The sequence below is a fragment of the Oncorhynchus mykiss genome, chromosome 1 (assembly GCF_057628025.1).
Source record: "Oncorhynchus mykiss isolate SJ-2025 chromosome 1, ASM5762802v1, whole genome shotgun sequence".
Lineage (NCBI taxonomy): Eukaryota > Metazoa > Chordata > Actinopteri > Salmoniformes > Salmonidae > Oncorhynchus > Oncorhynchus mykiss.
The window spans coordinates 55,651,629-55,714,164 of NC_143022.1; the positions used below are offsets into that span (position 1 = coordinate 55,651,629).

At 41.4% G+C, this 62,536-nt stretch overlaps 4 protein-coding genes across 6 annotated transcripts; 3 read left to right on the forward strand and 1 right to left on the reverse strand.

Moving 5' to 3' along the window:
• Positions 1 to 207: 207 nt before the first annotated feature.
• LOC149985573 (uncharacterized) lies at positions 208 to 1,221 on the reverse strand. Its single transcript, XM_090234681.1, has 3 exons — positions 920 to 1,221; positions 556 to 816; positions 208 to 436 (listed from the first exon to the last, which is right to left on the reverse strand). The coding sequence occupies exons 1-3, from the start codon at positions 1,074 to 1,076 to the stop codon at positions 270 to 272; spliced, it is 585 nt and encodes a 194-aa protein (XP_090090807.1). The 5' UTR covers positions 1,077 to 1,221; the 3' UTR covers positions 208 to 269.
• A 9,760-nt stretch (positions 1,222 to 10,981) lies between these two features.
• On the forward strand, positions 10,982 to 21,549 carry LOC110516195 (uncharacterized). 2 transcript variants are annotated; one of them, XM_090234669.1, is made up of 9 exons: positions 10,982 to 11,136; positions 11,364 to 11,531; positions 14,243 to 14,294; positions 14,514 to 14,688; positions 14,793 to 14,829; positions 15,107 to 15,351; positions 15,537 to 19,989; positions 20,116 to 20,194; positions 21,364 to 21,549. In XM_090234669.1, the coding sequence occupies exons 1-9, from the start codon at positions 11,035 to 11,037 to the stop codon at positions 21,516 to 21,518; spliced, it is 5,466 nt and encodes a 1,821-aa protein (XP_090090795.1). In that variant the 5' UTR covers positions 10,982 to 11,034; the 3' UTR covers positions 21,519 to 21,549. The 2 variants fall into 2 exon arrangements, with proteins under 2 accessions (XP_090090795.1, XP_090090791.1); XM_090234665.1 differs by lacking the exons at positions 10,982 to 11,136; positions 11,364 to 11,531; positions 14,243 to 14,294; positions 14,793 to 14,829 and having other exon boundaries at positions 14,552 to 14,688.
• A 5,310-nt stretch (positions 21,550 to 26,859) lies between these two features.
• Positions 26,860 to 30,799, forward strand: LOC149985574 (uncharacterized). The gene is made up of 5 exons (XM_090234700.1): positions 26,860 to 26,914; positions 27,307 to 27,418; positions 27,558 to 27,639; positions 27,728 to 27,887; positions 30,631 to 30,799. The coding sequence occupies exons 2-5, from the start codon at positions 27,404 to 27,406 to the stop codon at positions 30,689 to 30,691; spliced, it is 318 nt and encodes a 105-aa protein (XP_090090826.1). The 5' UTR covers positions 26,860 to 26,914; positions 27,307 to 27,403; the 3' UTR covers positions 30,692 to 30,799.
• A 13,192-nt stretch (positions 30,800 to 43,991) lies between these two features.
• Positions 43,992 to 54,293, forward strand: LOC149985575 (uncharacterized). Of its 2 annotated transcripts, none has more exons than XM_090234649.1 (7): positions 43,992 to 44,150; positions 44,378 to 44,545; positions 46,860 to 46,911; positions 47,131 to 47,305; positions 47,410 to 47,446; positions 47,723 to 47,967; positions 48,153 to 52,741. In XM_090234649.1, exons 2-7 carry the CDS (start codon positions 44,510 to 44,512, stop codon positions 52,630 to 52,632), a joined length of 5,025 nt encoding a protein of 1,674 aa, XP_090090775.1. In that variant the 5' UTR covers positions 43,992 to 44,150; positions 44,378 to 44,509; the 3' UTR covers positions 52,633 to 52,741. The 2 variants fall into 2 exon arrangements, with proteins under 2 accessions (XP_090090775.1, XP_090090783.1); XM_090234657.1 differs by lacking the exons at positions 43,992 to 44,150; positions 47,410 to 47,446 and adding an exon at positions 54,108 to 54,293 and having other exon boundaries at positions 48,153 to 52,602; positions 52,729 to 52,807.
• Positions 54,294 to 62,536: the final 8,243 nt, after the last annotated feature.

Genomic DNA, 62,536 nt, shown 5'->3' on the forward strand with positions numbered 1-62,536 from the left:
TGCACCTCAACTGAACTTGGTTGAGCGCCCTCTGTTTTTTGTTGTGAAATAAAAATAAAAAAAATGTACAAAGTAAATTATTCAAAGCATTAAAATTGGGATGTTTCCCACTTATTTACACAACCTACTCCACACTTGCAAAGTGAACGTTTATAGAAACTTTCTGAACTTAAGTAGTAAACCGAAGAAAAGCAGAATTGAGTCCAATTATAATGCAAATCATTTAATGGTCTATGGTTCAATCCCATTTCTGATGGTCTGATGAATAATTAATATTGTTCCTCCTCTTCCTTGTGGCAGGCGCAGCAGCACACTGCCCTCCAAAGCCTGCAAAATAATCGCCGGACTGCCCCTTTCCTAGCTCTGCATGGAACATCCAGTGTCACGTCCTTGGTGACGTGTGGGGTGACATCCGAGATGACCACAGCAACATCCTCTGGAAAGGGAAAAAAGAGCAACATGCAAACCGTAGCTTCTAAACACTGGCCAGTTGAAAGGTTCTACTAAGGTGTCATGACAAACGGCACCTGTCAGAGTGCTCTAAGTGTTACTCACCTGCTTGGATGTTAGCTGGCAGAGTGGCGAAGACGGCCATCGTGAGAGTCCTTTCTTCAGGTGTGACGTCCACAACCTCCAAGAGGGAAGAGATGGGCTCTGCCTCTGTATTAGGGGTGATGTCCACCACATTCAGGTTGGAAAAAGCCGGGTCTGCCTCTGTATTAGGGGTGATGTCCACCACATTCAGGTGGAAAGAAGCCGGATCTGCCTCTGTATTAGGGGTGATGTCCACCACATTCAGGTGGGAAGAAGCCGGGCCTGTGTTATGGGTGACAACAATCCCGGTGAGCTCTACTACTACAAGGCACCTAGATGTCATCTGAACAGGCATCTGTCAGAGTGCTCAGTCATTGCTACTCACCTGCTTGGATGCCAGCTGGTAGTGTGGTGGAAACGGCCACCGCGAGGACAGGGGGGACTGGTAGGGTGGCTGCAGGGGGCTGGAAGCAGCTCTGGACCTCGTCCGCCACAAAGGCACAGACAGAGCTCATATAAAAAGGGCTCTGGAGGTCATCCATGGAGAAGGACTGACTGATTCTCCCGAGGATCGACCACAGAGTCAAAAGCAGCAGCCCGGGAGAAAGGGATGTGAGGGGAAGGGTCCTTTAACATGCAGGAGGAGAGCTTCTCCACTACGGCCGCCACCATGCCATACAACACTCCTTCCGTGGCCTCCAACTGCTCTTAAACGCTAGTAAAACCAAATGCATGCTTTTCAACCGTTCGCTGCCTGCACCCGCACGCCTGACTAGCATCACCACCCTGGATGGTTCCGACCTTGAATATGTGGACATCTATAAGTACCTAGGTGTCTGGCTAGACTGTAAACTCTCCTTCCAGACTCATATCAAACATCTCCAAACGAAAATCAAATCTAGAGTCGGCTTTCTATTCCGCAACAAAGCCTCCTTCACTCACGCCGCCAAACTTACCCTAGTAAAACTGACTATCCTACCGATCCTCGACTTCGGCGATGTCATCTACAAAATTGCTTCCAACACTCTACACAGCAAACTGGATGCAGTTTATCACAGTGCCATCCGTTTTGTCACTAAAGCACCTTATACCACCCACCACTGCGACCTGTATGCTCTAGTCGGCTGGCCCTCGCTACATATTCGTCGCCAGACCCACTGGCTCCAGGTCATCTACAAGTCCATGCTAGGTAAAGCTCCGCCTTATCTCAGTTCACTGGTCACGATGGCAACACCCACCCGTAACATGCGCTCCAGCAGGTGTATCTCACTGATCATCCCTAAAGCCAACACCTAATTTGGCCGCCTTTCGTTCCAGTTCTCTGCTGCCTGTGTCTGGAACTAATTGCAAAAATCGCTGAAGTTGGAGACTTTTATCTCCCTCACCAACTTCAAACATCTGCTATCTGAGCAGCTAACCAATCGCTGCAGCTGTACATAGTCTATTGGTAAATAGCCCACCCATCTTTACCTACCTCATCCCCATACTGTTTTTATTTATTTTATTTTCTGCTCTTTTGCACACCAATATCTCTGCCTGTACATGACCATCTGATCATTTATCACTCCAGTGTTAATCTGCAAAATTGTAATTATTCGCCTACCTCCTCATGCCTTTTGCACACAATGTATATAGACTCCTTTTTTCTACTGTATTCTACTGTATGTATAATTGTTTACTCCATGTGTAACTCTGTGTTGTCTGTTCACACTGCTATGCTTTATCTTGGCCAGGTCGCAGTTGCAAATGAGAACTTGTTCTCAACTAGCCTACCTGGTTAAATAAAGGTGAAATAAAATAAAATAAATCCATGGTAAGATGGGGAAGAAATGCAGCGCTATCGATTTACGGGATGCTCTAGAGATGACAAGAATGACTTAAAGTCGCGAATGATCAATGACTGTGTAATAGTGTTCCATGGAGAAATGTAATGTGTAGAACCTGTATAATTGTAACGGTTTTCCTCCTCTTCGTCAGAAGAGGAGAGGCGAGAAGGATCGGAGGACCAATATGCGGGGTGGTAAGTGCCCATGGTTCTTTTAATAAGTAATATTCAACATGAACACAACTGAATACAAAAACAATAAACGCGGAACGAACGAAAACCCAAAACAGTACCGTGTGGTGAAAAACACAGACACGGAAACAAACACCCACCAAGAAACAGTGAAACCCAGGCTACCTAAGTATGATTCTCAATCAGAGACAACTAATGACACCTGCCTCTGATTGAGAACCATACTAGGCCGAAACATAGAAATCCCAAAATCATAGAAAAACACACATAGACTGCCCACCCCAACTCACGCCCTGACCATACTAAATAATGACAAAACAAAGGAAATAAAGGTCAGAACGTGACAATAATTGGGTATGCTTCTATGTCTTTATTTCGTATATGAGGACGTAGGAGCCCGTGCCGATTCATGACGCGATTATCCAGGTGCATGTTGCTTAGACCAACTAACCCAACCTTGGTTTACAAGTTAAATACATTGTTTATATATGCCTATACAAATCTATCGACCACACCCATTTAAGGCAATGATTGTCAATTGAAAACGTGGTTGTTGTGTTATCTTGTTGTGCGCATTGAGTGTCAGTCCCCTTAAGCACATTATTCCAATATTTCTGAGCTCTGAATTGACACAATGAGCACTTTTGCAAAGATATTCGGTTAAAAATAAGTATGAATGACAATAAACGTATGACTTGGATTGTATGCATAATAGTGTAGTAAACAATATCTCTCAGCGTGGGAACTTTTGGTGTTTGGAAAGTATCCGTATAAGTCTCCATGGCACGTATCACTTCGTTGTCTTGTTGGTAATAGTAAAAATGCTAGACAGTCCGCATTGTAATGGTATATATGACCCCCTTTTAAAGAGTCGCTCATTTATCACTTTCTTGCAGATACACAGTGCTTTCAGAGAGTGTTCATGCCCCTTAACTTATTCCTCATTTTGTTTTCTTACAGCCTGAATTCCAAATGGATTAAAAAAAAATATATATATATATTTTTTATCATCTCACCCAGCTACAGACAATACCCCATGATAACAAAGTGAAAATATGTAGCCATCCTTTTCCTTGACCACTTTGCACACTTGGCATTCTCTCAAACCTTTTCATGAGGTAATAATCACCTGGTGTGTACCTTCTTAAAAGTTCATTTGTGGAATTTCTTTCCATCTTAAAGCGTTTGAGCCAGTAGGTTGTTTTGTGACAAGGTAGGGATGGTGTACAGAAGATAGCCCTATTTGGTAAAAGACCAAGTCCATATTATGCCAAGAACAGCTCACATAAGCAAAGAGAAACAAGTCCATATTTACTTAAGACATATATGTCAGTCAAAACGGAAAAATTCAAGAACTTTGAAAGTTTCTTCTAGTGAAGTCGCAAAAACCATGAATTGCTATGATGAAACTGGCTCTCATGAGGAAGACCCAGAGTTACCTTTGCTGCAGAGGATAAGTTCAGTAGAGTTCACTGCACCTCAGATTGGAGCCCAAATAAATGCTTCACAGAGTTCAAGAAACACACACATCTCAACATGCACTGTTCATATGAGCCTGCGTGAATCAGGCATTCGTGGTCGAATTGTTCCATTGAAACCACTACTAAAGGATGGACACCAATACTAAGAAGAGACTTGCTTGGTGGAAATCTGTCCTTTGGTCTGATGAGTCCAAATTTGAGATTTTTGCCTTTCAATGTGTGTGTAAAGAATCCAGGGTGTTTAGTTGGGTCTACTCTTCATTATAAAACTATTTGTTGAATGGTTTAAAATCCATCAGAAGCTGCTATCAATTCATGGTGGCTCTGAATAAGTCTTGACGGAGACAGAGCTTGTTTTGCCAAGGAAAGTGAAAAGGACTGAGGGAAAATACATGGAAAGGAACATGGAAGAACCTCAAAGAACATTACATTTTCAAGATCATGTGACATCAAACATAACATCAAAATGCATCATATTCCTACCCTGACAGAAAAACCACATGATTCCAACTTACATTTTATGTGAGCACAAATTACATTTTGGAACACAACGTGATCACATTTTCACATGTAGTTTAATGTAATCACATTGCTTTACATGTTATCACATTATCTTCCCATAAGATTACATGAAAACATGTTTTTGGAACACTTCCCGTGTTCACGTGAAATTCATGTGTATTTGCGTAAACGCCCTGCAGTTCCACACTCAAAGTTCTTAATAATGCTTAAAAATACACATGTATGATTGTGCATGTGTAATGTTGCCAGTTGCCTACATCGTAGTTGCCTTCCGCTGGCGAGACCTGCTTGGAGAGAAAGGAGCATGGGTGCAGTTTCTTGTCCTCCTTGTTCCACTGTGAAAGGACCACACCAGCTCCGGTGTCCGAGGCGTCCACCTCTACCACAAAGGGACGAGTAGGATCAGGATGAACGAGGATGGGTCCGGAGTTGAAACGTCCCTTGAGCTCTATGAATGCCCTGTCAGCCTCAGGATTCCTGCAAAAACCTGCTTCAGTGAGGTGGGACAGGGCCATACGTGTTCCGGAGGGGTTTTTGGAGAAGATCAGGATATCGTCGAGGTGAACAAAGACAAACCAGTTCAACATATCCCTAAGAGTGTCATTGATCAATGCCTGAAAGACTGCTGGTGAGTTCGATATTCCAAAGGTCATGGCTAAATAGTCAGTGACCACTAGGGGTGTTAAAGGACATTTTCCTCTCATCTCCCTGATTCTCTCCAGATTTTAAGCGTTGCGGAGGTCCAGTTTGGTGAAGAATTGGATTCTTAGTGCCAACTCCGAGGCGGTGGACATCGGGTAGGGGGTAACGATTCTTGATAGTAATCCTTTTCAGCCCTCTGTAATCGATGCAAGGACTGAGACAGAGAGACAAGGGATGCGATTAGACATGCAGCCCAATTAATATATTTTTTTCCACTAATTGGTCTTTTGACCAATCACATTAGATATTTTCGTATCAGCTCTTTTTCAGAGCATATCTGATTGGTCAAAATACCAATTACTCAACAAACAAAAAAATTACTGAATTGGGCTGCCTGTCTCAACGAATCCACAGAAACCTGGACATGTTCCAACTGAAATGTTCCATCCTGTCAGTACTGATGTTGAATGGCATTAACTACACTTTTTTGTTCTCTCCCAACCCCTGTAGGTGTGTTGAACATGAGTGGAAATGAAACTCCAGCACACCGGTAGCACTAAAGATGTGTGAGTATAACTTTTCCGAGTGAGTTGAACCCACCTGTGGGTGCAGTGGGGATATTCCTGGGAGGTCTACTGATGAAGAGGTATAAGCTTGGCGTTGTGTCTGGAGCCCAGCTGTCTTTCATCACCTCCTTCATGGCCTACCTCCTCCTCCCTCTGGAGTCTGGCACTAAGTGTGACAATGTTCATGTGGCTGGTCTGACCATGTCCTACAATGGGTAAATATGACATCTGATTGGTTGGTTGGTGGGTGGGTTGATAAAAACAAAAGTTTTGATCAGTGGAATATGAGTGAGTTAGACTAAAGTACACATGGGCTTGTGCCGGGGCTCCCTCTTGTGGGAATATACAGTATGGTTGTTACTGAGCCAGGATTCCTGGCTGTTTTGTCACTGTGCCTGTGTCAGTGATAGTTCAGCAACAATTATTTAAACATCATTATTACCAGCCATTTTCTCTGTCCCCCAGGTCCCCTGGTGTACGATGGCAGCCTGTTGTCAGAGTGTAACAGAGAGCGCTCCTGCTTGGCTGGGGAGTGGGACCCTGTGTGTTCAGACAACGGCATCACCTACACCTCCCCCTGCCTCGCAGGCTGCTCCAGCTTTACAGGTTACGGCAAGAACACGGTACCAATACTATTAATGTACTGAGTGTACAAAACATTCACAGGGATGCCGGCCCATGTTGACTCCAATGGCTCCCACAGTTGTGTCAAGTTGGTTGTATGTCTTTTGAGTGGTGGACCTTTCTTGATACACACGGGAAACTGTTGAGCGTAAACAACCCAGCAGTGTTGCAGTTCTTGACACAAACTGGTACCCCTGGCACCTACTACCATGCCCCGTTGAAAGGCACGTAAATATTTTGTCTTGCCCATTCACCCTCTGAATGGCACACACACAATCCATGTCTCAATTGTCTCAAGCTTTACAATATATTTTTAAACCTGTCTCCTCCTCCTTTATCTATACTGATTTAAGTGGATTTAACTAGTGACATCCAAAAGGGATTATATCTTTAACATGGATTCACCTGGTCAGCATATGTCATGGAAAGAGCAGGTGTTCTTAATGTTTTATACACTCAGTGTAACTCATGGCACTGACATGTACCACTGCATATACATTCAGAGAGTTTGGTATTTTTCCTGGAGGGCCACAATGTGTAATAATCTTTGGCCAAACCAGGCACACTAGAGTCTATAAAAAAATATATAAGAATTTGTTCATAACTGACTTGCCTAGTTAAATAAAGGTAAAAAAAATAAAATCCTGGTTGGAAAAAATGAAAAAGACTAGCTCCTAAAGACATTATGGCCTATGCTTCCCTAGTCCCTGTCAAACTTATCTTGACCCTACTGCATATTCCCTTTAGCTTTCATTTCAATTGTATTGTACTTTGTTTGGGACGGCACAAGACACTTAAAAAATAAAATGGTGTATATTTTTGGTCTTGTGTTCAATTTTCTTCTCTATTGCTCAATACTGTATGCTAAGCGCACACAGATAGTTGTCTGTTGTAGATCTGGAACCACTGACAGAATAGGGGAGTATCTGTGGCCACATGATAAAACACTAGTCTGGCATCAGTAGTCTGAAAATAGGAGGAAACCAGTTGGACATGTACATCAACATATGGCAGTTGACATTAATATAGTAAAAAACTCATCCTAGATGTCTCACACTTTTTGAATGAACTTGTGGCTTTGGCCAGGATCCAATTTCCCCACGTAGCTGGTGTGTAAAGGACCATATAAAATCATCTGAATGAGGCTTATTCATGTTTCAGTGGGATTATAGCATAGTTGAATTCCATTTAATTTCCAATGAGTTTAAGAAATTAATGGAAAGCCATGTACTGATTGTATTTGTATGTTATGAATCGCTACTTGAATATGTACAACAACAGTTTATTGATTTAGTGTGTCAGTTTTGTGGAGGTCCAAAATGAATGTAAAATCCAGACAGTTTAGGAATGACATGCAGTATGACTTGAGCGATACCAAAAACATAGCTACTGCAGTCAGTTTACAACCAGAGTTTTTATTTTTGTATTTGTTTATTGCTTATGTGCATAGCCCGGTGCGGTACATTCCAGCTCCTCGTATCGGCCGGGCTAGAGTGGGCATTGAGCCAGGTACGAATCTGGTCTCCAGTGCGTCTCCTCGGGCTGGCGTACATGGCAACAGTCTTACGCACGGTGTCCCCGGTTCGCCAGCACAGCCCAGTGCGGGCTATTCCACTTCACCGCACTGGCCTGGCTACGGGGAGCATTCAACCAGGTTGGGCAGGCTCGGTGCTCAAGAGCTCCTGTGCGCCTGCATGGTCTGGTCTACCCAGTGCCACCTTCACGCACCAGCCCTCCGGTGGCAGCCCCCCGCACCAGGCTGTCTCTCCGTCTTCGGCCTACAGGTGTTCCCGCCTGTCCAGCGTTGCTAGAGCCTTCGTCCTCTCCAGTGCTGCCAGAGTCTCCCGTCTGTCCTGAGCCGCCAGAGTCTCAACCAGATTTTTTCTTTTTTAATTTGTTTATTGCTTAAACACAAATTTTAACAAAGCATAAACCAATACTGATCAAATTAGAAATTAAAGCAGTGGTAGGTTTTATGGGGAAAACATTCAATCAAATCAAATCACATACACATGGTTAGCAGATGTTAATGCGAGTGTAGCAATATCTAACAAGTAATCTAACAATTTCACAACAACTACCTTACACACACACAAGTGTAAAGGAATGAATAAGAATATATACATATAAATATATGGATGAGCGATGGCCAAACTTTCACGTTCTGACCTTTATTTCCTTTGTTTTGTCTTTATTTAGTATGGTCAGGGAGTGAGTTGGGGTGGGCAGTCTATGTTTGTTTTTCTATGTTTGGTTTCTGTTTCGGCCTAGTATGGTTCTCAATCAGAGGCAGCTGTCGTTAGTTGTCTCTGATTGAGAATCATATTTAGGTAGCCTGGGTTTCACTGTTGGTTTGTGGTTGTTTGTCTCTGTGTGTGTGTTTGTCGCCACACGTTACTGGTTTTTTTTTTGTGTGTAGATTTCACGTTATCGTTGATTGTTTTTGTTCGAGTGTTCATTTGTCTTTATTCAAATATCATCATGAACACTTACCATGCTGCATCTTGGTCCGATCCTTACTCCTCTTCAGACGAAGAGGAGATCTGCCGTTACACAAACGGCATAGGCAAGATGCTGTAGATGGTATAGAGTACAGTATATACATATGAGATGAGTAATGTAGGGTATGTAAACATTATATAAAGTGGCATTGTTTAAAGTGACTAGTGATGCATTTATTAGATCCAATTTTTAATTATTAAAGTGGCTAGAGATTGAGTCAGTATGTTGGCGGCAGCCACTCAATGTTAGTGATGGCTGGTTAACAGTCTGATGGCCTTGACATAGAAGCTGTTTTTCAGTCTCGGTGTCCTGTGTGAATTTAAGTATGCTCTCTCTAAATCTCTCTTTTTCTCTCTCTCTGAGGACCTGCGCCCTAGGACCATGCCTCAGGACTACCTGGCATGATGACTCCTTGCTGTCCTCAGTCCACCTGGCCGTGCTGCTGCTCCAGTTTCATCTGTTCTGCCTGCGGCTATGGAATCCTGACCTGTTCACCGGACGTGCTACCTGTCCCAGACCTATTATTTGACCATGGTGGTCATTTATGAACATTTGAACATCTTGGCCATGTTCTGTTATAATCTCTGCCCGGCACAGCCAGAAGAGGACTGGCCACCCCTTATAGCCTGGTTCCTCTCTAGGTTTCTTCCTAGGTTTTGGCCTTTCTAGGGAGTTTTTCCTAGCCAATGTGCTTCAACACCTGCATTGCTTGCTGTTTCGGGTTTTAGGCTGGGTTTCTGTACAGCACTTTGAGATATCAGCTGATGTACGAAGGGCTATATAAATACATTTGATTGGATTTCAATTTCTGCGTGCGCCACCCTCTTTTCTCATTTCAACTATGAATCTTCGCCTCTAACCCAACAACACATGGCATGCTTCTGTCCTCGTTTACTCAAAACTGGTTCGTAGTCGCCCTCAAGAGTTTTTTTCAAATTACTGCATTTGATTTGTTATTTAAAAAAATGATTTATCCTTATTTAACTAGGCAAGTCAGTTAAGAACACATTCTTATTTACAATGTTATGTATTGCTCATCATTGGTAGCATTATTTATTTGTTGTCTTATCACATTATTGTACAAAAAAACGGAAACGTAGATAATACACCAGTAGTGATTGTTTCGAGTGGTCTTTTTAGTGGTATTGGGGATCCAGTATTGCGTCGCTGATTGCATTGATTGACAGATCATCCCTGAAGTTGTTTTATTACGTAAAAGTGCATTCACATTATGACGTTGGCTGAGTTACCGTATAAAATGCGGTAGTTTATCTCTGGTAATCACTTGGTAAAGTTTTACATGATGGGAACATAGGCTCCAGCCATACACTTTAACCATGGAGGATAATAAGGTAAGCCTATGAATTGCTAACAGAGAAGCCCCATGCAGTGGTGCAGGAACCGCTGCACCGTCTTTTTTTATGCAGGACATGCCGATAGGGATGCCGCAAGTAGTGGCAGCTGGGTGGCGGTGTGGGCTAATGTTAATTATTGTACCGCTAATATTATCATTTTTAATATTGTAAAAAAAAATATGCATTATAATAACCTATGGGACTTGTTATACATCAAACCGTGCTTCTACACCTGCATTGCTTGCTGTTTGGGGTTTTAGGCTGGGTTTCTGTACAGCACTTTGAGATATCAGCTGATACAAGAAGGGCTATATAAATCAAATTGATTTGATTTGAAATATGATCCTTGCAAAGATAACAGCAGTAGGCTATTTATCATAATTCTACCTAAATTATTATAATAATAGGTGACTCCATAACGCATTAATTACGAATCTTGATATCAGGCAATATGATCTATGTGGATTTATAGCGAAAACCTGTTCTTTAAAAAACTAAATATTGGCCATTATAAACTGGGTGTTTTGAGCCCTGAATGCTGATTGGCTGAAAGCTGTGGTATATCAGAGCATATACCACGGGTATGACAAAACATTTATTTGTACTTTTCTAATTAAGTTGGTAACCAGTTTATAATAACTGTGCGTTGTGTCATGTGTAAGAACAGCTCTTAGCTGTGGTATATTGTCCATATCCACAAGCATTTAAAGAATGGTCTCATTTTTTCCAATCAGAGTTTAAATGAGGATGATCCACATGATCATCAAAGTTTGGAAGGTCAAGTCCAGAAAATGAAGAATGATATCCTGGGTTTAAACTATCCAGAAGATAGTGAAGTGAAGGATCCCCTGCCTCAGATCGAGCTGAAGGCTGTGACAAGGAGAAAAGTTAAGGTGAGAGAATAGACTGAGGAGAGAAAGGGAAATCTGGGGTCTTACCTGTCCACACTTTAAACCTGTCCAATATGCCATATAACATGTTGTGAGGTTGGAAGGTAAATTGTCCTTACAACAGACTTCCATCTCTTAATATTCAATCACCAATTGTTTACTGTAGCTCTTCTCAAAGGCCTGTATAGCAACGGCAACATACAGTATGTCATTGACTATTGTCTTTTTAGACCAAGAGGAACACCAGTGCCAACAGGCCCACAGTTGAACAGAGCACTGATACTGATGCAGCTGAGATAGATTTTGTTGATAATCAGAATGATGAAGATGAGGATGAGGTGAAGAAGGATCCCCTGCCTCAGATGGAGCCGGATGCCGTGAAGAGAAAAAAAGTCAAGGTAAGGGAATAGATTGAGCCAAGATATCTTTCATATCTATAACCTGCCCCTACAGCATGTTGTTCTGAGGAAGGTAAATTGCCCATGCAATACCCTTTTATCTCCTAATAGTAAATCGAGGGCTGACCCCATTTGTTCGACAGTTTGGTCAATAGGCTGTTGGTTGACTGGGATTTCTTAAGTTGAGCAGTCGCAAAAGTTTTTTTTCTTCAAGGTGCACTTGGACACCTGTCTGATTCGCGCCTGTCTCAGTTGACTAATCCATTGCCGAGGCCACAGGGATGGCACAGTCCATCCCGCTAAGAAGTGATACTGAAATTGTATATGGTTATATTATGTTAAAATAATGGTGCAACACTAATAAATCAAATATTATTTTATAGCAAATGCGCTTTCTCCTGCATTGGATACGGTCGCTGTCCGTGGTTCTGAAACATACTCTTCAGTGCTCCGTAGAATTGCCACCCTTTCCTATGTTGCTATGTGCATAATAGCAAAGTTAACCAGCATATTGGGATTGAGAACAATGCTGCAGAGGCAGCAGCAGTAGAGATGGGGAAACAGACCTTGCCTTAGCCTAATTGTCTAAGAAAATTGAGGAGAGAGGAAAACCAACTAAATTAGGTCTATAATTAATAGCCTAATTGTTAAATGTGCCTGGCTTTGTAAATCATCCATATATATATATATATATATATATATATATATATATTACCAGTCAAAGGGGTTTTTCTTTATTTTGACTATTTTCTACATTGTAGAATAATAGTGAAGACATCAAAACTATGAAATAGCACATATGGAATCATGTAGGTATCAAAAAAGTGTTAACCAAATCAAAATCTATTTTATATTTGAGATTCTTCAAAGTAGTCACCCTTTGCCTTAATCACAGCTTTGCACACTCTTGGCATTCGCTCAACCAGCTTCATGAGGTAGTCACCTGGAATGCATTTAATAAATTAACAGGTGTGCCTTGTTAAAAATTAAGTAAAGGAATTTCTTTCCTTCTTAATGCATTTGAGCCAATCAGTTGTGTTGTGACAAGGTAGGGTTGGTATACAGAAGATAGCCCTATTTGGTAAAAGACCAAGTCCATATTATGGCAAGAACAGCTCAAATAAGCAAAGAGAAACAACAGTCCGTCATTACTTTAAGACATGAAGGTCAGTCAATCCGAAAAATTGTGCAAGTGCAAAAACCATCAAGTCGCAAAAACCATCAAGCGCTATGATGAAACTGGCTCTCATGAGGGCCGCCAAAGGAAAGGAAGACCCAGAGTTAACTTGGCTGCAGAGGATAAGTTCATTAGAGTTAACTGCACCTCACATTGCAGCCCAAATAAATGCTTCACAGAGTTCAAGTCACAGACACATCTCAACATCAATTGTTCAGAGGAGACTGTGTGAATTAGGCCTTCATGGTCAAATTGCTGCGAAGAAAGCACTACTAAAGGACACCAATAAGAAGAAGAGATTTGCTTGGGCCAAGAAACACGAGCAATGGACATTAGATGGGTGGAAATCTGTCCTTTGGTCTGATGAGTCCAAATTCCAACAATGTCTTTGTGAGAGGAGGTGTTCAGATGATCTCCACATGTGTGGTTCCCACCATGAAGCACGGAGGAGGTGTGGGGGTGCTTTGCTGGTGACACTCTCTGTGATTTATTTAGAATTCAAGGCACACTTAACCAACATGGCTACCATAGTATTCTGTAGTGATACGCCATCCCATCAGGTTTGTGTTTAGTGGGACTATCATTTGTTTTTCAACAGGACAATTACCCAACACATCTCCAGGCTGTGTAAGAACTATTTGACCAAGAAGGAGAGTGATGGAGGGCTGCATCAGATGACCTAACATCCACAATCACCCAACCTCAACCCAATTGAGATGTTTTGGGATGAATTGGGCCGCAGAGTGAAGGAAAAGCAGCCAATAAGTTCTCAGAATATGTGGGAACTCCTTCAAGACTGTTGGAAAAGCATTCCAGGTGAAGCTGGTTGAGAGAATGCCAAGAGTGTGCAAAGCTGCCATCAAGGCAAAGGATGGCTACTTTGAAGAATCTCAAATATAAAATATATTTTGATTTGTTTAACACTTTTTGGTACCTACATAATTCCATATATGTTATTTCATAGTTTTGATGTCTTCACTACTATTCTACAATGTAGAAAATAGTACAAATATAGAAAAGCATTGAATGAGTAGGTGTGTCCAAACCTTTGACTGGTACTGCATACATGTATACAGAAATAAGACAGATATAGCTTCTGTTGCCTGTTTGAGTATTTGTTTAATAGCCTACTGATTCTGTGAGCACCAAGCCTCATTGCACCGGCTAAATGTTGAATTAAGCAATTTCACAGATTCGGCTGTTTTTAATCTTTGCTATGCTGTAATAATACAGTGTCACCATCGGGCTCTTTTTTGAGTCATTTGTGTGTCTTAATTATTTAATAAAACAGTGTGCTTAAAGCATCAGACAAGCTCAGTGCCTATGTAGGTGATTGTATTCAAACACATAGGGTGTGTCTGATATGGAAAAATACATTTTAACATTAGAACAGGATGTCTCTCGGTCTATAAATAATTTTTTTCGTCGGGGACAGCCCTATAATCATTCTTACCCTTGCTCTACTCAAAGGGCTGTATTGGAATGGCTTCATACAGTATCTACGTATATATCATTGACTGCATTGTCTTTTTAGACCAAGAGGACCAAGAGAAACAAAGTGGAGCAGATCACTGATACAGATGCAGGTCATAAATTAAACTCTAATTTCACTGAATGTAATCCTTTTGCATGTAAATGTGATTTAGTATGGACATCTATTGAGCAGAGGACTAATAGCAGAGTGCATAATCCTTTGTTGGGTACTTATCTTCACAAAGTACACAAAATTGGCTAATACATACTTGCCTTAGAAGGTTACATGTTTTCTGACTTCTTTACCTTGGTGAATGCTGCTTTGCACACAGGTCCCTCTACATCTGTGGAATTCTCTGGGATGACAGTTCAGGGGACATCTCACCAGGGACAATCTAATGAGTGTGTCTCCAGGGCCTGTCAGACCAGGGCTCTTGACCTCCCGCCAATCAATCCGGATGCTTTCAACCCGGTTATCATCCGGTTTCTGGAAAAACTTACTGAGGAGTATGTCTAAACTTCTGTTGTAGTATTTGAATGCAATGATTTTATAAATTGTATGTGTGTTGGTGTGCTTTTTGGTGCTAAAAACATCTAATTATCTCCGAAAGGCAATGGAGGCAGTTAAGCATTGGCAGGATGGACCCTGTAAGTCCCTTAACCTTGAAAATTATTCATAGATATATTAATAGATATTTCAAGAAATTTAGATACAAGCCTTTTATTTATCTACAGTATCATCCACATTATCACAAACAGTTATATACAAAGAGCTTTTTAGTAGCCTACTGCTTTTCATGCTTTCCAATGTATGCCACTTTCATGATTCTCATGAACTTATGTGAGATTGTTGGTATCTCTTTGAGGAGCTTGGTTTCAGAGCCCGGCTATGCGTAATCTACCTACACTGTTTCGAATCCTACAGGTGATGAGGGCATTGCTTGCAGAGATGTGCCTGGAGATTGTGCGGTTTGTATCTGAGGCCATCCTGGAGGTCATCATCCCTGCAATTTTCCGTTTTGTACGGATATACAGCCATGTGTCTCCAGTATCCGGCAAGTCTCTGACAGAATCAGAGAGATCCTCTAGCACAAACCTGAAGGTTCGCAAGAGAGGCAGCAGCAAATCCTCAAGGTCTTGCACGGCCAAATCAAGCTCCTCTCGTAATGGGTATGTTCAGTCATTCGGTTTCACCTAACTATTCATAACCCATTTTGTGAAAATATGTTTTGTTATCTATGTTACAGTTTACTCTTAATGACCAATTTAATTGATTACTGAATTATGCATTAATGTGACTACAGTATCCACTATTGAATATGGAATGCTGTATTGTTTGCTTTGTATTCTCAAAGGTCTCAGACATTGTTGCCAAATACTCAGGGAGATGGTGAGCCTATTTCATCTGAGCCACTCAGTGACTTTTTTGGGATCACTGAGGACAGTCTCCTCACTGGTGTCCAGGATTCCTTCAAAGAGTCGCTGAACAATGTCCTCTGTATCCAAAGAGAGGGCCAGGTAGACACTCAAAGTCTATCCCGGGTTATTGTTGGAGAAGTGTCAAAGAAAGTCAATACCATCATCTCTGTGGCCATCCAAACTCCCATCTCTGGGCGAATGTCCCCTGTCATTTTTGCCAGTGGTGGTGTCTCCAGCACCAAGGTGGTTGAGGAGATGGTGTCTGGCATTTCCAACATACTTCAGATGTACATTAATGGGAAGAGTGTTGAGCAGAGTGTTGTTCTCAGAGAGGATGGTGTTGAGGTGGATATGACACATTTAACAGGACAGGTCATGACAGCCCTCAGTGGCACTGTTTTGAACTTCAGCAATAAGGAGGAAAATGAACCCGACAAGAGGGAACTGCTTTGTGTTGTTGCTGACCATATGAAGAGGCTTGAAGCTTGTAAAAGTCCTGAGGAGATGCTAAAACAAGGAGAGAGCAACCTCAATATCAAAGGTACCAAATCTAGTCTTCGTCTGTCAACACAAAGTATGGACAGACTACTCACTGAGGAGTTTCAGACCAAGGCCACTGAATCGATCCGGGAGATCGTTAAAAGATTCAGGGGTTGTGCATCATGTTGTTCTGGCACTACATCATCTAGTCCAACTCCTAGGATAGGTGAGATCAGAGACCTTATGATTGACCCTGAGGCTTCTGAGTTGGTAAGTACCTTTGTTTCAGACATGGACAATCTTACCCAGTCTATCAGGGCATCCTGCTCCCCTGCACAGAGTGAGCAGATCCTTCTTGAAAACCATCAAAGTAAGATCTGGTCTTACACTGTTGGTTGTTACTACGACATGAAAAATACGCTGAAGAGGCTCCTTACCTGTCCAGAAAAAGGGGATCTCGCAAGTACATTTGTGGAGAGCACAAAAGATTCTTTCACAATGGTTCCAACTTTGTGCCTGGACATCGGTCATTCCAGTAATGGTGAGGCTGACACATCGGACTCCATTTCTTGTAAACCACTTTTAATAACCTCCTCATCTATGAATGAACAAAAAGGACAAAGTGAGACCCCAAAACCTCTCTTGGCTCTCAAAAAGTATTTGCAAGACCAAGTTCTCCTTGACACCGCAAAAGCGATTGCCAGCCAGGTTCTAGTCTTGTATAAGACTGAGGTGATGGAGAAGTTCTCATCTTCTGTTGGAGAGTGTGATTCTGAAGAGTCTCTGGAGGCCATTCTATTTGTGGATGGCATCATGTCTGACTTGAATGATTTCACCAGTTATTGTTCCGCCTCACCATCTGAGTTGTTAGACAGTGAACAATGTCTCTCCCATCTCACTTTTCCACTTGGTCTGCAGGACAGCACCACCAACAGTGAATCTACCCAGAGTCTTCCAGTTATAAATATGAAGAAACTCTCCAGTGTGTCTTTCCAGACAAAGGCTAGAAAGGCAGTGAGTGAAGCTCTGAGATCTGTCAACCCCTTTACAAACAGCTTACTGGGAGACTCGGAAGCATCTAAATTGCTGGACACTTTTGTAACAGATGTGGAGACTATTGTTCAGTCCATGCAGGCACATGACTCTGAAAATTTCAAAATGTCAAAAGGGAGCACCCTTTCTGCTGCTCGTATTATATATCATAGATTTCGAGAAATGCTGAGGTGGTTTCTCACTCCCTGCCAAGACTCTGTAAAGGTCATCGATGGTGTTACACCAATACATAATGAGACTCTCAAACAGGCTCCTAGTGAAAGTTTAGATTCTCAGGTGACTTGTAGTAGTGATTCTCTTGAAATCCAAGCAGACCTTCAAACCTGTACCAAGGAGGTCATTAGTCGGATCCTCACTGTGTATCACTCCGAGGAATCCATGGAGGAATGCATCTCTAGCCTAAGAGGAGATACAGAAGACCTGTCCAAGCTTTTGGATGCCGTTGTTTCTCAGATTGACGTCCTTGCTGCCTCCAAATCATATTTATTTGTTTATGACTATGCTGTCAATACACAGGACAATTTGCATGGTGAGATCAACAATATTGAGGAGGAGGCATCCTCTAGAAGTCTTAAATCCACAGCCTTTGACAAACTATGTACTGAGGAGTTTCAAACTAAAGCCTCACATATGGCTGGTGGGATCCTTCAATCAGGGTTAATTGGCATTGTAAATACCAACCTTGATGGTAGAAGTGCAGACATTTGTGCAGAGTCCAGTAATGAAAGTGATGTCAAAATCCTTCAGAAGAGTGGAACTCCATCTTTGTTCACCTCTTCTCTGCACACCAATTCTGCAGCATCCAACATTGTCATAAGCATCACTAAAGACCTTAATAGCTTCACCCAGATGACTAAAATGTCTGATGCTTCAGTGTCTGGCCAGTTAGAGAGATCCCTGTCAGCTTCAACCCTTCCTGTCAGTGTTCACAACGGGGCCAATGTGAAAGGAAAGATCATTTGGCCAGGCACTGTTAACCTGTTCAACAATGTGTTCACCAAGGTCAAGGATTTTTTTGCCCAGCAACAACCGGTCCTCCTAGACAATGTGGTTGAGGCCCCCAAACATGCCGAATCCATATGCAGAACAGCTACTTCTACACAAATGACTTACAGTGAACATGAAGGCAGCCAGACCAGCATGGTAAATTATTCCAAAACCTTAATTAGTCAGACTCTGATGACAATCCAGAGGAGAGTGTCTATGTCAGAGAGGATGAGCACCTCAGAGAAAGGCCTCTTGACTCGTTCCATCGTGGGCTCCATGTTGGAGGATGTTGACATGGTGAGAACTGATGGAAATGAGATACACCGGCCATCCTCCTCAAAGTCCTCCCTGTCCATCACCTCTGCCATGACCAGAGGGTCCCAGAGTGATTTTACAAATTCTCTTCCAGGCACTCCAGTCCCCAATGAGTGGCCTGTTGAAATCTATTGTCCTATCATTAGGAGTTCGGTCATTGATATGAGTGACTCCTCAACTCATTCACAAGGGTCAACAAATTACACAAGGCAAACCATTTCTGCCATAGTTGACACTGTTATGGAGGTCATTCCAAGAAAAGATACGGAACACATAGCAACTGCAGATGATGTCACTTCTTTTACAAGAAGACTTGCGAGACTCAGCCCCAGGGACGGTCTTCAGAACTTCTCACATGAGCTCACTGACAAAGTTTATGAGCTCATAAAAAGTCACAACACCCCCCAGGCTATTTTTGTGCCAGCTGGCAAGAGCGTGTCTGACTCTATTCTTTTGAAGCTGAAGACAGGATTGAATGCTTCTGAAGAATCCAGGGAGTTTCCATCTGACCTTGTGTACTCCTTTGCTACGGAATCAATAAAACGTCTGCTACAGCAGATTGTCTTCTGGCTTCCTCCACCATCACAAGGATCCGATTTCTGCCAAACTGTCATCTCTGATGGTTCTCTGCAGGACACAAGTCAGCTTATCCTGAGCTCTTCTGCCATCTCCATTAGTTCCTCACAGGTTTACTGTGACACAAAGAGCCTTTTCACCAATATAATGGTCAATCAGGTCATGGATACCTGTTCTGTGGCCTCCAGTTCATCAGAAGAATTATCAGAGTTGATGAACATAATCAATGGGTTGTCCCCAACTGATGCTGGAACACTTGACTCTGACAGACCGGCTCTCATGACCACTAGCCGTCAGTCTAGTGCCAAATCATTGCCTAGAACCTCTCTGTCTGGCAGCAGCACACACAACGGTGGAACTGTGGATATTCAAGTTTTAGGAGAGGTGGAATCCAAGATGGACAACAAAGATCTGGAGATGTGTAGTGTCTCTGTGCATCCATCAACTCCATCAGCCATGGACTCTGATACACATGCATCATTTGACTCCACTAGCAATGACTACACCTCTTTGGTACTTTTACTGATTGTTAGATTGCTGTCAATGATCACCCCTATCACATTACTGGAATCCTCTGACATTGGTGAAACATCAAGAGTTCTCACAAAGAGGATTCTGTCTGAGTTCTGTGGCACCTCAGGCCTTGAACCAACTCAAGCCTACCCCCAGAATCTGAAAATCAAAAAGATTTTGAAGGCTGTCTACAAGGGGCTTCTTCAAGAATTTGGGTCAGAGAAGATGCTCCAGGTTGCAATGAAGTCAACGGATTATGCATTTGACGATGCCCTGGTCAAATCATTAACTAGGGAACTACTAACTAAATGCAATGAGGCTAGCTCTTCACCTCCCTCCATGACCCAGTTGTCATCACACAATGCACTTGGCAGTGACGAGGTAGGTAATTCTGGGCTTCCAACAACTGGTAGAAAGGAAAAGAAGAGAGGAAGATTCAGCTCTCTCTGTGGACTCAACCCAAAGGTACATATGTCATCAAAATACAAATTATAAAGATTATTTTTATTCATTACGTACAGTATGATGGTAAACACTGATACCTTTTGTGTGCAATTTCTCCTACTGTACAAATTACTGTTTGTTACCCAGTGTACAAAGAAGGTCAACAAGAAGAACCACTGCATTCCAACACCTTCCCAGAACCAGACCCCTGCCGTCAGTGAAACAGGTAAGTCAATACACTCAAATGTGTACTAAACAAAAATATAAACGCAACATGCAACAATTTCAAAGATTTTATTGAGTTACAGTTCATATAAGGAAATCAGTCAATTTAAATATGTTCATTAGGCCCTTATCTATAGATTTCACATGACTGAGAATACAGATATGCATCTGTTTGTCACATATACCTTAAAAAAAGGTAGGGGCATGGATCAGAAAACCAGTCAGTGTCTGGTGTGATCACCATTTGCCTCATGCAGCGTGACACTTCTCCTTCGCATAGAGTTGATCAGGCTGTTGATTGTGGCCTATGGAATGTTGTCCCACTCCTCTTCAATAGCTGTGCGAAGTTGTTGAATATTGGTGGGAACTGGAACACGCTGTTGTACACGTCAATCCAGAGCATCACAAACATGCTAAATGGGTGACATGTCTGGTGAGTATGCAGGCCTTTCGATACATTACCATGCACATGAGGTGATGGTGGCGGATGAATGGCACGACAATGGGCCTAAGGATCTCGTGACGGTATCTCTGTGCATTCAAATTGCCATTGATAAAATGCAATTGTGTTCGTTGTCCGTAGATTATGCCTGCCCACCCCATAACCCTACAGCCAACACGACGCCATATACTTGGTCTGTGGTTGTGAGGCCGGTTGGACATACTGCCAAATTCTCTAAAATGGCATTGAAGGCGGCTTATGGTAAAGAAATAAACATTCAATTCTCTGGCCACAGCTCTGTTGGACATTCCTGCAGTCAGCATGCCAATTGCACGCTCCCTCAAAACAAGTCAACCAGCGTTTTTCCTTGCTCCTATTTTTCTCAGTCTCTGAGACATCTGTGGCATTATGTGGTGTGACAAAACTGCACATTTTAGCGTGGCCTTTTATTGTCTCCAGCACGAGTTGCACCTTTGTAATTAACCCACATGAGTCTAAGCCCTGTCTAGGCCGAGGGGTTTGTATCGGCCTTACTGCTATTTGCCCATACAAACGCATTGAATAACAGATTCACTACATGGAACTGAAGTGTCTGTCTTAAATTTGAGAGATATAAGTTGACGAGTATATATATATATATATATATATATTGCATGTTTTTATCCCCTTCTTTTTGGCACTAAACAGTCTAAGCCCTGGGGGGGTTATGTTTACATTTTTTTTCTCAGCAATTGTCAAAGATCAAGAATCCTGCCAAACAGAGAGTGTATGCTCCACCAAGAAGAAACCAAGGAAGCGTTCGCTCATTTCCAGGATGTTTTCAGCTATAGGCAAAGCCTTTTCCAGTCCCTTTACTTCCTGCTATAAAAAGAAGAGCACCTAATCTATATTTCAAAATAAATATTTGAAATTAACATAATTGCATTAATTCTTCATGTTGAGTGTTTTTCATGATATATTATTGGATGATATAAAGTGTAGTAGTAGAAGTTGTATAGTTGACTATATTACTTTTACTTTTAAGATACATTTAAAAAAAATAAGAATAGTGTGCACTTCTAGGTACAGTTGAAGTCTGATATTTACATACACCTTAGCCAAATACATTTAAACTCAGTTTTTCACAATTCCTGACATTTAATCCTCGTAAAAAAATCCCTGTCTTAGGTCAGTTAGAATCATCACTTTATTTTAAGAATGTGAAATGTCAGAATAATAGTAGAGAGAATGATTTATTTCAGCTTTTATTTCTTTCATCACGTTCCCAGTGGGTCAGAAGTTTACATACACTCAATTAGTATTTGGTAGCATTGCCTTTAAATTGTTTAACTTGGGCCAAACGTTTCGGGTGGCCTTCCACAAGCTTCCCACAATTAGTTGACTGAATTTTGGCCCATTCCTCCTGACAGAGCTGGTGTAAGTGAGTCAGGTTTGTAGGTCTCCTTGCTCGCACAAGCTTTTTCAGTTCTGCCCACAAATTTTCTATAGGATTGAGGTCAGGGCTTTGTGATGGCCACTCCAATACCTTGACTTTGTTGTCCTTAAGTCATTTTGCCACAACGTTGGAAGTATGCTTGTCCATTTGGAATACCCACTTGCGACCAAGCTTTAACTTTCTGACTGATGTCTTGAGATGTTGCTTCAATATATCCACATCATTTTTGTGGATATCAAATAAAACTATAAATAATCTTATCTAAGTCCTTTACAATTTTAGGGGGTAAGTCAAGTGATAACGAGACATAAACCGACCTGGATAACCCTTCAGCTTTGGATAATAAAACCCGTCCGTATAACTAAATATCTCTCATCAACCAGAGGTTCAATTTCTTCTTTGTTTTCTCAATGGGGTTAAAGTTCAATTCACTCGTGTTTTCGTCCTTGCATATAACAATTTCAAGATAAGTAACTGTCACTATCGTCGTAGTGAATACATACTTTTAATGTAAGACGAATGAACACAAAGTACACTAAACAAACAAAATAACAGCACGACCGTGACCGCTATCAACACTGCGTGCAAACATGCAACATCACATAGACAATCACCCACAAATGACCCAAGGAATATGGCAGTCTAAATATGGTTCCAAATCAGTGACAACGATAAACAGCTGCCTCTAATTGAGAACCAATCTAGGCAATCATAGACATACGAAACACCTAGACCTGTAAACAACACCATAAACATACAAAAACCCTAGACAGGGCAAAACACAGCAAACCACCCCTTGTCACACCCTGACCTAACCAAAATAATAAAGAAAACAAAGATAACTAAGGTCAGGGCGTGACAGTAACCGTATCTTTAATTGGGATACCATATACTTCCTGTAAAACACAATCCGTGAGTGGAAATAAGACTGACTTATTGATATTAATTTTCAAATCCGAAACTAAGGAAAAGTCTTCAATACAGGAAATTGCTTTAGAAACCTCATTCCTGTCTCTTAAAAATATTACGGATTCTCCTGGCATTAATAGAAAAAACAGAAATGGACTTGTAAACGTTCACGTGAATCAGGGTCTCACAAAAAAAAAGTTCTTACTAATTGCAAATAAAAACAGTCCTTTGCAAGTGGTTGACATAAATTATATATATATTTTTTTATACAATTGCAAATAACATTGTACCATAGATTGGTAAAAACAAATAGCCATCAAGCTAACATTAAGTGTCAGTGCGAATTTCCCTGCCATAAAATAAATATATATACAGTGGGGCAAAAAAGGATTTAGTCAGCCACCAATTGTGCAAGTTATCCCACTTAAAAAGATGAGAGAGGCCTGTAATTGTCATCATAGGTACACTTCAACTATGACAGTCAAAATGAGAAAAAAAAATCCAGAAAATCACATTGTAGGATTTGTAATGAATTCATTTGCAAATTATGGTGGAAAATAAGTATTTGGTCACCTACAAACAAGCAAGATTTCTGGCTCTCACAGACCTCTCTTCTTTAAGAGGCTCCTCTGTCCTCCACTCGTTACCTGTATTAATGGCACCTGTTTGAACTTGTTATCGGTATAAAAGACACCTGTCCACAACCTCAAACAGTCACACTCCAAACTCCACTATGGCCAAGACCAAAGAGCTGTCAAAGGACACCAGAAACAAAATTGTAGACTTGCACCAGGCTGGGAAGACTGAATCTGCAATAGGTAAGCAGCTTGGTTTGAAGAAATCAACTGTGGGAGCAATTATTAGGAAATGGAAGACATACAAGACCACTGATAATCTCCCTCGATCTGGGGCTCCACGCAAGATCTCACCCGTGGGGTCAAAATGATCATAAGAACAGTGAGCAAAAATCCCAGAACCACACGGGGGGACCTAGTGAATGACCTGCAGAGAGCTGGGACCAAAGTAACAAAGCCTACCATCAGTAACACACTACGCCGCCAGGGACTCAAATCCTGCAGTGCCAGACGTGTCCCCCTGCTTAAGCCAGTACATGTCCAGGCCCGTCTGAAGTTTGCTAGAGAGCATTTGGATGATCCAGAAGAAGATTGGGAGAATGTCATATGGTCAGATGAAACCAAAATATAACTTTTTGGTAAAAACTCAACTCGTCGTGTTTGGAGGACAAAGAATGCTGAGTTGCATCCAAAGAACACCATACCTACTTTGAAGCAAGCGGGTGGAAACATCATGCTTTGGGGCTATTTTTCTGCAAAGGGGCCAGGACGACTGATCTGTGTAAAGGAAAGAATGAATGGGGCCATGTATTGTGAGATTGTGAGTGAAAACCTCCTTCCATTAGCAAGGGCATTGAAGATGAAACGTGGCTGGGTCTTTCAGCATGACAATGATCCCAAACACACTGCCCGGGCAACAAAGGAGTGGCTTCGTAAGAAGCATTTAAAGGTCCTGGAGTGGCCTAGCCAGTCTCCAGATCTTAACCCCATAAAAAATCTTTGGAGGGAGTTTAAAGTCTGTGTTGCCCAGCAACAGCCCCAAAACATCACTGCTCTAAAGGAGATCTGCATGGAGGAATGGGCCAAAATACCAGCAACAGTGTGTGAAAACCTTGTGAAGACTTACAGAAAACGTTTGACCTCTTTCATGGCCAACAAAGGGTATTTAAAAGTATTGAGAAACTTTTGTTATTGACCAAATACTTATTTTCCACCATAATTTGCAAATAAATTCATAAAAAATCCTACAATGTGATTTTCTGGATTTCTTTCCCCTCATTTTGTCTGTCATAGTTGAAGTGTACCTATGATAAAAATTACAGGCCTCATCTTTTTAAGTGAGAGAACTTGCACAATTGGTGGCTGACTAAATACTTTTTTGCCCCACTGTATATAAAACGTTTGGCTCACACAAACAATGCTCTTTCCTCAAGAAATATTAAGTTTTATCAGATGCAAATAAAACTCAGTCCTGCACAACTCACTTGATAAATCCAGCAGTCAACAAACTAGGCATCAGCGTGAATTTCCCTTCCATTAACAAAAGCCTTAGCTCCCGCAAAGTATGCACTTTTCCCTTACTTCCTTCCTCTCTCAATCATCGGCCACATTCCGAGCTTCTTTGTCAAATGCTGTCAGATCCTCCTTGAACCTCAGGTTGTTCTTCTTTAAAAATGAATTTTTCTTTGCACTTTTCCATGTCATATCCCTCGCTGTCCTGGAGATGAATCTCATGACCACTGGTCGTTTTCCCCATCTCTCAGCCTACCCAGGCCTTTGCACTACATCCAGAGAACCTGCAACAACATTTCGCTCCTCCTATTGCCCTCCTCCTCCAAATGCCACTCTTGCTTCGATGTTCTCGTCAGATTTTTCTGCTATTCCATAAATTCGAAGACTCCATCTCCGACTATACCGCTCCTGCTTTGCAACCTGAATGTTCAATGTTGCGTTCTGCTGCTTCAGAGTTTTTACTTCCTCAGCATTGAAATCAATCGATTTCATCAGCTTAAATATACTGACAGTGTTCTTTTACACCAAATTCATGAAGTTATCTGCGCTCTCTTTGATTTTAGCCGTGAGGATGCGGACGATGTCCTGTAGCTGGCTCATTGATGGTTCACTTCTCAGCTTCTTTGGAAGTTGCTCCTTGGTTGGGGTATTCAGGTATGAATCGCATTCACCCCCCTTTTTTACACTGCAAGCATATGAGTGAGTTTCAACAATGCCTCTTTTCTCCTTGGAAGTTTCAACATCCATTATCTCAGCAACAGTTTGGTCATGTCCTGATTACATGCTTCGAGCTATGAAGACGTTAGCAGGCTAACTTAACTACACACGCTGAAACTTTTCGATAGCTAGCTTGTTCGTTGGAACTCGTCAAAAATATTTGTCAATGGTTTGATAAATTACAAAATTATTAATTGTATGGTTAGATATCATTTTTTTGTGAAAACGAAAAACAAATTGCAACTGCAGTCTAAAACTCTAAACTTTATCAGAAAACCCCAAAATTGTTCCTCAGCTAGAAATGTTCCACCTTCTCATGTCGCCATCTTGACCATGTCACTGATTTCATGGAGCTCTCCTGCGCATCATTTACTTCACAAAATCCCGCAAATTTGAAAGCGCCAGAAATAAACATCGTGAGATTGTAAATATGTGTGAGAGTCAGAGATTTGAAAGCAGACGCTTTCATCCAAAGCGATGTACAGTAATGCGTACATACATTTTACTTTTGGGTGGCCCAGGGAAATTAGACTTTTTTTCAAGCTTTTCTAAGCAATTTTTGTATCTCTTTCTTTGTAATACTGTATGTATTCAATCATTTCGAATTGGTCACTTCCCACTGGGCACATACATCAATTCAATGTTTATTCCACATTGGTTCAACGTAATTTAATTGAAATTACATGGATATTGTGTCACAGTGAATTTTTAAATCTGCAGTCAATTTAATTATGTTTTCATGATTCTGACATTTCACATATGATCCTCATAGGATTAGGCTACATAATTACAGTGGTGCAGTAAATGTAATGTCAATTCAATACGATGGTGCATATACTGTACATATAGCCATTATAGCTATTAAACCCATGTTCAGTAACTGTAATCTGTGACCCAAGTAGCCTAATATGTTTGTGACGTTCCATGGAACGTTGTTTAAAACTGTTGTTTAAAACTAGATTCGGATTGGCTTGCAGGTCATTCTACAGTGTAAATTATAAATTAAAACGTTTTTATATCAGTGTTACAGATTCACAATACCGAGCATGTCTCAACCCGTACCGCGCTTTTATCTGCCTAAAGGTATCTTCAAGCACGACTGGATAGGCCTTTTGGATAAGTTTGTCCAAGGTAAGGACATGCATCAAGCTATAGCCTACTTTTAATGTTTTACTTCCGAACTCAAGTTACTCCAGTCAAGTGATTAATCGTAAGAGTTGGTGGTTTTGACTGAGCAGTCCAATGGCCAATGCTGTTTTTGGACTATGAGACCCTCGGCTATATACTATGATGAGCCAATAACATGCATAGATTATCCATTAGGCATTGCACAAATCAGTGTCTAGGTCAGAATATAAAGTTGCTACTTCCGTCAACTCAAGTTACTCAAGTCAAGTGATTAATCGTAAGAGTTAGTTGTTTTGACTGTCAAAACAAATAACTTTGATGGAATATTCCAAATTACAATTGCAATTATTCATCACAAATTCACAATATTACTTGTATTTCAATGATTCATCCAGGCCCAAGACATAAAGTCTCCTGAAAGCTGTGTAGCAATCATTCCATTGCTGACCCATAGGATGGTAATCACATACATGATTGGCTTAATCTAGAATCATGGATACCTTTCATGTGAGTATTCACACACCAGATTTTTTGTACATACCTCAGAAGGAAGATACCTCAATATCTGGAAGCACTGTCTCATGTACAATTGTTAATGCTATCTTTGAAATTTCTAACAAAATGTTGACTTGATCGTTTCATCAAGACCTTCTCATCACAAGTTGGAACAAGTGGTCAACATTGGGACAATGCAGCCATAAATAACATGGAACAATATTTTCATGGAGGTAAGCACTACACTTCTGATGGGTTTAAAGAATGTATTACATTATCTAATAGTGTGAAAGTAAACCCCAGCTGTTATTCTTTTCACAGGGAAGGACAATCTCCATTATGCCATGAACGTTTCATTGCTGAACAACCATGGATATTTTTCCTCTCATTTGGCTCCCGTTCCTCCAACAGTGAGCAAGATCTGCCAGCAGAGCTCACTGGAGCAGGGAGACATCCCGTCATCCTTTTGGCGCCTGACAAAGTACACTTATTTTCTTCTAAATAACACTAAAGTAATGTAACGGATGAAACGGTGAAACGGCTAGCTTAGTTAGCGGTGGTGCGCGCTATAAATGCGCGCTATAAATAGCGTTTCAATCGGTGACGTCACTTGCTCTGAGATCTTGAAGTAGTAGGGCCGTGGCTTTTGTGGAGCGATGGGTAACGATGCTTCGTGGGTGACTGTTGTTGTGTGCAGAGGTCCCTGGTTCGCGCCTGGGTATGGGCAAGGGGACGATCTAAAGTTATATTGATGCTGTTGACCTGGATCACTGGTTGCCGCGGAAAAAGAGGAGGTCAAAAGGGGGGTGAGTGTAATGGGATGTGAAACCCTAGCTTAGTTAGCGGTGGTGCGCGCTAAATAGTGTTTCAATTGGTGACGTCACTTGCTCTGAGACCTTGAAGTAGTGGTTCCCCTTGCTCTGCAAGGGCCACGGCTTTTGTGGAGCGATGGGTAACGATGCTTCGTGGGTGACTGTTGTTGATGTGTGCAGAGGTATGGTTCGCGCCCGGGTATGGGCGAGGGGACGGTCTAAAGTTATACTGTTACAGTAACATCTTCTGCACAAAGTTACATTTAAGTGAGAACGAATCCTAAAGATATTCCAATGGGCCTGATCTGAAGCTTCTCGTCATCTCAGTATGTTGAACCACCTGATTTCTTGCAGGCTTGAGATTCAGATCCTGCTGAACGATGTTAAGCATTCGATTAACCACATGCAGGGGACGCTGAACACCATGCAGGGGCAGTGTATTGAGTTGCAGACTGCCATGTCTAAGGTAGTGTCAGATGAGTCTCAGATACAGAATAAGTCTATGATGTTATGGTGATAATGATTGAGATGGTGGTTATAATAATGGTGACTAGCGGTACCCCACCCACATTGGATCTGATTTATTCAATTCAATGCAATTCAATCTTTGAGGACTGCAACCATAGAAATACAATTTCTTTACACTAATAATAAGCTATTGTCAACTTCCCGTCTATGCTTATCTTGCTCATTGCTCACTGTCAATTGCTCACTGTTACCCTATGTGTGCGTGCAACTATTGTTGATTTCTCACAGAAAAATAATTTGGTTGCAAATGTACCTGGGGCCATGTAAATAATTGTTAGGCTACTCATTTTGAATCCACCGGTGGCAACTTGTGTGACCATAAAAGTCTGTGTGCGACTGGGCACAGTCAAATAATTTGGTTACTGACCTGCCCTACATCATTCAAGTCGAACTAGGAAATTCTGACATTTCTGACTCACTAACTCGTTATGGAATGATGATTTTAAGTTTCCCACTTGTGAAGTATCAGAATCAACCAGTAGGAAGCTCTACGCTAATAACGTACATTCATTTTAACTCTGAGGTTCCAAGTTTCCGATGGGATGTGAATGCGTCAATAATTGCTATGGTAATTTTGAATGTTCAGTCAGTGAGCATTATGGGTAATTATCCTACATACTTACATCAAATACTTAATGATAGTATCATCTCCTGTAGTAACAGTGCCATTCCAAACACAATAAATGTAAAAATGAACAAAGATAGAAAATATTGCTGAAGTGAAGAAAATCAGCTCAAAATTGTAGGAGGAAATGTCCCTGCAGCAGGGAGGCTTACGGTATTATAATATATTGTAGATAACATTAATATAATTTGTGTATTTACAGTATCAGTACACATACAAATGAAAGTATATGCTAGGAATTGATATACACTGAGTGAACAAAACATTAAGAACACCTATTGAGTTTCCCCCCCTTGGTGGTGGATCATTGTTGATACTCAGGGAAAAGTGTTGAGCGTGAAAAACCCAACAGCATGGCAGTTCTTGACACAAACTTCTACCATACTCTGTTCAAAGGGACTTAAATATTTGGTCTTGCCCATTCACCATCTGAATGACACACATACACAATCCATGTCTCAATTGCCTTACAATATATTTTTTAACCTGTCTCCTCTTTATCTTTACTGATTTAAGTGGATTTAACTAGTGACATCCATAAGGAATTATAGCGTTACCTGGATTCACTTGGTCGGCATATGTCATGGAAAGAGCAGGTTTGAATGTTTTATACACTCAGTGTAACTCATTGGCACTGAAATAAGATATTTGCAACCATTAACTGGGGCCTTGTTGAGCCTTATCTAGGTAAGTAATTGACAAAGTATTATTTTGATGTATGGAAAAAACATGGTATGCAATTCCTATGTAGAGAAGGTTCTCTCTGGTAGTTGTTCAATATGACTTCAACTTTTACAGGGCACTCTTGTAAAATAGATGTTTAATCTCAGTGTGACTCCGTTTAAATAAAAGTTTAAAAAAGAAAAACACAAACACAGGATATGGGGTACACATGGTATCACATCATTACATATTAGGCCCACTGCACCTGTATTCCAGCATCTGGAATTGACTCAACATGTTTGCAGTGGGGGATCAATACATGTGGAGGAATAGGTGGCTGTCGAATGTATGATTCTGATATGTACAGGTAAGTTTATATTCAAAGCATTAAAATTGGGATGTTTCCCACTTATTTACACAACCTACTCCACACGCAAAGTGAACGTTTATAGAAACTTTCTGAACTTAAGTAGTAAACCGAAGAAAAGCAGAATTGAGTCCAATTATAATGCAAATCATTTAATGGTCTATGGTTCAATCCCATTTCTGATGGTCTGATGAATAATTAATATTGTTCCTCCTCTTCCTTGTGGCAGGCGCAGCAGCACACTGCCCTCCAAAGCCTGCAAAATAATCGCCGGACTGCCCCTTTCCTAGCTCTGCATGGAACATCCAGTGTCACGTCCTTGGTGACGTGTGGGGTGACATCCGAGATGACCACAGCAACATCCTCTGGAAAGGGAAAAAAGAGGAACAGAATGTAAACAAATGCAAACCGTAGCTTCTAAACACTGGCCAGTTGAAAGGTTCTACTAAGATGTCATGACAAACGGCACCTGTCAGAGTGCTCTAAGTGTTACTCACCTGCTTGGATGTCAGCTGGCAGAGTGGCGAAGACGGCCATCGTGAGAGTCCTTTCTTCAGGTGTGACGTCCACAACCTCCAAGAGGGAAGAGATGGGCTCTGCCTCTGTATTAGGGGTGATGTCCACCACATTCAGGTTGGAAAAAGCCAGGTCTGCCTCTGTATTAGGGGTGATGTCCACCACATTCAGGTGGAAAGAAGCCGGATCTGCCTCTGTATTAGGGGTGATGTCCACCACATTCAGGTGGGAAGAAGCCGGGTCTGTGTTATGGGTGACAACAATCCTGGTGAGCTCTACTACTACAAGGCACCTAGATGTCATCGGAACAGGCATCTGTCAGAGTGCTCAGTCATTGCTACTCACCTGCTTGGATGCCAGCTGCTAGTGTGGTGGAAACGGCCACCGCGAGGACAGGGGGGACTGGTAGGGTGGCTGCAGGGGGCTGGAAGCAGCTCTGCACCTCGTCCGCCACAAAGGCACAGACAGAGCTCATATGAAAAGGGCTCTGGAGGTCATCCACGGAGAAGGACTGACTGATTCTCCCGAGGATTGACCACAGAGTCAAAAGCAGCAGCCCGGGAGAAAGGGATGTGAGGGGAAGGGTCCTTTAACATGCAGGAGGAGAGCTTCTCCACTACGGCCGCCACCATGCCCACGGCCATTATAAGGATTGGGTGCTCTGAATGTCCTTACTCTGGCTGCAGCCACAGGGCCAGGAGGAGCCAGGGCACCACCTCCACCACCACCTGAGATGGGCTGAGCAGGTTGCTACGGGGCTCTTTGGACTGCTTGCCCAGAATGCTTCTCACAGCTCTTTCCACGATGCTGTGGACCTTAGGATCGCTGAAATCAACAAAAGGAGAAGACAAAGCTAAACGATGTGCAATGTGCTCACATAGAACACTGTCTTAGTCTGTTTCTGCGTAGTTCCAGATATGTAGATAAATGGATCAAGTCATATGCAGGGCAGTACATGGAACTCACATGTCAGCTGGCGAGGTGGGGTGCATGGAGCGGCGGAGCTTGCAGAAAGCCTCGTGCTCTATGTCCATCATTTTTAGGCAAGTGTTTACTTCCCAGGCCTGCAGTATGAAACAGGAGGTCCCATTAGTGTAATTTCACAACAGATCTATTCTGCTGTGCTAACTCGTTGTTGAAATGCTCACTAACTTGTAGTATGTCTCTAACTCTCATTCTCTTACCAGCCGAGCGAGGTCGTTTCTCTCCTCCAGGGTTTCCTTCCACACCCTTCAAATAAAACAGAGCAATTCAACTTTCCTGTCTTCTGATTTTTCTGTTGTTTATTTTACCCACACCTCCTGGAGTGCTGCTGGTGGCAGGGAATGGCAGTGAAGGTGAGTGCTGACGTGGTACTCACCTCTCCCTAAGGGATTTTTTGCCCTGAGACACCAACCAGTTCCTCATGTGCTCTGTGGTGACATGGGGCGGGACCTGGCCTTGACTCTGGAGCAGCAGATAGTGGACCATGAGCTTCTTCTGCAAGATGAGGTAAGGTTGTTAGACCGTGCCACAAAATACCATATCATGTGCTTTCAGAAGGGCCTCTCTCAACATTTCACATCTGCTCATGCCTCACAATTTGCAAGTGACATTAAGAACGCTTATGACCACCTTCTCTAAACTGTCTTGAAATACAACTTTGTTGTTTATGTTTTTGTGGGATGAATCTTACCTGTTTATTGTAATATATTTCCTCCCAGCAGGCCTGCAGAGTCTGAAAATAAAGGCTGCTTCTACAGAATTCATTTGAAGATGATGAAAATAATGCTTGTTATACACAGGCATTTACAGTATGCTGAAATTAATTTCTCTTAAGACTATCTTTGTGGGACCATAAGTGAACTCCGGAATGCACCAAACCCTATCTGTCCCGTCCTCTGGCAGTCTCTATGGGGGTGCCACAGGGTTCAATTCTCGGGCCGACTCTTTTCTCTGTATATATCAATGATGTTGTTCTTGCTGCGGGCGATTCCCTGATCCACCTCTACTCAGACGACACCATTCTATATACTTCCGGCCCGTCCTTGGACACTGTGCTATCTAACCTCCAAACGAGCTTCAATGCCATACAACACTCCTTCCGTGGCCTCCAACTGCTCTTAAACGCTAGTAAAACCAAATGCATGCTTTTCAACCGTTCGCTGCCTGCACCCGCACGCCTGACTAGCATCACCACCCTGGATGGTTCCGACCTTGAATATGTGGACATCTATAAGTACCTAGGTGTCTGGCTAGACTGTAAACTCTCCTTCCAGACTCATATCAAACATCTCCAATCGAAAATCAAATCTAGAGTCGGCTTTCTATTCCGCAACAAAGCCTCCTTCACTCACGCCGCCAAACTTACCCTAGTAAAACTGACTATCCTACCGATCCTCGACTTCGGCGACGTCATCTACAAAATTGCTTCCAACACTCTACTCAGCAAACTGGATGCAGTTTATCACAGTGCCATCCGTTTTGTCACTAAAGCACCTTATACCACCCACCACTGCGACCTGTATGCTCTAGTCGGCTGGCCCTCGCTACATATTCGTCGCCAGACCCACTGGCTCCAGGTCATCTACAAGTCCATGCTAGGTAAAGCTCCGCCTTATCTCAGTTCACTGGTCACGATGGCAACACCCACACGTAACACGCGCTCCAGCAGGCGTATCTCACTGATCATCCCTAAAGCCAACACCTCATTTGGCCGCCTTTCGTTCCAGTTCTCTGCTGCCTGTGTCTGGAACTAATTGCAAATATCGCTGAAGTTGGAGACTTTTATCTCCCTCACCAACTTCAAACATCTGCTATCTGAGCAGCTAACCGATCGCCTCATCCCCATACTGTTTTTATTTATTTTATTTTCTGCTCTTTTGCACACCAATAGCTCTACCTGTACATGACCATCTGATCATTTATCACTCCAGTGTTAATCTGCAAAATTGTAATTATTCGCCTACCTCCTCATGCCTTTTGCACACAATGTATATAGACTCCTTTTTTCTACTGTATTCTACTGTATGTATAATTGTTTACTCCATGTGTAACTCTGTGTTGTCTGTTCACACTGCTATGCTTTATCTTGGCCAGGTCGCAGTTGCAAATGAGAACTTGTTCTCAACTAGCCTACCTGGTTAAATAAAGGTGAAATAAAATAAAATAAAATAAATCCATGGTAAGATGGGGAAGAAATGCAGCGCTATCGATTTACGGGATGCTCTAGAGATGACAAGAATGACTTAAAGTCGCGAATGATCAATGACTGTGTCATAGTGTTCCATGGAGAAATGTGTTGTGTAGAACCTGTATAATTGTAACGATTTTCCTCCTCTTTGTCAGAAGTGGAGAGGCGAGAAGGATCGGAGGACCAATATGCGGGGTGGTAAGTGTCCATGGTTCTTTTAATAAGTAATACTACATGAACACAACTGAATACAAAAACAATAAACGCGGAACGAACGAAAACCCAAACCAGTACCGTGTGGTGAAAAACACAGACACGGAAACAAACACCCACCAACAAACAGTGAAACCCAGGCTACCTCAATCAGAGACAACTAATGACACCTGCCTCTGATTGAGAACCATACTAGGCCGAAACATAGAAATCCAAAATTATAGAAAAACACACATAGACTGCCCACCCCAACTCACGCCCTGACCATACTAAATAATGACAAAACAAAGGAAATAAAGGTCAGAACGTGACAATAATTGGGTATGCTTCTATGTCTTTATTTCGTATATGAGGACGTAGGAGCCCGTCCCGATTCATGACGCGATAATCCAGGTGCATGTTGCTTAGACCAACTAACCCAACCATGGTTTACAAGTTAAATACATTGTTTATATATGCCTATACAAATCTATCGACCACACCCATTTAAAGCAATGATTGTCAATTGAAAATGTGGTTGTTGTGTTATCTTGTTGTGCGCCTTGAGTGTCAGGCTCCTTAAGCACATTATTCCAATATTTCTGAGCTCTGAATTGACACAATGAGCACTTTTGCAAAGAAATTCGGTTAAAAATAAGTATGAATGACAATAAACGTATGACTTGGATTGTATGCATAATAGTGTAGTAAACAATATCTCTCAGCGTGGGAACTTTTGGTGTTTGGAAAGTATCCGTATAAGTCTCCATGGCACGTATCACTTCGTTGTCTTGTTGGTAATAGTAAAAATGCTAGACAGTCCACATTGTAATGGTATATATGACCCCCTTTTAAAGAGTCGCTCATTTATCACTTTCTTGCAGATACACAGTGCCTTCAGAGAGTGTTCATGCCCCTTAACTTATTCCTCATTTTGTTTTCTTACAGCCTGAATTCCAAATGGATTAAAAATATATATATATTTTTTTTATCATCTCACCCAGCTACAGACAATACCCCATAATAACAAAGTGAAAATATGTTTATTATTTTTTCTCAAATGTATTGAAAATGAAATACAGAAATATCAAATTTACATTAGTATTCACAATACATGTTAGAATCACCGTTGGCAGTTATCAAAGCTGTGAGTCTTTCTGGATAAGTCTCCAAGAGCTTTTGCACCTCTGGATTGTACCATATTTGCAATATCACAATATAAACAGTATCTGTCAAAAGTCTGGACACACCTACTCATTTAAGGGTTTTTCTTAAATTTTTTTCAATTTTTTACATTTTAGAATAATAGTGAAGACATCAAAACTATGAAATAGCACAATTGTAATCATGTAGTAAGCAAAAAAGTAGCCATCCTTTTCCTTGACCACTTTGCACACTCTTGGCATTCTCTCAAACCTTTTCATGAGGTAATAATCACCTGGTGTGTACCTTCTTAAAAGTTCATTTGTGGAATTTCTTTCCATCTTAAAGCGTTTGAGCCAGTAGGTTGTTTTGTGACAAGGTAGGGATGGTGTACAGAAGATAGCCCTATTTGGTAAAAGACCAAGTCCATATTATGCCAAGAACAGCTCAAATAAGCAAAGAGAAACAAGTCCATATTTACTTAAGACATATATGTCAGTCAAAATGGAAAAATTCAAGAACTTTGAAAGTTTCTTCTAGTGAAGTCGCAAAAACCATGAATTGCTATGATGAAACTGGCTCTCATGAGGAAGACCCAGTGTTACCTTTGCTGCAGAGGATAAGTTCAGTAGAGTTCACTGCACCTCAGATTGGAGCCCAAATAAATGCTTCACAGAGTTCAAGAAACCTACACATCTCAACATGCACTGTTCATATGAGCCTGCGTGAATCAGGCATTCATGGTCGAATTGTTCCATTGAAACCACTACTAAAGGATGGACACCAATAATAAGAAGAGACTTGCTTGGGCCAAGAAACACGAGCAATGGACCATTAGACTGGTGGAAATCTGTCCTTTGGTCTGATGAGTCCAAATTTGAGATTTTTGCCTTTCAATGTGTGTGTAAAGAATCCAGGGTGTTTAGTTGGGTCTACTCTTCATTATAAAACTTATTTGTTGAATGGTTTAAAATCCATCAGAAGCTGCTATCAATTCATGGTGGCTCTGAATAAGTCTTGACGGAGACAGAGCTTGTTTTGCCAAGGAAAGTGAAAAGGACTGAGGGAAAATACATGGAAAGGAACATGGAAGAACCTCAAAGAACATTACATTTTCAAGATCATGTGACATCAAACACAACATCAAAATGCATCATATTCCTACCCTGACAGAAAAACCACATGATTCCAACTTACATTTTATGTGAGCACAAATTACATTTTGGAACACAACGTGATCACATTTTCACATGTAGTTTAATGTAATCACATTGCTTTACATGTTATCACATTATCTTCACATAAGATTACATGAAAACATGTTTTTGGAACACTTCCCGTGTTCACGTGAAATTCATGTGTATTTGCGTAAACGCCCTGCAGTTCCACACTCAAAGTTCTTAATAATGCTTAAAAATACACATGTATGATTGTGCATGTGTAATGTGTTGAAAACAAAGTCACTAAAAACAGACACACATTTATTATTTATCCTGTTCCTGGCTGTGGTCAGCCATTTTGGGGTGAAGCTGCACCGGCCCAGGTTCATTGCTATGGGCTGTTTCATCATGGCTGTAGGATCCTTCCTCACAGGCCTGCCACACTTCTTCATGGGACGGTAAAACAACTGAAATACTGGTTAAACTTGTACTTGTAGAGATACTCCAATGCGGAAGATAGTTTCACTTTAGAAATAAAGAAATGTATCCAGTTGATTAATCTCAGTTAACTTAGAACTAAAGTCTTGTGTAATTGGTCAGCTGCTTGATTATGTTTTGGGGCCATACATGTTAAGAGAAGGGATTAAGAGATGCTATACCTGTGACGTGGTAAGGTTGGACCCAGGTGCAGAGAAGAGACCAGAAGATGAAGCAGTGGTTCCAACCAGTGTCTCCACTGCTCAAGGGCCCACTTAACTGCCAAAAGCTCCCAGTTGCCTACATCGTAGTTGCCTTCCGCTGGCGAGACCTGCTTGGAGAGAAAGGAGCATGGGTGCAGTTTCTTGTCCTCCTTGTTCCACTGTGAAAGGACCACACCAGCTCCGGTGTCCGAGGCGTCCACCTCTAACACAAAGGGACGAGTAGGATCAGGATGAACGAGGATGGGTCCGGAGTTGAAACGTCCCTTGAGCTCTATGAATGCCCTGTCAGCCTCAGGATTCCTGCAAAAACCTGCTTCAGTGAGGTGGGACAGGGCCATACGTGTTCCGGAGGGGTGTTTGGAGAAGATCAGGATATCGTCGAGGTGAACAAAGACGAACCGGTTCAACATATCCCTAAGAGTGTCATTGATCAATGCCTGAAAGACTGCTGGTGAGTTCGATATTCCAAAGGTCATGGCTAAATAGTCAGTGACCACTAGGGGTGTTAAAGGACATTTTCCTCTCATCTCCCTGATTCTCTCCAGATTTTAAGCGTTGCGGAGGTCCAGTTTGGTGAAGAATTGGATTCTTAGTGCCAACTCCGAGGCGGCGGACATCGGGTAGGGGGTAACGATTCTTGATAGTAATCCTTTTCAGCCCTCTGTAATCGATGCAAGGACTGAGACAGAGAGACAAGGGATGCGATTAGACATGCAGCCCAATTAATATATTTTTTTCCACTAATTGGTCTTTTGACCAATCACATTAGATATTTTCGTATCAGCTCTTTTTCAGAGCATATCTGATTGGTCAAAATACCAATTACTCAACAAACAAAAAAATGACTGAATTGGGCTGCCTGTCTCAACGAATCCACAGAAACCTGGACATGTTCCAACTGGAAATGTTCCATCCTGTCAGTACTGATGTTGAATGGCATTAACTACAATGTTTTTGTTCTCTCCCAACCCCTGTAGGTGTGTTGAACATGATTGGAAATGAAACTCCAGCACACCGGTAGCACTAAAGATGTGTGAGTATAACTTTTCCAGGTGAGTTGAACCCGCCTGTGGGTGCAGTGGGGATATTCCTGGGAGGTCTACTGATGAAGAGGTATAAGCTTGGCGTTGTGTCTGGAGCCCAGCTGTCTTTCATTACCTCCTTCATGGCCTACCTCCTCCTCCCTCTGCAGTCTGGCACTAAGTGTGACAATGTTCAGGTGGCTGGTCTGACCATGTCCTACAATGGCATCTGATTGGTTGGTTGGAGGGTGGTGGGTGGGTTGATAAAAACAAAAGTTTTGATCAGTGGAATATGAGTGAGTTCGACTAAAGTACACATGGGCTTGTGCCGGGGCTCCCTCTTGTGGGAATACACAGTATGGTTGTTACTGAGCCAGGATTCCTGGCTGTTTTGTCACTGTGCCTGTGTCAATGATAGTTCAGCAACAGTTATTTAAACATCATTATTACCAGCCATTTTCTCTGTCCCCCAGGTCCCCTGGTGTACGATGGCAGCCTGTTGTCAGAGTGTAACAGAGAGCGCTCCTGCTTGGCTGGGGAGTGGGACCCTGTGTGTTCAGACAACAACATCACCTACACCTCCCCCTGCCTCGCAGGCTGCTCCAGCTTTACAGGTTACGGCAAGAACACGGTACCAATACTATTAATGTACTGAGTGTACAAAACATTCACAGGGATGCCGGCCCATGTTGACTCCAACAGTAGGTTTCCTGGAGGGCCACAATGTGTAATAATCTTTGGCCAAACCAGGCACACTAGAGTCTATAAAAAAAATATAAGAATTTGTTCATAACTGACTTGCCTAGTTAAATAAAGGTAAAAAAATAAAATCCTGGTTGGAAAAAATGAAAAAGACTAGCTCCTAAAGACATGATGGCCTATGCTTCCCTAGTCCCAGTCAAACTTATCTTGACCCTACTGCATATTCCCTTTAGCTTTCATTTCAATTGTATTGTACTTTGTTTGGGACGGCACAAGACACTTTAAAAATAAAATGGTGTATATTTTTGGTCTTGTGTTCAATTTTCTTCTCTATTGCTCAATACTGTATGCTAAGCGCACACAGTTAGTTGTCTGTTGTAGATCTGGAACCACTGACAGAATAGGGGAGTATCTGTGGCCACATGATAAAACACTAGTCTGGCATCAGTAGTCTGAAAATAGGAGGAAACCAGTTGGACATGTACATCAACATATGGCAGTTGACATTAATATAGTAAAAAACTCATCCTAGATGTCTCACACTTTTTGAATGAACTTGTGGCTTTGGCCAGGATCCAATTTCCCCACGGAGCTGGTGTGTAAAGGACCATATAAAATCATCTGAATGTGGCTTATTCATGTTTCAGTGGGATTATAGCATAGTTGAATTCCATTTAATTTCCAATGAGTTTAAGAAATTAATGGAAAGCCATGTACTGATTATATTTGTATGTTATGAATCGCTACTTGAATATGTACAAAAACAGTTTGTTGATTTAGTGTGTCAGTTTTGTGGAGGTCCAAAATGAATGTAAAATCCAGACAGTTGAGGAATGACACGCAGTATGATTTGAGCGATACCAAATACATAGCTACTGCAGTCAGTTTACAACCAGAGTTTTTATTTTTTAATTCGTTTATAGCCCGGTGCGGTACATTCCAGCTCCTCGTATCGGCCGGGCTAGAGTGGGCATTGAGCCAGGTACGAATCTGGTCTCCAGTGCGTCTCCTCGGGCTGGCGTACATGGCACCAGTCTTACGCACGGTGTCCCCGGTTCGCCAGCACAGCCCAGTGCGGGCTATTCCACTTCACCGCACTGGCCTGGCTACGGGGAGCATTCAACCAGGTTGGGCAGGCTCGGTGCTCAAGAGCTCCTGTGCGCCTGCATGGTCTGGTCTACGGGGAGCATTCAACCAGGTAAGGTTGGTCAGGCTTGGTGCTCAAGAGCTCCTGTGCCTGCATGGTCTGGTCTACCCAGTGCCACCTCCACGCACCAGCCCTCCGGTGGCAGCCCCCCGCACCAGGCTGTCTCTCCGTCTTCGGCCTACAGGTGTTCCCGCCTGTCCAGCGCTGCTAGAGCCTTCGTCCTCTCCAGTGCTGCCAAGAGTCTCCCGTCTGTCCTGAGCCGCCAGAGTCTCAACCAGAGTTTTTATTTTTTAATTTGTTTATTGCTTAAACACAAATTTTAACAAAGCATAAACCAATACTGATCAAATTAGAAATTAAAGCAGTGGTAGGTTTTATGGGGAAAACATTCAATCAAATCAAATCACATACACATGGTTAGCAGATGTTAATGCGAGTGTAGCAATATCTAACAAGTAATCTAACAATTTCACAACAACTACCTTACACACACACACGTGTAAAGGAATGAATAAGAATATATACATATAAATATATGGATGAGCGATGGCCAAACTTTCACGTTCTGACCTATTTCTTTTGTTTTGTCTTTATTTAGTATGGTCAGGGCGTGAGTTGGGGTGGGCAGTCTATGTTTGTTTTTCTATGTTTGGTTTCTGTTTCGGCCTAGTATGGTTCTCAATCAGAGGCAGCTGTCGTTAGTTGTCTCTGATTGAGAATCATATTTAGGTAGCCTGGGTTTCACTGTTGGTTTGTGGTTGTTTGTTTCCGTGTGTGTGTTTGTCGCCACACGGTACTGGTTTTTTTTTGTTTTGTTTTTTTGTAGATTTCACGTTATCGTTTATTGTTTTTGTTCGAGTGTTCATTTGTCTTTATTCAAATATCGTCATGAACACTTACCATGCTGCATCTTGGTCCGATCCTTACTCCTCTTCAGACGAAGAGATCTGCCGTTACTCAAACGGCATAGGCAAGATGCAGTAGATGATATAGAGTACAGTATATACATATGAGATGAGTAGTGTAGTGCAGGGTATGTAAACATTATATAAAGTGGCATTGTTTAAAGTGACTAGTGATGCATTTATTAGATCCAATTTTTAATTATTAAAGTGGCTAGAGATTGAGTCAGTATGTTGGCGGCAGCCACTCAATGTTAGTGATGGCTGGTTAACAGTCTGATGGCCTTGAAATAGAAGCTGTTTTTCAGTCTCGGTGTCCTGTGGGAATTTAAGTATGCTCTCTCTAATTCTCTCTTTCTCTCTCTCGGAGGACCTGCGCCCTAGGACCATGCCTCAGGACTACCTGGCATGATGACTCCTTGCTGTCCCCAGTCCACCTGGCCGTGCTGCTGCTCCAGTTTCATCTGTTCTGCCTGCGGCTATGGAATCCTGACCTGTTCACCGGACGTGCTACCTGTCCCAGACCTATTATTTGACCATGGTGGTCATTTATGAACATTTGAACATCTTGGCCATGTTCTGTTATCTCTGCCCGGCACAGCCAGAAGAGGACTGGCCACCCCTTATAGCCTGGTTCCTCTCTAGGTTTCTTCCTAGGTTTTGGCCTGAAGTCCACGATCATCTCCTTTGTTTTGTTGAGCGTGAGGTTATTTTCCTGACACAACACTCCCGAGGGTGTAGCATAAGAACAGCTTCATTGGCACAATGGACAAAACTTGCACAATGTTGTAATCTAACATTTTAATATATCGGCTTAATTTGAAAATTGTCAGTGTTGGAGCCCCTGGCTATCCATAAACGAAAAAAAAAAACATGGTGCCGTCTGGTTTGCTTATTAATATAAGGAAATGATTTAAAGGTTTATAAGTATATTTTATCCAAATACATTTTTGATACTTAAGTATATTTAAATCCAAATACTTTTAGACTATTACTCTATTTTACTGGGTGACTTTAACTTGAGTTAAAAGTAAAGATACCTTAATAGAAAATGACTCAGTCATGTATGACATTTGGGTACTGTTTCCACCACTGCACTGGTTCTGTGTATAAACCATTTAGTAATAACTTTTACCCAAAGCGATTTAGCTACGATCATGCTTGCGCTTTCCCGCAAAGTATTGTTCCTAGAGATACGGAATATGCCGCTGTTAAGTGGAAACGTTATTTCCATTTGAGTTGGTTGATCAAGGACCGAAGACTCCGTACGGAAGCTTCTGCAACGAGTCGTCTGTATCAACAGTAGCTCGTTGTGGGACGAAGCAATGGCCATGCACATACACATTTTACGTATGGGTGCTCCCGGGAATCGAACTCATAATTCTTGCGTTGCAAGCGCCATGCTGTACCAACTGAGCTACAGGACCACAGACAACAATAGCCAACGGTACGTTTCTCTCAAGATTAGAATACTTGTGTTGTAGCTAGCTATACAGTAACACGTTAGCTAGCCACAGTAGCTAGCCAGGGCTACAGTTTGCATCCATGCCATACTTGTGACATACAGTTAATTCAGGTTTAGCTCATGTCATTTGTACTAACTGGCTCTCTGAAGTTTATGTTGCTGCCACCACGGTGAACCACTCGTATTTCTGCGTGCGCCACCCTCTTTTCTCATTTCAACTATGAACCTTCGCCTCTGACCCAACAACACATGGCATGCTTCTGTCCTCGTTTATTCAAAACTGGTTCGTTGTCGCCCTCAAGAGTTTTTTTCAAATTACTGCATTTGATTTGTTATTTAAAAAAATGATGTATCCTTATTTAACTAGGCAAGTCAGTTAAGAACACATTCTTATTTACAATGTTATGTATTGCTCATCATTGGTGTCATTATTTATTTGTTGTCTTATCACATTATTGTACAAAAAAACGGAAACGTAGATAATACACCAGTAGTGATTGTTTCGAGTGGTCTTTTTAGTGGTATTGGGGATCCAGTATTGCGTCGCTGATTGCATTGATTGACAGATCATCCCTGAAGTTGTTTTATTACGTAAAAGTGCATTCACATTATGACGTTGGCTGAGTTACCGTATAAAATGCGGTAGTTTATCTCTGGTAATCACTTGGTAAAGTTTTACATGATGGGAACATAGGCTCCAGCCATAGACTTTAACCATGGAGGATAATAAGGTAAGCCTATGAATTGCTAACAGAGAAGCCCCATGCAGTGGTTCAGGAACCGCTGCACCGTCTTTTTTTATGCAGGACATGCCGATAGGGATGCCGCAAGTAGTGGCAGCTGGGTGGCGGTGTGGGCTAATGTTAATTATTGTACCGCTAATATTATCATTTTTAATATTGTAAAAAAAATTATGCATTATAATAACCTATGGGACTTGTTATACATCAAACCGTGCTTCTACACCTGCATTGCTTGCTGTTTGGGGTTTTAGGCTGGGTTTCTGTACAGCACTTTGAGATATCAGCTGATGCAAGAAGGGCTATATAAATAAAATTGATTTGATTTGAAATATGATCCTTGCAAAGATAACAGCAGTAGGCTATTTATCATAATTCTACCTAAATTATTATAATAATAGGTGACTCCATAACGCATTAATTACGAATCTTGATATCAGGCAATATGATCTATGTGGATTTATAGCGAAAACCTGTTCTTTAAAAAACTAAATATTGGCCATTATAAACTGGGTGTTTTGAGCCCTGAATGCTGATTGGCTGAAAGCTGTGGTATATCAGAGCATATACCACGGGTATGACAAAACATTTATTTGTACTTTTCTAATTAAGTTGGTAACCAGTTTATAATAACTGTGCGTTGTGTCATGTGTAAGAACAGCTCTTAGCTGTGGTATATTGTCCATATCCACAAGCATTTAAAGAATGGTCTCATTTTTTCCAATCAGAGTTTAAATGAGGATGATCCACATGATCATCAAAGTTTGGAAGGTCAAGTCCAGAAAGTGAAAAATGATATCCTGGGTTTAAACTATCCAGAAGATAGTGAAGTGAAGGATCCCCTGCCTCAGATCGAGCTGAAGGCTGTGACAAGGAGAAAAGTTAAGGTGAGAGAATAGACTGAGGAGAGAAAGGGAAATCTGGGGTCTTACCTGTCCACACTTTAAACCTGTCCAATATGCCATATAACATGTTGTGAGGTTGGAAGGTAAATTGTCCTTACAACAGACTTCCATCTCTTAATATTCAATCACCAATTGTTTAATGTAGCTCTTCTCAAAGGCCTGTATAGCAACGGCAACATACAGTATGTCATTGACTATTGTCTTTTTAGACCAAGAGGAAGACCAGTGCCAACAGGCCCACAGTTGAACAGAGCACTGATACTGATGCAGCTGAGATAGATTTTGTTGATAATCAGAATGATGAAGATGAGGATGAGGTGAAGAAGGATCCCCTGCCTCAGATGGAGCCGGATGCCGTGAAGAGAAAAAAAGTCAAGGTAAGGGAATAGATTGAGCCAAGATATCTTTCATATCTATAACCTGCCCCTACAGCATGTTGTTCTGAGGAAGGTAAATTGCCCATGCAATACCCTTTTATCTCCTAATAGTAAATCTAGGGCTGACCCCATTTGTTCGACAGTTTGGTCAATAGGCTGTTGGTTGACTGGGATTTCTTAAGTTGAGCAGTCACAAAAGTTTTTTTTCTTCAAGGTGCACTTGGACACCTGAGAGAGGAAAACCAACTAAATTAGGTCTATAATTAATAGCCTAATTGTTAAATGTGCCTGGCTTTGTAAATCATCCATATATATATATCAGTCAAAGGGGTTTTTCTTTATTTTTACTAGTTTCTACATTGTAGAATAATAGTGAAGACATCAAAACTATGAAATAGCACATATGGAATCATGTAGGTATCAAAAAAGTGTTAACCAAATCAAAATCTATTTTATATTTGAGATTCTTCAAAGTAGTCACCCTTTGCCTTAATCACAGCTTTGCACACTCTTGGCATTCTCTCAACCAGCTTCATGAGGTAGTCACCTGGAATGCATTTAATAAATTAACAGGTGTGCCTTGTTAAAAATTAAGTAAAGGAATTTCTTTCCTTCTTAATGCATTTGAGCCAATCAGTTGTGTTGTGACAAGGTAGGGTTGGTATACAGAAGATAGCCCTATTTGGTAAAAGACCAAGTCCATATTATGGCAAGAACAGCTCAAATAAGCAAAGAGAAACAACAGTCCGTCATTACTTTAAGACATGAAGGTCAGTCAATCCGAAAAATTGTGCAAGTGCGAAAACCATCAAGTCGCAAAAACCATCAAGCGCTATGATGAAACTGGCTCTCATGAGGGCCGCCAAAGGAAAGGAAGACCCAGAGTTAACTTGGCTGCAGAGGATAAGTTCATTAGAGTTAACTGCACCTCACATTGCAGCCCAAATAAATGCTTCACAGAGTTCAAGTCACAGACACATCTCAACATCAATTGTTCAGAGGAGACTGTGTGAATTAGGCCTTCATGGTCAAATTGCTGCGGTGAAAGCACTACTAAAGGACACAAATAAGAAGAAGAGATTTGCTTGGGCCAAGAAACACGAGCAATGGACATTAGATGGGTGGAAATCTGTCCTTTGGTCTGATGAGTCCAAATTCCAACAATGTCTTTGTGAGAGGAGGTGTTCAGATGATCTCCACATGTGTGGTTCCCACCATGAAGCACGGAGGAGGTGTGGGGGTGCTTTGCTGGTGACACTCTCTGTGATTTATTTAGAATTCAAGGCACACTTAACCAACATGGCTACCATAGTATTCTGTAGTGATACGCCATCCCATCAGGTTTGTGTTTAGTGGGACTATCATTTGTTTTTCAACAGGACAATTACCCAACACATCTCCAGGCTGTGTAAGAGCTATTTGACCAAGAAGGAGTGTGATGGAGGGCTGCATCAGATGACCTAACATCCACAATCACCCAACCTCAACCCAATTGAGATGTTTTGGGATGAATTGGGCCGCAGAGTGAAGGAAAAGCAGCCAATAAGTTCTCAGCATATGTGGGAACTCCTTCAAGACTGTTGGAAAAGCATTCCAGGTGAAGCTGGTTGAGAGAATGCCAAGAGTGTGCAAAGCTGCCATCAAGGCAAAGGATGGCTACTTTGAAGAATCTCAAATATAAAATATATTTTGATTTGTTTAACCCTTTTTGGTACCTACATGATTCCATATGTGTTATTTCATAGTTTTGATGTCTTCACTACTATTCTACAATGTAGAAAATAGTGCAAATATAGAAAAGCATTGAATGAGTAGGTGTGTCCAAACCTTTGACTGGTACTGCATACATGTATACAGAAATAAGACAGATATAGCTTCTGTTGCCTGTTTGAGTATTTGTTTAATAGCCTACTGATTCTGTGAGCACCAAGCCTCATGCACCGGCTAAATGTTGAATTAAGCAATTTCACAGATTCGGCTGTTTTTAATCTTTGCTATGCTGTAATAATACAGTGTCACCATCGGGCTCTTTTTTGAGTCATTTGTGTGTCTTAATTATTTAATAAAACAGTGTGCTTAAAGCATCAGACAAGCTCAGTGCCTATGTAGGTGATTGTATTCAAACACATAGGGTGTGTCTGATATGGAAAAATACATTTTAACATTAGAACAGGATGTCTCTCGGTCTATAAATATTTTTTTTTGTCGGGGACAGCCCTATAATCATTCTTACCCTTGCTCTACTCAAAGGGCTGTATTGGAATGGCTTCATACAGTATCTACGTATATATCATTGACTGCATTGTCTTTTTAGACCAAGAGGACCAAGAGAAACAAAGTGGAGCAGATCACTGATACAGATGCAGGTCATAAATTAAACTCTAATTTCACTGAACGTAATCCTTTTGCATGTAAATGTGATTTAGTATGGACATCTATTGAGCAGAGGACTAATAGCAGAGTGCATAATCCTTTGTTGGGTACTTATCTTCACAAAGTACACAAAATTGGCTAATACATACTTGCCTTAGAAGGTTACATGTTTTCTGACTTCTTTACCTTGGTGAATGCTGCTTTGCACACAGGTCCCTCTACATCTGTGGAATTCTCTGGGATGACAGTTCAGGGGACATCTCACCAGGGACAATCTAATGAGTGTGTCTCCAGGGCCTGTCAGACCAGGGCTCTTGACCTCCCGCCAATCAATCCGGATGCTTTCAACCCGGTTATCATCCGGTTTCTGGAAAAACTTACTGAGGAGTATGTCTAAACTTCTGTTGTAGTATTTGAATGCAATGATTTTATAAATTGTATGTGTGTTGGTGTGCTTTTTGGTGCTAAAAACATCTAATTATCTCCGAAAGGCAATGGAGGCAGTTAAGCATTGGCAGGATGGACCCTGTAAGTCCCTTAACCTTGAAAATTATTCATAGATATATAAATAGATGTTTCAAGAAAATTAGATACAAGCCTTTTATCTATCTACAGTATCATCCACATTATCACAAACAGTTATATACAAAGAGCTTTTTAGTAGCCTACTGCTTTTCATGCTTTCCAATGTATGCCACTTTCATGATTCTCATGAACTTATGTGAGATTGTTGGTATCTCTTTGAGGAGCTTGGTTTCAGAGCCCGGCTATGCGTAATCTACCTACACTGTTTCGGTCCTACAGGTGATGAGGGCATTGCTTGCAGAGATGTGCCTGGAGATTGTGCGGTTTGTATCTGAGGCCATCCTGGAGGTCATCATCCCTGCAATTTTCCGTTTTGTACGGATATACAGCCATGTGTCTCCAGTATCCGGCAAGTCTCTGACAGAATCAGAGAGATCCTCTAGCACAAACCTGAAGGTTCGCAAGAGAGGCAGCAGCAAATCCTCAAGGTCTTGCACGGCCAAATCAAGCTCCTCTCGTAATGGGTATGTTCAGTCATTCGGTTTCACCTAACTATTCATAACCCATTTTGTGAAAATATGTTTTGTTATCTGTGTTACAGTTTACTCTTAATGACCAATTTAATTGATTGCTGAATTATGCATTAATGTGACTACAGTATCCACTATTGAATATGGAATGCTGTATTGTTTGCTTTGTATTCTCAAAGGTCTCAGACATTGTTGCCAAATACTCAGGGAGATGGTGAGTCTATTTCATCTGAGCCACTCAGTGACTTTTTTGGGATCACTGAGGACAGTCTCCTCACTGGTGTCCAGGATTCCTTCAAAGAGTCGCTGAACAATGTCCTCTGTATCCAAAGAGAGGGCCAGGTAGACACTCAAAGTCTATCCCGGGTTATTGTTGGAGAAGTGTCAAAGAAAGTAAATTCCATCATCTCTGTGGCCATCCAAACTCCCATCTCTGGGCGAATGTCCCCTGTCATTTTTGCCAGTGGTGGTGTCTCCAGCACCAAGGTGGTTGAGGAGATGGTGTCTGGCATTTCCAACATACTTCAGATGTACATTAATGGGAAGAGTGTTGAGCAGAGTGTTGTTCTCAGAGAGGATGGTGTTGAGGTGGATATGACACATTTAACAGGACAGGTCATGACAGCCCTCAGTGGCACTGTTTTGAACTTCAGCAATAAGGAGGAAAATGAACCCGACAAGAGGGAACTGCTTTGTGTTGTTGCTGACCATATGAAGAGGCTTGAAGCTTGTAAAAGTCCTGAGGAGATGCTAAAACAAGGAGAGAGCAACCTCAATATCAAAGGTACCAAATCTAGTCTTTGTCTGTCAACACAAAGTATGGACAGACTACTCACTGAGGAGTTTCAGACCAAGGCCACTGAATCGATCCGGGAGATCGTTAAAAGATTCAGGGGTTGTGCATCATGTTGTTCTGGCACTACATCATCTAGTCCAACTCCTAGGATAGGTGAGATCAGAGACCTTATGATTGACCCTGAGGCTTCTGAGTTGGTAAGTACCTTTGTTTCAGACATGGACAATCTTACCCAGTCTATCAGGGCATCCTGCTCCCCTGCACAGAGTGAGCAGATCCTTCTTGAAAACCATCAAAGTAAGATCTGGTCTTACACTGTTGGTTGTTACTACGACATGAAAAATACGCTGAAGAGGCTCCTTACCTGTCCAGAAAAAGGGGATCTCGCAAGTACATTTGTGGAGAGCACAAAAGATTCTTTCACAATGGTTCCAACTTTGTGCCTGGACATCGGTCATTCCAGTAATGGTGAGGCTGACACATCGGACTCCATTTCTTGTAAACCACTTTTAATAACCTCATCTATGAATGAACAAAAAGGACAAAGTGAGACCCCAAAACCTCTCTTGGCTCTCAAAAAGTATTTGCAAGACCAAGTTCTCCTTGACACCGCAAAAGCGATTGCCAGCCAGGTTCTAGTCTTGTATAAGACTGAGGTGATGGAGAAGTTCTCATCTTCTGTTGGAGAGTGTGATTCTGAAGAGTCTCTGGAGGCCATTCTATTTGTGGATGGCATCATGTCTGACTTGAATGATTTCACCAGTTCTTGTTCCGCCTCACCATCTGAGTTTTTAGACAGTGAACAATGTCTCTCCCATCTCACTTTTCCACTTGGTCTGCAGGACAGCACCACCAACAGTGAATCTACCCAGAGTCTTCCAGTTATAAATATGAAGAAACTCTCCAGTGTGTCTTTCCAGACAAAGGCTAGAAAGGCAGTGAGTGAAGCTCTGAGATCTGTCAACCCCTTTACAAACAGCTTACTGGGAGACTCGGAAGCATCTAAATTGCTGGACACTTTTGTAACAGATGTGGAGACTATTGTTCAGTCCATGCAGGCACATGACTCTGAAAATTTCAACATTTCGAAAGTGAGCACCCTTTCTGCTGCTCGTATTATATATCATAGATTTCGAGAAATGCTGAGGTGGTTTCTCACTCCCTGCCAAGACTCTGTAAAGGTCATCGATGGTGTTACACCAATACATAATGAGACTCTCAAACAGGCTCCTAGTGAAAGTTTAGATTCTCAGGTGACTTGTAATAGTGATTCTCTTGAAATCCAAGCAGACCTTCAAACCTGTACCAAGGAGGTCATTAGTCGGATCCTCACTGTGTATCACTCCGAGGAATCCATGGAGGAATGCATCTCTAGCCTAAAAGGAGATACAGAAGACCTGTCCAAGCTTTTGGATGCCGTTGTTTCTCAGATTGACGTCCTTGCCGCCTCCAAATCATATTTATTTGTTTATGACTATGCTGTCAATACACAGGACAATTTGCATGGTGAGATCAACAATATTGAGGAGGAGGCATCCTCTAGAAGTCTTAAATCCACAGCCTTTGACAAACTATGTACTGAGGAGTTTCAAACTAAAGCCTCACATATGGCTGGTGGGATCCTTCAATCAGGGTTAATTGGCATTGTAAATACCAACCTTGATGGTAGAAGTGCAGACATTTGTGCAGAGTCCAGTAATGAAAGTGATGTCAAAATCCTTCAGAAGAGTGGAACTCCATCTTTGTTCACCTCTTCTCTGCACACCAATTCTGCAGCATCCAACATCGTCATAAGCATCACTAAAGACCTTAATAGCTTCACCCAGATGACTAAAATGTCTGATGCTTCAGTGTCTGGCCAGTTAGAGAGATCCCTGTCAGCTTCAACCCTTCCTGTCAGTGTTCACAACGGGGCCAATGTGAAAGGAAAGATCATTTGGCCAGGCACTGTTAACCTGTTCAACAATGTGTTCACCAAGGTCAAGGATTTTTTTGCCCAGCAACAACCGGTCCTCCTAGACAATGTGGTTGAGGCCCCCAAACATGCCGAATCCATATGCAGAACAGCTACTTCTACACAAATGACTTACAGTGAACATGAAGGCAGCCACACCAGCATGGTAAATTATTCCAAAACCTTAATTAGTCAGACTCTGATGACAATCCAGAGGAGAGTGTCTATGTCAGAGAGGATGAGCACCTCAGAGAAAGGCCTCTTGACTCGTTCCATCGTGGGCTCCATGTTGGAGGATGTTGACATGGTGAGAACTGATGGAAATGAGATACACCGGCCATCCTCCTCAAAGTCCTCCCTGTCCATCACCTCTGCCATGACCAGAGGGTCCCAGAGTGATTTTACAAATTCTCTTCCAGGCACTCCAGTCCCCAATGAGTGGCCTGTTGAAATCTATTGTCCTATCATTAGGAGTTCGGTCATTGATATGAGTGACTCCTCAACTCATTTACAAGGGTCAACAAATTACACAAGGCAAACCATTTCTGCCATAGTTGACACTGTTATGGAGGTCATTCCAAGAGAAGATACGGAACACATAGCAACTGCAGATGATGTCACTTCTTTTACAAGAAGACTTGCGAGACTCAGCCCCAGGGACGGTCTTCAGCACTTCTCACATGAGCTCACTGACAAAGTTTATGAGCTCATAAAAAGTCACAACACCCCCCAGGCTCTTTTTGTGCCAGCTGGCAAGAGCGTGTCTGACTCTATTCTTTTGAAGCTGAAGACAGGATTGAATGCTTCTGAAGAATCCAGGGAGTTTCCATCTGACCTTGTGTACTCCTTTGCTACGGAGTCAATAAAACGTCTGCTACAGCAGATTGTCTTCTGGCTTCCTCCACCATCACAAGGATCCGATTTCTGCCAAACTGTCATCTCTGATGGTTCTCTGCAGGACACAAGTCAGCTTATCCCGAGCTCTTCTGCCATCTCCATTAGTTCCTCACAGGTTTACTGTGACACAAAGAGCCTTTTCACCAATATAATGGTCAATCAGGTCATGGATACCTGTTCTGTGGCCTCCAGTTCATCAGAAGAATTATCAGAGTTGATGAACATAATCAATGGGTTGTCCCCAAGTGATGCTGGAACACTTGACTCTGACAGACCGGCTCTCATGACCACTAGCCGTCAGTCTAGTGCCAAATCATTGCCTAGAACCTCTCTGTCTGGCAGCAGCACACACAACGGTGGAACTGTGGATATTCAAGTTTTAGGAGAGGTGGAATCCAAGATGGACAACAAAGATCTAGAGATGTGTAGTGTCTCTGTGTATCCATCAACTCCATCAGCCATGGACTCTGATACACATGCATCATTTGACTCCACTAGCAATGACTACACCTCTTTGGTACTTTTACTGATTGTTAGATTGCTGTCAATGATCACCCCTATCACATTACTGGAATCCTCTGACATTGGTGAAACATCAAGAGTTCTCACAAAGAGGATTCTGTCTGAGTTCTGTGGCACCTCAGGCCTTGAACCAACTCAAGCCTACCCCCAGAATCTGAAAATCAAAAAGATTTTCAAGGCTGTCTACAAGGGGCTTCTTCAAGAATTTGGGTCAGAGAAGATGCTCCAGGTTGCAATGAAGTCAACGGATTATGCATTTGACGATGCCCTGGTCAAATCATTAACTAGGGAACTACTAACTAAATGCAATGAGGCTAGCTCTTCACCTCCCTCCATGACCCAGTTGTCATCACACAATGCACTTGGCAGTGACGAGGTAGGTAATTCTGGGCTTCCAACAACTAGTAGAAAGGAAAAGAAGAGAGGAAGATTCAGCTCTCTCTGTGGACTCAACCCAAAGGTACATATGTCATCAAAATACAAATTATAAAGATTATTTTTATTCATTACGTACAGTATGATGGTAAACACTGATACCTTTTGTGTGCAATTTCTCCTACTGTACAAATGACTGTTTGTTACCCAGTGTACAATGAAGGTCAACAAGAAGAACCACTGCATTCCAACACCTTCCCAGAACCAGACCCCTGCCGTCAGTGAAACAGGTAAGTCAATACACTCAAATGTGTACTAAACAAAAATATAAACGCAACATGCAACAATTTCAAAGATTTTATTGAGTTACAGTTCATATAAGGAAATCAGTCAATTTAAATATGTTCATTAGGCCCTTATCTATAGATTTCACATGACTGGGAATACAGATATGCATCTGTTTGTCACATATACCTTAAAAAAAGGTAGGGGCATGGATCAGAAAACCAGTCAGTGTCTGGTGTGATCACCATCTGCCTCATGCAGCGTGACACTTCTCCTTCGCATAGAGTTGATCAGGCTGTTGATTGTGGCCTATGGAATGTTGTCCCACTCCTCTTCAATAGCTGTGCGAAGTTGTTGAATATTGGTGGGAACTGGAACACGCTGTTGTACACGTCAATCCAGAGCATCACAAACATGCTAAATGGGTGACATGTCTGGTGAGTATGCAGGCCTTTCGATACATTACCATGCACATGAGGTGATGGTGGTGGATGAATGGCACGACAATGGGCCTAAGGATCTCGTGACGGTATCTCTGTGCATTCAAATTGCCATTGATAAAATGAAATTGTGTTCGTTGTCCGTAGATTATGCCTGCCCACCCCATAACCCTACAGCCAACACGACGCCATATACTTGGTCTGTGGTTGTGAGGCCGGTTGGACATACTGCCAAATTCTCTAAAACGGCATTGAAGGCAGCTTATGGTAAAGAAATAAACATTAAATTCTCTGGCCACAGCTCTGTTGGACATTCCTGCAGTCAGCATGCCAATTGCACGCTCCCTCAAAACAAGTCAACCAGCGTTTTTCCTTGCTCCTATTTTTCTCAGTCTCTGAGACATCTGTGGCATTGTGTGGTGTGACAAAACTGCACATTTTAGCGTGGCCTTTTATTGTCTCCAGCATGAGTTGCACCTTTGTAATTAACCCACACGAGTCTAAGCCCTGTCTAGGCCGATGGGTTTGTATCGGCCTTACTGCTATTTGCCCATACAAACGCATTGAATAACAGATTCACTACATGGAACTGAAGTGTCTGTCTTAAATTTGAGAGATATAAGTTGACGAATATATATATATATATTGCATGTTTTTATCCCCTTCTTTTTGGCACTAAGCCCTGGGGGGGGCCTATGTAACACTTCTGCGTTAAATAGGGGGATTGAGACTGCTAGGCTACCTGCCGGCCTACATTTGTAAATTATGTAGAATATTACAATTTAAATAATAATAATGCAATACTAATTATTCACACTAACTAGGGTCAGTTAAAGAAAATGTTATGTTTACATTTTCTTTTCAGCAATTGTCAAAGATCAAGAATCCTGCCAAACAGAGAGTGTATGCTCCACCAAGAAGAAACCAAGGAAGCGTTCGCTCATTTCCAGGATGTTTTCAGCTATAGGCAAAGCCTTTTCCAGTCCCTTTACTTCCTGCTATAAAAGGAAGAGCACCTAATCTATATTTCAAAATAAATATTTGAAATTAACATAATTGCATTAATTCTTCATGTTGAGTGTTTTTCATTATATATTATTGGATGATATAAAGTGTAGTAGTAGAAGTTGTATAGTTGACTATATTACTTTTACTTTTAAGATACATAAAAAAAAATAAGAATATGTGCACTTCTAGGTACAGTTGAAGTCTGATGTTTACATACACCTTAGCCAAATACATTTAAACTCAGTTTTTCACAATTCCTGCCATTTAATCCTGTTAGAGGAATTCTAAATTCCTCTGTATTATTTCCCAATCAGAATTCATTACTCTGTCAATGCATTCTAAAGGGATTATAAGACCCAATATTTTTATAAGAATGGACAGAGCCCCGGTCTTAAAAGTCAGGTAACAGCGTTTAATTCAAGAGAGTACTGGTACATACACATTTTTCCACAGGTTATAAACTGAAAATGATGTCAGCGTTTTCTAAATGTTCTATCTCTTCATGACACTAGTAGAGAGGCCCTATAGTTCTCGAGCCTTCCCTCCTCGCCTGCAGCCAAGGTCAGTAATTGTAAATCAGCATTCTAGACAGTCTGGAGATAGTTCATTCATTTGTACAAAGGAACAGACCGTCATTGTTACTAAACTCCTGATTATATTATATACAATTGGGAATGGGAGCAAGAGAGAAAATTCATATATGTACAGTACATAATAGCATTTGGACTAGTCAGTCCTGATTGAAATGTATACATAATTAGTCATCATTGATAAAAAATTCCCTTAACATATCCACCCTTTGATTAAATATTATACATTCAAACACACATTGTAGTTATATTGTAATATTGAAAAGCCCATTTCTATTTTTATTAGAGATATTTCTTGTCATCAAAACATCACCTAAACATAACCCAACACTGGCATTCGCCATAATTGTTTCTCAGGCCTACATCCGAATCATAACTCTTCTTATCAGGATTTTCGTTACAATCTTCATTAATAAACAGTCTAATATTGAGATGGGATACAACCTAGCCTCCCTAAACATCAAAAATGGTCTTATCAAATATAAATTCCCCACAAATAAAAGATCCAGATTCGTCCACTTGTTCTGTAGACGTGCATTCAGTCCTCCAAGGGTCAAAACCTGGAATCGGCCCATACCGCACCATCTATTGTCATAGATTTCTCCAGAGTCCTGGAAATAAGGCCTCATACACAGGGAATTAGACAACAGCCCCCTAAAACTAAAACAGTCACACAGGTGAATGTAGCCCATAACACAGTGATCATAACATTTTTCCATTTTCCAAACGTACTATCAAACCCAATCAGTCAGAGAAGTATCCACCCCAGAGTTTTCTGCCAAACCGTGAGCCAGGGTGGTCAAACCAGCCGAGGCTTCGGGCACTGATTCGTCCGGAGCTGTGTTATTTGGGATGTAAGCACAAACATGGTCCTGATAATCACGCATACTTCCCCCTTTTCAGCCATTAACAAAACAGCTCGAGCTCAGTGAGGTTGGATGGAGAGCAATTGTGAACAGCAGTTTTCAGTTCTTTCCACATATTCTCGATTGGATTCAGGTCTGGACTTTGACTTGGCCATTCTAACACCTGGATATGTTTATTATTGAACCATTCCATTGTAGATTTTGCTTTATGTTTTGGATCATTGTCTTGTTGGAAGACAAATCTCCGTCCCAGTCTCAGGTCTTTTGCAGACTCCATCAGGTTTTCTTCCAGAATGGTCCTGTATTTGGCTCCATCCATCTTCCCATCAATTTTAACCATCTTCCCTGTCCCTGCTGAAGAAAAGCAGGCCCAAACCATGATGCTGCCACCACCATGTTTGACAATGGGGATGGTGTGTTCAGGGTGATGAGCTGTGTTGCTTTTACGCCAAACATAACGTTTTGCATTGTTGCCAAAAAGTTCAATTTTGGTTTCATCTGACCAGAGCCCCTTCTTCCACATGTTTGGTGTGTCTCCCAGGTGGCTTGTGGCAAACTTTAAACGACACTTTTTATGGATATCTTTAAGAAATGGCTTTCTTCTTGCCACTCTTCCATAATGGCCAGATTTGTGCAATATATGACTGATTGTTGTCCTATGGACAGAGTCTCCCACCTCAGCTGTAGATCTCTGCAGTTCATCCAGAGTGATCATGGGCCTCTTGGCTGCATCTCTGATCAGTCTTCTCCTTGTATGAGCTGAAAGTTGAGGGACGGCCAGGTCTTGGTAGATTTGCAGTGGTCTGATACTCCTTCCATTTCAATATTATCGCTTGCACAGTGCTCCTTGGGATGTTTAAAGCTTGGGAAATCTTTTTGTATCCAAATCCGTCTTTAAACTTCTTCACAACAGTATCTCGGACCTGCCTGGTGTGTTCCTTGTTCTTCATGATGCTCTCTGCGCTTTTGACGGACCTCTGAGACTATCACAGTGCAGGTGCATTTATACGGAGACTTGATTACACACAGGTGGATTGTATTTATCATCATTAGTCATTTAGGTCAACATTGGATCATTCAGAGATCCTCACTGAACTTCTGGAGAGAGTTTGCTGCACTGAAAGTAAAGGGGCTGAATAATTTTGCACGCCCAATTTTTCAGTTTTTGATTTGTTAAAAAAGTTTGAAATATCCAATAAATGTCGTTCCACTTCATGATTGTGTCCCACTTGTTGTTGATTCTTCACAAAAAAAATACAGTTTTATATCTTTATGTTTGAAGCCTGAAATGTGGCAAAAGGTCGCAAAGTTCAAGGGGGCCGAATACTTTCGCAAGACACTGTATACTTGTTAAAGCGCTGTTGATTATCATAAATATAATAAATCCAGTCCACGTTCTTATTGAGAGTAGACCCCCCGGAAATGCTTAACTCTAATCCTGCTAGGATCTGATTTCTTGCTTTGACTCATCTGGCACCCCCCTTGGAACCCCAATGTTATCAATGTATACTTAGTCAATAAGAGACCCGGATGGAATAGCTCTTTTCTCCCATTCGGCTATACTTCATGTCTTGGTGTTGAATGAGTGTGAAAGGCATTACAATGGAGCATAATCATGTCCAATCTGTTGGTAAAACCTCGCCCTAACATCATTTCCCAAGAGTACTGTACCGGGCCAAACGGTAATAATCTCCTCCGGTCACTGTAAAGGAAGGAACCTGGGGATTTAAATAGTGCAAATCAATACAACTGTCATTATCTGGCATTCCTGCTTTCGTGAACAGCTTTACCATACCGGCCTAAACTCCTCCACCCAGAACCGTACTAGGGTGTCGACCAAGACCTGGTCATATCCATACCACAACCCTAGATCCTCCTTCATTTCTGTTTAAAGGGTTAAACGTATCTTTATGCAATACATCCCTCTCTCCTGATTACAATCAAAAACTCTCATCTTCACTCTACTCTACCTTCTTTCATACTGGGTGAGTGGATTCATATAGCCCTCTCTCTCCAAATGAGCTATGACCTGTGTCCACGATCAATATGGGAACCTGCACCGATATATGCCATAATGGCTCAGAGTCCTAGACTGCCATGTAGTTAGAGACTCCATTTTGGTCTACATAAAACTCCATTGGGAGATCCTTCCCAACCTCTACTCTAACTTCCTGTCTACCCAGATCTAGGGATCTCTTATGCTTATTTTGGAACAAAATCCTCATCGTCTAAACCATGGGTCAAATTACCACTCTCCGCATACTCAAGTAGGACGTGCTGTATCAGGAATATGTCACCCACGATAAAACAGCTCAGACGAACAGCTTCCATGTGAAGCCCCACCCTCTCACCGAGAACACATCACTTAGCAAGAGCCAGACACATCTTCACTTCTATGAACAACAACAGGGATGAAAAGGGAGGGTTTTTTCATTCGAGAGATGGCCCCCGGAATTTTGTTAATTCCAGTTCTCCTCTCGAACACTGTTTATTGTTCGATAGCTCTTTCAGCTAGCTGTCACCAGGAGTCCTTGGTATGGTCCCCCCAACAAGCCTCTGGGACTAGATTGAGTGACTTCACCTGTAGTTCACCTGTAATGCATAAAATCCTGGACATACAGGCTTGGTTAACAAACAGTTTCTCATATGTTTTATCTGATAGCTAAAAAATGTTATTTATTTATTTTGTATTATTGGTTTCTTATCCAATAGGCCACTAACTTACCCACCCCCCTTTTGATACCTGGCTCTGCCCAGGTATCAACCTTATATACCCTAAATAATGACTTCGGTAGGATTAGTAAATTATCCTTATTTTCTGACATTATCATGTATGTCCAATTCTCTCTTGGGCATCCATTCATCCCAATCATGTATCAATTCTCTGTCCAGTGGCTTATCTAGTTTAAGAAGTATCTGTGCTATTTATATATGTTCTTAAATATATATATTTACGATTTCAACAGTAATTCCTTTCTCTGCTATTTCTCAAAATGCCACTAAGCGTCTCACTGTTTGACTATTTAAAATCATTGATTTTTAGAAAAAGCATGTCTATAAGTGGCCATCTCTAAAGTCCTTACATTTCCTTAATCAATCTATCTTAATCCTTACAATAATCCTCTATTTCTCAAAATGATAAATGTAACTATTTTCTGTTGTAATATCAAATCCATAATAGCCCATTCAAAAACTTCCCAGCTAAAATTGTAAATCAGCTTCAGTGATTCAAACAATAATTCTAAACGCCAAACTAACACTCCATTATAACTAATTTACCTTAAAATTAGTAACCCAACTGACCACAATTCATTATACAAATGGCTCTCCCCCGGGGCTGATCAGACCCCAAAAGATAGCCACGATAAGGTCAAAAGGTCATACCACCCCCCTTCTTTTTTTAGTCATGTTTCCATACCATTTTAGACATATTAAAGAACCCTTTATCCTTAAAATAAAAATAATCACCTGTGTAATTAAAACCCATAAAATTAAAACTCCTAAATAATCCATATATGAGTGTACCCCTTTAAGATATCTTGTCTCTGGGAACATGGAAATCCCCTTAACCCAAACGTTTACTACAAAAACAAAACCTAATAATTATGATAATCCCCTCAAACTCAAATAATTCGTCTCGATGTTTCATGTTTTATTCGTGTTCCTCCAAATTGTCTCCCCAAAATACTTCTTAAATACCCAGCCATTAGACCCACACATCTGTGATAAACGTATACTGTCTGTATACCTTTCATTGTTCCCCATAATGAAAACAGATTCTAATGTTAGTATACCTTAAACTCCTGTTTAATTTCAATGGTGTTATCTAAACAATCAAACCAAAATCAATAACCGGGAAGTACTTGTGTAAATTAATTAAAATAACAAAATAAATCTGCCTTATTTCTCAGCACTTGGTTAGAACACCACTCCCGTCTTACATCGACCACACCCGTCGCCCCGTACCTAGTGTATATCTCTCAGTGGCTCAATTAATGTTTAACGTAAGTATGTCCAGATGTTGATTATGTAATTCTACCATATTAGTATAGTTCAAACCTCATAATATAAATCTACACACAGAATTTTACGTTAATATAGTTTAACACTTTTTCCAACAGTCATGCACACCCCCTCAATATTCTATGATATAACTCTGTGCAAACATCTCGTCAGCAAGCCTGCGACTTTTTCAACATTGTCACCGGTACCAGCTCCAACTGAAATACCCAATGTACCACACCCGCTTGGTCCCCGACCTCATTCATACCGATATTAGTCCCTGACTGAATATCAAGCGTATTTCATGCACACGATTTGAGTCTCACAAATCTTAATTTACGCCAGTAAGCTTCAATTTACACCATACACACACAAATCTTCATTCACCCCAGCAAGCAGACCAGTGGGAGACGCAATGGCCCCGCCTTCTGTCCATTCTCTGTACAGCTTCTCACCCCGTCTCTTCCACTCCTTACCCTCTCTGCCTTCCTCAAGAAAAAAAAAACACCCTCTTGCCCCTGTTACGGATGTCTACGTATCAGGGGAAAAGCTCGAATAACCACATTCAACCTAGCTAACTTCCCGAAACATATGCAGTTATGTTTTTCTATAGAGGTTGCTTTTCAACATTAAATACCCTAACATGGTTCCAAATAAACGCCTCAAATCAATGATACCCACCTAGCGAATCAGCTGCTAGTTTTTAGCATCTTTCCTGACTATCCTGGCGACTCTCAAATGACTTTTAAAAATGTATTTTGTCATTTTTATCAACTTCTGAAAAGTGACTCGAAACACTAATGCACGCATTTTCCTTCTAACAGACAAACAATTTTCTCCGTTACCCCCATTCGCAACATAATTTCCGTGGCGACCAATAGTGCTTCGCTAGTGACGTCATCATCAAGCGCTCAACCTCAGCCCAATTCGTAGCGACTTTCAATGAATTGTAAATAATTGTTGTTCGATAAACCAAACCTAATTTATCACATCTGTTCAAATCTTGAATTATAATTTACAACACCAACCAATATCTCTAAATTCGCTAATTTTATAAAACATTTCGATGGACATAAATCGTAATTGTCTTTTCGTTGTTTTTTTAAAACAGGGAAATCCCCTTAACCCAAACTTTTACTACAACAACGAAACCTAATAATTCTGATAATCCCTTCACATCATGTTTTAAATCTCTCAATGTTTCATGTAACTCATTCAGTCTATCTTCAAATTGTCGTCCCAAAATATTTTATACACTGCCATACACTCAAACCACTGTGATAGACGTGCACTGTCCCTTTAAGATAAGACATATACTTTTTCCCCGTAAAGAAAAATAGATGGTGTTTTTTTAGGATACGTTAACTTCTAGTTCGAATTCCCTGGCGTTACCTAACCAAAAATCAATACTCGGAAAAACAATCACAACTTTTTACTTCTCAACTTACTTCTCAACTTACTATACCCTAACATCTGAACGTACCATGTTTTGTGCTAAATTTATCATATGTCAGTCGATTCATAAATAGCTATAACGTCCGGATAGCACGAAATTGTATCGTATCTCTCCGTTATTCCCTACATTTACTTTAGGTGACTTTCTCTTCTATGACACATTTATTTAAATACGACTCCCATCTCAATACATCATTCCACCAGATCATTTTGGGCAAAATAGCGTATTACCTCAATTGTCTCGCCATTATTTTTTATGCCTTTTTTTTCTCAATACGACTCCCCTCTCAATACATTATTATTATAATTGTCCGTAGTCGCAAAACTTCGACACCGGGAATTCCCAGAAAATCGTCCTAATTTAAAACCCTTCCTGGCTCTATTCGTAATATCAGCTTCCATTCAGGTTCTTTGTCTGAGTCAGATTTTGGATGCCTCCCTTCCATTCTCTTTGTTCTCCTATAACGGTAATCTCCCGCTAGTTTCCGACACTTCTTTTGAGGAATTTCTAAACAATCCTTACCGTTACTTAGCTATGGTATTTAATCACTTATCTATGCCTTTCTTTATTTAATTTTACATTATATGTGCGTGTACTTCTATAAATTTGCAATATTCCGTTACTAAATCACTTTTGTTCCTTTTCTGTCTGACTATGTGTGTGTCTCTTTTATGGAAATCTTATCAATAGCTTTGACTTTTGAATCAGATATTAGGTCTTACCTTACAACTATAAGCCCAGGGTTTGTAAATCCCTAGTTAATATCTTATTTTCCGGTTGTGTCAGTGGGCTTTTAAAGAACGCTAATAATCGTTCTCACGCCACTAATTGCTAGACTCCCCTCTCGCATAGAACTTTCCTGTCTATAGATTTGGCTTTTATCCCATTCCTTTAGATTTTGGTTCCCTCTCCTCCTTATTTGGATATTTCAGTAGTATTAGTTGAATCGGAACGATGATCAATTCAAATGACCAATCCAGTTATCTTGCGCATTCCCTTCCTGTCTCCCCACGCCCAGTATTTGTACAAGATCCCCGTCCTATCCCCCAGCACATATTTAATATCCCGTCTTAATCTCAGGCGGGTGTGCCTCTCATGATTAAGTTTAGTTTATTTACGGTAGTGCACATTACCACAGGTTATTTTCGAACCTGCTTCAGTGTATATCGGTTATACAAAACCCAGTGTATGTTGGCCATGCAAAACCCTGTGGGAATAGCAAAGCTCCCATTATTGATGAATTCTGAAAATTTTAGAACATCAATCAAAGAACTCAAATCCCCCCAGAATCGAGAATAAAGGCTACTGACCTGCTGCCGACTGGGAAAAGCATTGTTTGTTTGATCTAGGCATTGTTTGTTTGATCTAGTCA

Excerpts from the sequence above, each read along its gene's own strand:
- LOC149985573 (XM_090234681.1), bottom strand. The coding sequence starts at position 1,076 with ATGGATGACCTCCAGAGCCCTTTTTATATGAGCTCTGTCTGTGCCTTT. Across the intron at positions 817-919 it reads ACCAGCTGGCATCCAAGCAG|GCCCGGCTTCTTCCCACCTG; the intron begins GTGAGTAGCAAT and ends CCCATAACACAG. Across the intron at positions 437-555 it reads GCCAGCTAACATCCAAGCAG|AGGATGTTGCTGTGGTCATC; the intron begins GTGAGTAACACT and ends TTCCCTTTCCAG.
- LOC110516195 (XM_090234669.1), top strand. The coding sequence starts at position 11,035 with ATGAAGAATGATATCCTGGGTTTAAACTATCCAGAAGATAGTGAAGTG. Across the intron at positions 11,532-14,242 it reads TGAAGAGAAAAAAAGTCAAG|ACCAAGAGGACCAAGAGAAA; the intron begins GTAAGGGAATAG and ends TTGTCTTTTTAG. Across the intron at positions 15,352-15,536 it reads TCAAGCTCCTCTCGTAATGG|GTCTCAGACATTGTTGCCAA; the intron begins GTATGTTCAGTC and ends GTATTCTCAAAG.
- LOC149985574 (XM_090234700.1), top strand. Across the intron at positions 27,640-27,727 it reads GGAACAATATTTTCATGGAG|GGAAGGACAATCTCCATTAT; the intron begins GTAAGCACTACA and ends TTCTTTTCACAG. Across the intron at positions 27,888-30,630 it reads TCCTTTTGGCGCCTGACAAA|GCGCAGCAGCACACTGCCCT; the intron begins GTACACTTATTT and ends TCCTTGTGGCAG.
- LOC149985575 (XM_090234649.1), top strand. The coding sequence starts at position 44,510 with ATGGAGCCGGATGCCGTGAAGAGAAAAAAAGTCAAG. Across the intron at positions 46,912-47,130 it reads GATCACTGATACAGATGCAG|GTCCCTCTACATCTGTGGAA; the intron begins GTCATAAATTAA and ends CTTTGCACACAG. Across the intron at positions 47,447-47,722 it reads GCATTGGCAGGATGGACCCT|GTGATGAGGGCATTGCTTGC; the intron begins GTAAGTCCCTTA and ends TCGGTCCTACAG.